The sequence below is a fragment of the Chiloscyllium plagiosum genome, unplaced genomic scaffold (genome assembly GCF_037043375.1).
Source record: "Chiloscyllium plagiosum isolate Xiang-an unplaced genomic scaffold, Cpla_swu_hap1 HiC_scaffold_44, whole genome shotgun sequence".
Lineage (NCBI taxonomy): Eukaryota > Metazoa > Chordata > Chondrichthyes > Orectolobiformes > Hemiscylliidae > Chiloscyllium > Chiloscyllium plagiosum.
In genome coordinates, this window is record NW_028270182.1 from 7668205 (window position 1) to 7740293 (window position 72089).

Consider the following 72089-nt stretch of genomic DNA (forward strand, 5'->3'; position numbering starts at 1 on the left):
AGAGAGAGAGGCAGACAGAGAGAGGGGGGCAGATACAGAGAAACGCACAGAGTCAAAGAGAAAGAGAGGGAGAGAGAGAGACCCTCAGAGTCACTGAGAGACGGGGAGACATAGAGACAGAGACATACAGAGAGTAAAAAGAGAGAGGAATAGAGGCACATAAAGTAACAGAGAGAGACAGGCGGAGAGTAGAGAGGAAAAGTCAGACAGAGATATAACCTGATGGAGAGATGTGCCAACAGACATTAAATCTGCAGAAAAAGAAAGGCAGAGCAACAGACACAAAGTACAGAGAAGTACAGACAAAGGGAGGCAGGGAAAGTAAGGGGCAGAGGAAGAAAGGTAGAGTGTTTGAGAGAAACTCGGTGAGAGAGAGAGATATACAGACAGAAAGAGAGAGAGAGATAGACTGAGAGAATCAAAGACGGGTAAGTGTGCAGAATGTTTCTCTTAGAAAGTTGAACAAGCAAATTACCTGCAGAACACATTTTCCACAAGAAGTGAATGGTAACGATTTGTTACCAGTGACACAGACAGAGCTACACTGACAGGTACCTACACTTGCACATGCAATTACATAGACAGTGTGTACTGGCATACAAGTCCATGCACACAAACATTCTCATTCAGAGGCACAGGGAGGTACCTAAAGAAATACACAGGTGCACACAGGTATGCAGATGTACCCTTGTTCACACTGATATGATCACAAACATAGACACTCACTCACTCATTCTCACTGACAGACACTGACTTATACACATGCATTCACTCATACACAACTCACACATGCTCACACACACACAAATTCACACACTTACATTCATTCACACACACTCACATACACACAACACAGACCATTGACATACACACATGCACACACACAATTCACACTCATGAACACACACAGTCACACACACAGACATACACACAAACATACACTCATTCATTCGCACATACTGACATTCACACACACAGACATACATTCACACACAGTCAAACACACACACTTGCACACACACAGACATATACAGTCATATTCACACACATGGGCATACACATTCACACAGTTACACACACACAGTCACACACACACACACAATTCTCACACACATATTCACAAACACATACAGTCACACATACACAACCACACACAGGCATATAAATACAGACATAGACACACAAACGCAGACATACACACACACACATAGTCTCACACTCACACACACAGGTATACACACACAGTCACACTCACAAATAGACAAACACACACACTCAAGGAACCCATGAACTCAAACACACCGGTGCTCACTTTTCTTCAGCTGTTTTGAGATGGGCCCATTGCTCCCCACACTGCCTTCCAGGTTAGACTACCACCTCCTATGGCCACTACCACATTCCATTGTGACAGCTCCCTGCGTAATCAGAGTGAGTGATCAGAGCAGGAACACAGCAATACTAACAGGACAACCCACATCAATGGGCTGTCTCCCAGGTGACATATCGATTGAGACATAGGAAGTCTTACTGCATTAACCACTCGAGGATACAAAGCCTTTGAATCCTTATACAACAAACACATCACACAGATCATTGTGAATGGCAAAGAAGCTGCAAAATTAGTAAAACCATTGTAATTCACCAGCAACTCAGAAGATGTTAATTCTACTCTTGGTGATGTTTGGCCTCTTCCATTCACTTTCCTCCTGGCTTCCTATCTCTACCTTTGATGGTTGGAACCTTAGCTTCTCTGGTTGTAGTTATGGAAAAGCAGATGTGTAAATACATGGGCATTTATATCTCTGCTGTCATGCACAAATCTGTCACGCACAATTTCAACATTTCAGAAAGAACACAGCCAGAGAAAGACACAGTCACATTCTGTAACAAGCACACGTGCACCCCTCTATCTCTCTGTCATGCGCACACATGCACACACACCTCTTCCAGTAGTGAGACAATGATTGACTGACCCCCCCCCCCCCCACTCCCTCTCACAAGGAGAGATATTTATTACTTATAGAATTCCTACAGTGTGAAAGCAGGCCATTCAGCCAATCGAGTATACACTGGCCCTCTGAAGAGCATTCCACCCAGACCCACCTTTTAATCCTGCATTTCCCGTGGCTAATCCACCTGGCCTATACGTCTCTGGAATGAAAAACAGAAATCGCTGAAAAAGCTCAGCATGTCTGTGGAGATGGAATCAGAGTTAACGTTTCAGATCCAGTGACCCTTCCTCAGGGGGGCATGCTGGCTCTGTTGGAGGATATAGCTCCATTCTGGATGGTGGAGGGATATCATGCCTGTGAGAGCATGCAGACAGGATTCTATATGAGACAGTTCTGGGATGAGGGGCTTGAGTCACGTGGAGAGGGTTGAGAGGAGATTTGATCAAGCCGTTCAGAACCAAGAGGGGTCCGGCCAGTATAATGGGGAGAAACTGTTTCCAATGGATTGAGAATGAGAGGGCACAGATTTAAGGTGATTGGTAGAACAAGCAATGGCAACACAAGAAACTGCCACACAGGGGCAGCAGGGAATCAGGAAGGGTCATGGAACATTGCCCTTATTTCGAGGGGGTTGGAGTATAAGAGTAGGGAAGTTTTACAGGAACTGCACAAGGTGCTGGGGAGACCATATCTAGAGTACTGTGAGGAATTCCTTATTTCAGGAAAGATATCATTTCATTGGAGGCAGTTTAGAGGAAAGGGTCATTCGGATGATCCCTGAAGTGGAGGGATTGTCTTCCGAGCAAAAGTGAAACAGACTGGGACTCTACTCCCTGGAGTTGAGAAGAATGAGTGGGTGGTCTCACTGGGACATATTGAATACTTATCCTTCAGTCCTGAGAGGATGCTCCCCTGCATGGGGGGTTCTAGGACTGAGGGCACCGTCTCAGAATAAAGGGCGGGGGGGGCTGATTTCAGACTGAGTTAAGGAGGAATTTACTCCCTCAGAGGGTTGTGAGTCTTTGGAGCTCCTTGCCACAGAGAGATGTAGGTCGGAGTCCTTGTGGATATTCACCGTTGAGATAGAGAGATCAGTCGGGGAATCAAGGGTTACAGGGAAAGGGCAAGAAAGTGAGGAATTTTGGATCAGCCATGATCCTATTGAATGGCCGGGCAGGCTCGAGGGGCCAAATGGCCTCCTCCTGTTCCTATTTCCTATGGTTGTATGCACATGGGGATAAACCCTTCCCCACAATAAATGGTTATGGTCTGGAATGCATTGTCTGAGAGTGTGGGGGAGGCATGTTCACTCGAGTGTTTCAAGTGGAGCAGAGACTAGGAACAATGGTAGCTTTGACAATAAGAGAAACTGAAGGTAACAGATAGCACACAGAACTTTATGAATTAAAAGTCAGGAAGTTTTTTTTTGTACAAACTCACAGTGGCAGAGATCTGTGAGAGGCAGTTTGATAAGTTTGGGAACAGATAGCCCAAAGTTTGTAGTTTAGCAAGGATCAGAGTTATGAGGCCACAGCAGCGGGGAATCTTTAGGTCATTGAATGTTGAGAAATTAAGAAACGCAATCTATACCTAACAATCAGAGATTTGATTGAATTCCTACAGGTAGTGAACAGGAGACCCGCTCCTGTTGGCAATGGCTGCTGAATGATAAAGGGAAAGGTGATAACCTCTAAGGGGCACCAGCTTGAATCAGGGAAAACAAAACATGGCAGTTTCGCAGACTGAATAAGTGAACTTAGATAATGATGAAGACAACTCAAATGAACCTTATGTCCAAGGATAAAGGGGAGAAGTTCAGAGATATCATGTTAAATCTTAGGAATTCAGCCAAGATTCCTATGCTGGGAAAATGATTTCAGTCTTATTAATGGGATGGCATGGTGGGTCAGTGGTTAGCATTGCTGCCTCACGGTGCCAGGGACTCAGGTTCGATCCCAACCTCGGGCGATTTTCTGTGTGGAGTTTGTGCGTTCTACCCCGTGTCTGTGTGGATTTCCTTTGGGTGCTCCGGTTTCCTCCCACACTCCAGGTTAGGGTGGATTGGCCGTGCTAAATTGCCCCATAGTGCCCAGGGATGTGCAGGTTAGGGTGGATTGGCCGTGCTAAATTGCTCATAGTGCCCAGGGATGTGCAGGTTAGGGGGGATTGGCCGTGCTAAATTGCTCATAGTGCCCAGGGATGTGCAGGTTAGGGGGGATTGGCCGTGCTAAATTGCCCATAGTGCCCAGGGATGTGCAGGTTAGGGTGGATTGGCCATGCTAAATTGTCCCATAGTGCCCAGGGATGTGCAGGTTAGGGTGGATTGGCCGTGCTAAATTGCCCATAGTGCCCAGGGATGTGCAGGTTAGGGTGGATTGGCCGTGCTAAATTGTCCTATAGTACCCAGGGATGTGCAGATTAGGGTGGATTGGCTGTGCTAAATTGCCCATAGTGTCCAGAGATGTGCAGGTTAGGGTGGATTGACTGTGCTAAATTGCCCATAATGTTCAGGGATGTATAGGTTTGGTGCATTAGTCAGGGGTAAAATATAGGGTGATAGGGTAGGGGAGTGGGTCTGGGTGGGTTACTCTTCAGAGGGTCAGTGTGGACTTGTTAGGCTGAAGGGCCTGTTTCCACATTGTAGGGATTCTATGACCCTTTGATCTTATTAATGGAACTTTAACAGATGTCTTTTAAGTAAAATAGTATGAAAATAGTTAGAATAGAGACAGTGAATTTCATCTTAGAAGCAGTCTATGTTCAAATGCGACAAGATCTTGACAATTTCCAGGCTTGGGCTGACAAGAGGCAAGCAAAACTGGTGCCATAGAAATGCCAGACTCTGACCATCACCAATAAGAGACAATCTAACCACTGCCCCTTGACATTCATGGTGTTACCGTCACTGAATCCCAGCCCCCACCCACCTCCAGGATTGTGGTGGAATACTCCCCACTTGTCTGGATGAGTACAGCTCCAATATCATTCAGGAAGCTTGACACCACCCAGGGCTCTGTAGCCACTGCTTGTTTGGCACTAATCCCTCCACCACCAAAGCTTAGCAGTAACAGTATGTACCATCTACAAGATGCACTGCAGAAACTCACCAAAGATCCTCAGGCAGTACCTCACAAAGCCATAACCACTTCCATCTAGACACACAAGGGCAGCAGATACATGGGAACATCACCACCTTCAAGTTTCCCTCCAAGCCACTCACCATCCTTTATACTTAACTTTATATTAGAACTTTATATTAGATAAGTGTGAGGTGTTGTATTCTGGAAAGTCAAATCTAGGTGAATGGTGAACGGTGAATGGTAGGGCCTTAAGGAGTATAGTGGAACAGAGGGACCTTGGAGTTCAGATGCACGGTTCTCTGAAAGTGCAGTCCCAGGTAGACAGGGCAATGAGGAAGGCTTTTGGCACACTGGTCTTCATCAGTCAGGGTATTGAGTGTAGAGGTTAGGAAGTTATGTTGCAGTTGTACAGGACGTTGGTGAGACTTGGAGTGTTGTGTTCAGTTTTGGTCACCTTGCTACAGGAAGGATGTTATTAAACTGGAAAGCGTGCAGAGGAAATGTACAAGGATGTTGCCAGAACTCAAGGGTCTGAGTTATAGGGAGAGGTTGGGCAAGCTCGTACTTATATCATTAAAGCGTAGGAGACTGAGGGGGGGGGGGGGGGGGATCTTACAGAAATGTATAAGATCATGAGAGGCATGGATTGGATGAATGCACTCAGTCGTTTTCCCAGGGTTGGGGAATCGAGGACTAGAGGGCATCAGTTTACGGTTGGAGGGGAAAGAATAATAGGGAACCTATGGGGAAACCTTTCTCCACAGAGGGTGGTAACGCATATGGAATGAGCTGCCAGTGGAAGTGGTTGAGGCGGGTGCATTAACAACATAGAGTCATAGAGTCATAGAGATGTACAGCACAGAAACAAACCCTTCAGTCCAACTCGTCCATGCCGACCAGATATCCTAACCCAATCTAGTCCCACTTGTCAGCACCCAGCCCATATACCTCCAATTCATATTCATATACCTAACCAGGTGCCTTTTAAATGTTGTAATTGTACCAGCATCCACCACTTCCTCTGGCAGCTCATTCCATACCCGTACCACCCTCTGAGTGAAAAAGTTGCGCCTTAGGTCCCTTTTATATCTTTCCCCTCTCACCCTAAACCTATGCCCTCTAGTTCTGGACTCCTCTATCTTGGGAAGTCCTTGTTATTCACCCTATCCACACCTCTCATGATTTTATAAACCATTATAAGGTCACCCCTCAGCCTCCGATGCTCCAGGGAAAACAGCCCCAGCCTATTCACCTCTCCCTGTAGCTCAAACTCTCCAACCCTGGCAACATCCTTGTAAATCTTTTCTGAACCCTTTCAAGTTTCACAACATCTTTCCGATAGGATCATGAGAGGCATGGATTGGATGAATGCCTCTAAGCCGTTTTCCCAGGGTTGGGGAATTGAGAACTAGAGGGCATCAGTTTAAGGTTAGAGGGAAAGAATAAAAGGGAACTTCCGATAGGAAGGAGACCAGAATTGCACACAATATTCCAACAGTGACCTAACCAATGTCCTGTACAGCTGCAACACTACGGGCAATTCAGCATGCCCAATTCACCTAACCTGCACATTTTTGGGATGTGCCATGGGCGGCACGGTGCCACAGTGGTTAGCACTGCTGCCTCACAGCACCAGAGACCCAGGTTCAATTCCCGCCTCAGGCGACTGACTGTGTGGAGTTTGCACGTTCTCCCCGTGTCTGCGTGGGTTTCCTCCGGGTGCTCCGGTTTCCTCCCACAGTCACAAAGATGTGCAGGTCAGGTGAATTGGCCATGCTAAATTGCCCGTAGTGTTAGGTAAGGGGTAAATGTAGGGGTATGGGTGGGTTGCGCTTCGGCGGGGCAGTGTGGACTTGTTGGGCCGAAGGGCCTGTTTCCACACTGTAAGTAATCTAATCTAATACCCACTCAGACACAGGAAGAATGTGCAAACTCAAGGGTGGAATCGAACCTGGGTGTCTGGCACTGTGAGGCTGCAGTGCTAACCACTGAGTCACCATAGGCAAGCACTAACGTCAATGTTACATGTAACCATTGCGTGGAATCCATAAATTTCCTGTACTTTATTGGGATAGTTAGAGTGTCCTGAAGAGCTGCGTCTGATCTGAGCTGTAGTTAAGAAGGCACCTAGGCCCATGTGAAAGCAGGATTCCAGCCTCTCCCATGATTTGTGCTACTAAACACAGAACTCAGACTCCTATTTAAAATCCCTTTCCAACAGCGTCAACTCAAAGGCCCAGGCCAGAGCTTCAGGGACAGGGGTTCAAATCCCACCATGGCTACTTGTTTTTAAAACAATGGTTCAAGAGATTTATCCGTCATGGCATAGATTATAAGACCAGGGAGGCCATGTTGGAATTAGACTGGGCTCTGGTCAGGCCACAGCTAGAAACTGTGTGCGGTTCCTGTAGGAAGGACGGGATTACACAAGAGAGATTCATCAGGATGCTGCCCTGGGATGGAGCAGTTCAGCAATGAACAGCTCAGGTTGTTTTCTTTGGAGTGGAGAAGGTTGAGAGGGGGAACCTGATGGAGATTATGAGGGGCACGGACATGGACGATAATAAAGGGGACATAATTTTAAAATGAAAGGTTTCGAAGGGAATCAAGAAAATTTTTTTCTTCAGGTGGGTTGATGGGGGTCTGGAAAGCACTGTCTGGGAACACGGGAAACCTCGCAACCTTTAAAAAAATACTTGAAAGTGCATTTGACACTCACTCATAACATTCACTCATTTGAAATATTTATGACAATTGGCAGAAGTTCCCTGGTCATCACTGTGCAACGTTTTGTTTCAGGTATTTAATGAATTCAAATTTCACCATTTGCCAATGGCAGGATTCAAACCAATATTCCCAGAGTATTAATCTGGGGTATTTCTTCTGGGAGGGGAAATCTGCTGCCTTTAGACTTGACTCCAGAACCATTGCAATATGGCTGACACATATGGTGGCACGGTTGGTCAGTGGTTAGCACTGCTGCCTCACTACACCAGGCACCCCGGTTCCATCCCACCCTTTGGACTGTCTGTGTGGAGTTTGCACATTCTCTCCGTCTCTGTGGATTTCCTCCGGGTGCTCCCACAGTCCAAAGATGTGCGGGTTAGTGTGAATTGGCCGTGCAAAATTGACCCACAGTGTCCAGTGGATGTGCAGGTTAGGTGGGGTTAGCCCTGGGGAATGCAGGGTTACAGGGATAGAGTAGAAGATGGGTTGCTCTTTGGAGCGTCAGTGTGGACTCAATGGGCCGAATGAAGTGCTCTCACAATGTGGGAATTGTATGATGCTGAACTGCCCTCTGGAATGGCCAAACAGGAGGCTCTAACAACACAGCAAGCTGGGCAGCATCAGGAGGTGGAGAAGACAATGTTTCAGGAATATTGTAGGGGGAGCTACAGATAAAGGGAGAGAAGGAGGGATGGGGGATGGGAGGGGGAGAGTAGCAGAATGATTAAGGTTGTGATAAGTGAACACAGGTACGACTTGATTGGTCAATGGGGGGGATGAATCTGGTTGCTAGCTGGAAGGGAGGGGGTGAGGCTTGAAAGGGAGCTGGGGGATGGGAAGGGAGGGTATTTGAAATTGGAGATCTCAGTGTTGAGTCCTCTGGGCTTTAAGCTGTCCAGGTGGAAGATGAGGTATTGTCCCTTCAATTTGTGTTCTGATTTGCTGTGGCAATGGTGGAGGCCCCCAAGGATGGACATATCGGAAAGGGAGTGGAAAGGGGAGTTGAAAGGGCACTGTGGCTCAGTGGTTTGCACTGCTGTCTCACAGCACCAGGGTCCCAGGTTCGATTCCAGCCTTGGGTGACTGTCTGTGTGGAGTTTGCACATTCTCCTCGTGTCTGCGTGGGTTTCCTCCGGGTGCTCTGGTTCCCTCCCACAGTCCAAAGATGTGCAGGTCAGGTGAATTGGCCACACTAAATTGTCCCATAGTGCTAGTTGCATTAGTCAGAGGGAAATGGGTCTGGGTGGGTTACTCTCCGGCGAGTTGGTTTGGACTTGTTGGGCTGAAGGGCTTGTTTCCACACTGTAGGGAATCTAATCTAAGTGGACGGTGACTGGGAGGTCAATGGGCAATAAATACTGGGCCCAGCCAGTGCCACCCACATCCTTTGACAACAAAGACCATAAAGGGAGGGAGAGTGAGGATGGTGTCGATAGACAAAAATGTGAATTTATTTTATAAAGTGTATTGTGTATACACCTATCCCAAAATATCACCACTTTCACACTCAGCTGAAGGACGATATGAGTTGGAAAGATAAACAACTGAGGGAATGATACAAAGATAAATGGAGGAAACAAGCAGACAGAGATAGGAACGGAGGGAAGGAGTTCAAGATGGTCAGAGGGAGAGAGGAAGTGTGTGTGACTGAGAAATAGGTAGAGTGAAAAGAGATAGAGAGAGAAGGAGAGAGGGAGAAAGGGGTGGGAGAGTCAGAGGGTGAGAGAGATGAGGGAGGGAGAGGGAGAATGAAAACGGGAGAGAGAAAGGACGTGGGAGAGTCAGAGGAGAGAGAAAAGACAGGAGATTTGGCAACAGGAGGAAGTCAGGGTCGGGGGAGAGAAAGAGACAGAAGGAGTCAGTGAAAAAGAGGAGGGAGAAAGAAAAAGGAAAGATAGAGAGTCAGGAGAGGAAGAGAGACAGAGGGAGAGAGTGAGGCAGAGAGATAGAGGGAGAGTCAGAAAGGAGTAGAGAGAGAGGATAGACAAATGAAGTGGGGGGAGTAAGGCAAAGGGGTAAAATGAACAGAGAGACAAAGAGAGCTGAGTTCAGGGAAAAACAGAGGGAGGGTAAACAGGAGGAGAAAGAGAGAGAAGAGAGAGGGTGGGTTTACAAGTCAGGCAGAGACAGAGTGGGAATTCCCAGGGTGCAGTCATCAGTGAAGCTGGAGGGGGGGTGGGGGGAAGGGGGACAGGCTGCAAGAGCAACACAGACATGCCTTTCAGGCTAGGACATTACAGCCCCTCCTCCACCCCCACCTGGACAATCACACCACCCTGTCCCCAATCCCCTTCACTCCCCTCCCGCACCCTCACCTTTCTGTCCCCTCCACTCTCCTCCCCCACTCCCTCCCAGACCCTCACTCCCCCATTCCCTCCACTCACTGCCCCATCCACTCCCAGACCCTAACCCCCACCCCCACCCTACCTCTCCTCCTCTCTCCCTCCAAACCCCTCCTTTCTCCCTCTCCCCTCCTCCAAACCTTCTCCCCGAACCCCACTACACCACTCACCTCTCACTCTTCCTTCCCCATCCCCCTCTCCCCACACCCTCTCTCTCTCTCCCCATCCCTCCTCTGTCTCTCTCCCCACACCCCTTCTCTCTCCCTCTCCCCCCACCCCTCCTCTCTCTCTCTCCCTCTCTCTCTCCCCCACCCCTCCTCTCTCTCTCCCTCTCTCCCCACCCCTCCTCTCTCTCTCTCTCCCTCTCTCCCCCCACCCCTCCACTCTCTCCCTCTCTCCCCTCATCCCTCCTCTTTCTTTCTCTCTCCCCCACCCTTCGTCTCTCTCCCTCCCTCTCCCCCCACCCCTCCTCTCTTTCTCCCTCTCCCCCACCCCTCGTCTCTCTCTCTCCTTCTCTCCCACCCACCCCTCCTCTCTCTCTCCCTCTCTCCCCCACCCCTCCTCTCTCTCTCCCTCTCTCCCCCCACCCCTCCACTCTCTCCCTCTCTCCCCTCATCCCTCCTCTCTCTTTTCCTCCCTCCCCCACCCCTCGTCTCTCTCTCCCCAACACCTCCTCTCTCTCTCTCTCCCCCACCTCTCCTCTCTCTCCCCCCCACTCCTCCACTCTCTCCCTCCCTCCCTTCATCCCTCCTCTCTCTTTTCCTCTCTCCCCCACCCCTCCTCTCCCTCTCCCCAACACCTCCTCTCTCTCTCCCTCTCCCCCACCCCTCGTCTCTCCCTCCCTCTCCCCCCACCCCTCCTCTCTTTCTCCCTCTCCCCCACCCCTTGTCTCTCTCTCTCTCCCTCTCTCCCACCCACCCCTCCTCTCTCTATCCCTCTCTCCCCCCACCCCTCCACTCTCTCCCTCTCCCCCCACCCCTCCTCTCTCTCTCCCTCTCTCCCCCCACCCCTCCACTCTCTCCCTCTCTCCCCTCATCCCTCCACTCTCTTCCTCTCTCCCATCACCCCTCCTCTCTTTCTCCCTCTCCCCCACTCCTCCTCTTTCTCCCTCTTCCCCCACCCCTCGTCTCTCTCTCTCTCCCTCCCTCTCTCTCTCTCTACCCTCACACCCTTCCTTTCTCTCCCCCCTCCCCTCCTCTCGCCCTTCCTCTCTCTCTCTCTCTCTCTCCCTCCCTCTCTCTCTCTCTCTACCCTCACACCCTTCCTTTCTCTCCCCCCTCCCCTCCTCTCGCCCTTCCTCTCTCTCTCTCTCTCTCTCTCCCTCCCTCTATCTCTCCTTCAGCCTTAGTTGCATCCGAGCTGGAGCTGCGAGAGGCGGTGTCCCCAGGATCCCGTCAGAGAGAAAGACAGAGAGAGAGAGAGAAAGAGAAAGAGGAGGCTGGGGTGCGGGAGGAGAGAGAGCGAAAGCGAGAGAGGGAGAAAAAGAGAGAGAGAGAGACAGACAGACAGACTGGGAGAGGGGGGAGCTAGAAAGAGAGCGAAAGAGACAGAGAGAGAAAGTGGGAAAAGAGAGAGAGAAAGGCAAAGAGAGAGAGAACGAGAGAGAGAGAGCGAGACAGGCAGATAAATATCAGACCGGTTGGACCAACGCTGTCTTTAAATCTGAAACTAACCGGACCCTTCAGTTTCACCTCGCGCTGACCGGTCGGTTCTGACCAGTCCGGCCACTCGCCTGTTACTTTCACCCAGAAACTGACCGGACCTTTCCCTTTCATTCCATCTGACCCCGACACCTTGGCAAATCATCCGTGTGACGGACCGGAGACCCGTCCCCAAACCCAGCACTGGAGCAGCTCTTACCCCCAGGGACACGGAGAGGACACAGAGCCACCCCCAGGGACACGGAGAGGTCACACAGCCACCCCCAGGGACACGGAGAGGACACAGAGCCACCCCCAGGGACACAGAGAGGACACAGAGCCACCCCCAGGGACACGGAGAGGACACAGAGCCACCCCCAGGGACACGGAGAGGAGACACAGCCACCCCCAGGGACACGGAGAGGACACAGAGCCACCCCCAGGGACACGGAGAGGAGACAGAGCCACCCCTAGGGACACAAACTCCCATCCCTAGGGACACAGACCCCTACCTCCCAGGGACACAAACCCCCACCCCTAGGGACACAAAGCCCCACCCCTAGGGACACAGACCCCTACCTCCCAGGGACACAAAGCCCCACCCCTAGGGACACAGACCCCTACCTCCCAGGGACACAAACCCCCACCCCTAGGGACACAAAGCCCCACCCCTAGGGACACAGACCCCTACCTCCCAGGGACACAAAGCCCCATCCCTAGGGACACAGACCCCTACCTCCCAGGGACACAGAGAGGAGACAGACCCCCAGGGATGGGGGGAGACTCTGTCTAACCAGGCCGCTGACCCCCCGGTGGGGAGGGACTCAGCCACCACCATGGCTAACGAATCTGCCTTCTCCCGGGACGATCTCCTTCAGCCGGACGGAACCTTCAACGAGTCCACCTTCAGCAACGTCTCCCTGGAGCTGCTGAGGAACCTCATCCACTCGGTCCGGCACAGTACGGGCTCTCAGAGCCTGACGGTCAGGGCATTACTGATCGGCGCTTACACACTCACCATCACCGTCTCCCTATTCGGAAACCTCCTGGTGTGCCAAGTATTGCTGAAGAACAAGAGAGTGAACACAGCAACTGGCCTCTTCATCACCAACCTGGCCATAGCAGACCTGATGATAACCCTGCTCAACACCCCCTTCACTCTGGTAGGTTGGAACTCACCTTCACTCGCTGGATCATGGCTGCCTTGAGGGTGTCCCTACTCCTTACCTCCAACCCTCGCATCCATCCCCTCTACTCCCCAGTCATGGTATCATTGAATTCGTACGACCAGAATTACTCTGTATCTAACTCCGTGCTGTCCCTGCCCTGGGAGTGTTGGTTGGGGGACAGTGTAGAGGAAGCTTTACTCTGTATCTAACCCCGTGCTGTCCCTGTCCTGGGAGTGTTTGATGGGGGACAGTGTAGAGGGAGCCTTACTCTGTATCTAGCCCCATGCTGTCCCTGCCCTGGGAGTGTTTGATGGGGGACAGTGTAGAGGGAATGTTACCCTGTATCTAGCCCCATGCTGTCCCTGCCCTGGGAGTGTTTGATGGGGGACAGTGTAGAGGGAACGTTACCCTGTATCTAGCCCCATGCTGTCCCTGCCCTGGGAGTGTTTGATGGGGGAACAGTGTAGAGGGAGCTTTACTCCGTATCTAGCCCCATGCTGTCCCTGTTCTGGGAGTGTTTGATGGGGGACAGTGTAGAGGGAGCTTTACTCCGTATCTAGCCCCGTGCTGTCCCTGTCCTGGCAGTGTTTGATGGGGTGACAGTGTAGAGGGAGCTTTACTCCGTATCTAGCCCCGTGCTGTCCCTGTCCTGGGAGTGTTTGATGGGGGACAGTGTAGAGGGAGCCTTACTCTGTATCTAGCCCCATGCTGTCCCTGTCCTGGGAGTGTTTGATGGGGGACAGTGTAGAGGGAACGTTACTCTGTATCTAACCCCGTGCTGTCCCTGTTCTGGGAGTGTTTGATGGGGGACAGTGTAGAGGGAGCTTTACTCCGTATCTAACCCCGTGCTGTCCCTGCCCTGGGAGTGTTTGATGGGGGAACAGTGTAGAGGGAACGTTACTCTGTATCTAACCCCGTGCTGTCCCTGTTCTGGGAGTGTTTGATGGGGGACAGTGTAGAGGGAGCTTTACTCCGTATCTAGCCCCGTGCTGTCCCTGTCCTGGCAGTGTTTGATGGGGTGACAGTGTAGAGGGAGCTTTACTCTGTATCTTGCCAATACGGTTCCTCTGACCCTGTTCAAGTGCCACGCTCTGAAGAGGATATTCTTGACCATGTGTTTTGGTCCGTGGCTAGGTTGTGAAGTTTTGCTGTGGTTAACCAGGTGGCACTGCCTCTCTCACCAGCTGGCAAACCCTTTGTATGGCCACTAAGTTGTGGAGCTGCCAGTTTGGAGTCCATCCCCATGCTGTCTCCAAACAGTTTGCTGCAGCCTTTAATTCTTGTCACCAGTCCGGAGAGCATTAGTTCAGAGTTGTCTCAACACCACTCCATGCTCAACCCCACTTATTTTCCAAGTGAGCCCTTCAGCCCCTGCCATCAGTTCAAGGTCCAATCCAGAGCCCTCATAAACCAGGCTGACACTCCCACGGATGACCTGCAGGAGGTGCTGAGCTGTCCTCGAGCCTGGATGTTCAACCCTGCCTTACTCCAAAAGGGAGTATGGATCTCTCCCAGTCACCAAATGGAGGATGGCACCTTCGATACCGCTTGCGGGATCTTGCTGTGTACAGCCTGGCGGCTACAGCCCTCGCATTTGTGCTGGGCTGTGGAGAAGCAATGGGAGGGTCGGAGGTCCTGGAAGGCGCTACCCAACTGCAAAATCTTTCCTATCAATGAATCTCTGCAGTGTGGAAACAGGCCCTTCAGCCCCATAAGTCCACAGCGACCCTCCGAAGAGTAACCCATGCATATCCATTCCCCTGCTACTCTACATTTCCCCTGACTAATGCACCTAACCTGCACATCCCTGAACACCGTGGGCAATTTAGCACGGCCAATCGACCCTAACCTGCACATCCCTGGGCACTATGCGACAATTTAGCATGGTCAATCCACCCTAACCTGCACATCCCTGGGCACTATGGGGCAATTTAGCATGGCCAATCGACCCTAACCTGCACATCCCTGGGCACTATGGGGCAATTTAGCATGGCCAATCCACCCTAACCTGTGCATCTTTGGATTGTGGGAGGAAACCCATGCAGACCAGACAAGGGGAGAATGTACAAACTGCACAAAGGCAGTCACCCGAGGCTGGAATTGAACCCGGGTCCCTGGCGCCGTGAGGCAGCAGCGCTAACCACTGAGCCACCATGCCATCCTATGCACTTCAAGGCAAGCAACGGGTTTACTGGAGACTCCTGCGGTGCTAGTGTCCCAACCTCTGAGCCAGGAGACTCGAGTTCAAGTCTCACCTGCTCCAGAGTATATGCCTTAACATCTCTGAACAGGTTGGTGATAGAAAGTAGATTGACCTCACTTAAAGCAGTTGTTGGCTGGGTATGGGTTGGTGAGGTCTTCTCAAGTCACAAAGGGGACTGTGGCTTGTGGGTGGGTGGGGTGGGTGGAACAGGAAGACAGCATCACCTCCAACGCTGAGCTGTAACGTTCTCCCTTAGGTCCGGTTTGTGAACAGCACCTGGATCTTTGGCAAGACTATGTGCCACGTCAGTCGTTTCGCCCAGTACTGCTCGCTCCACGTCTCCGCACTGACTCTGACCGCCATCGCCCTGGACAGGTACCAGGTAGGTCCACTGCGTGTTCATCCACTGGCTCCCCCGCTCCCCACCACCCCCATCTCCCTTCACCCTTGGAGCCCTTGTATCCAGCCACTCTTTCCCGAACCCAGGCACTGTCCCTGTCCTGCAATCGAGAATTTGAATGGAGGCTCCTCCCCCTCCAGTGATTTCCAACATTCGTCCACGTAACTCCAGCCAAGTTTGGCCTGGGAGCCAGAAACCATAAATGGACGCCACACAGCAGTTATCAAAAAACCAACTATCCTTGACATTCCAGACCCCAACCCACGTCTGAGAGACATGGCTCTCTGATCCCATTCCTACCTCTTCAGTCCAACTGACAAGTAACTCCATTCCCTCCTCACTCTGATCGTTCCCGCGCTTTGTTCACCCAGGGTTATGCAGCACAGAAACAGACACTTCCTCCACTAAATCAATCATCATGTTCCCTACTCCTGCAGCTTCCAGCTTCCACCAGTGGTAATCTATAATGCTCCCCTCAATGTCTCCCCGTGCAAGTGAGATTCACAGTCTCCCCACTGTCCGGGTGAAGACCAATCTCCTCAATACCTGATTGGATTCATTAGTGGTGGTCTCCTAGTTTTCCCCTTCACCACAAGAGGAGACATAGGAACATAGAAAATAGCTGCAGGAGTAGGCCATTCGGCCCTTCAAGCCTGCCCCACCATTCAATATGATCATGGTTGGCTGTGCAATTTCAGAATCCTGCTCTTGCTTTCTCTCCATTACCCTTGATCCCTTTAGCCGCACGTCCAAATCTCTTTTGAATATATCTGCTGAGCTATCCCCAACAGCTTCCTGTGGGAGAGAATTCCACAGGCTCCCTACTCTCTGAGTGAAGAAATTCTTCCTCATCTCCATCCTGAATGGCTTATCCCCTTATTCTTAGACTTTGACCCCTGAGTTCTGGACTTCCCTCAACATCGGGACAATTCATCCAGCATCTAGCCTGTCCAGTCCCATCAGGATTTTATATGTTCCATGAGATTCCTCCTTCTAAATTCCAGCAAGTACAAGCCCAGTCGATCCAGTCTTTCCTCATACATCAGTCCTGCCATCCCGGGAATCAGTCTGGTGTTCCTTCGCTGGAATCGCTCAATAGCAAGAATGTCCTTCCTCTGACTAGGAGACCAAACCTGCACACAATACTCAAGGTGTGGCCTCACCAAAGCCCTGTATAACTGCAGCAAGAGATGTTTCCCCTGTCTCTGATCTCTGAAAAATCTTCCATTGTTTTCCTGACTTTCACTCACCCCTGGGAGAGCCCTTCCTGGTGAAGGGCTTTTGCCCAAAACATCAATTCTCCTGCTCCTTGGATGCTTTTTCAGCCACAATACCTTTGACTCTTAATCACCCCTCAGCCTTCCCTTTTCAAGAGAATAGAGTCCCAGAATGTCTATCTTTTTCTGATATCCTTTCCAGATATATTTCCTGTTATTATAGAGTCATACAGCACAGAAACAGACCCTACAGTCCAACCAGTCCATGCCGACCGTAATCCCAAACTAAACTAGTCCCACCTGCCTGCTCCTGGCCCATCTCCCTCCAAACCTTTCCTATTCATGGACTTATCCAAACGTCTTTTAAACATTGTAACTGTCCCCACATCCACCACTTCCTCAGGACGTTCATTCCACACACAAACCCCTCTCTGTGTAAAATAACTACCCCTCATATCTTTTTAAAATCTTTCTCCTCTCACCTTAAAAATATGCCCTCCCCCCCCTCACTGGGTCTCGAACTCCCCTACCTTAGGAAAAGACACCAGACACCTGTAATTCACCTTATCTATGCCATTCATGATTTTATAAACCTCTATAAGGTCAGCCCTCAACCTCTGACGTGAGTGAAAAATATCCCAGACTATCCAGCGTCTCGTTATAACTCAAACTCTTCTTACCCGGCAACATCCTGGTACATCTCTTCTGGACCCTCTGCAGTTTATATATATATAAATTCTATAACAGGGGCACTAGCACTGGACACGCTATGCCAGGAGAGGCCTTACCAATGTTTTGTACAGCCTCAACATGACGTCCCAACTCCTGTCATCAAAGCAGGAGCAATTTACTGCAGATGCTGGACTCTGTACTGAGAACAAAAAGTGCTGGAGATCAGGCAGCATCCGTGCAGAGAGAGCAAGCTCGTGTTTTGCATCGAGATGATTCATCGTCAGCGCTGACGTGAAGCTCTGAGCGACAGTAATCTAGCCTCGAAACGATAGCTTGCTCTCTCTCCACGGATGCTGCCTGACCCACTGTGATCTGCGGCACTGTTTATTTACAGCCCTGCACTCAAAGGACTGAACAATGAAGGGAGGCAGGCTAAACACTTAACCGGCCTGTGATGCAAACTTCAAATTATCATGTACCTGAACCCCTGTAATACCTCCCATTTATCCAAATTAAACTCTATCTGCCCCTCTTCAGCCCAATGGTCCAATTGATCAAGGTCCCTTTGTAATCTTAGTAACCCTCTTCACTGTCCACAATACTCTGTTGTAAATCTTCTCTGCACTCCTTTCCCTCACCTCTGTATAACCAGCTTTCCATAACAGAATGGTCTGGCAACTCTCTGGCATTTTAACCCCTTTATACCCCCCCCCGTGAGATCACAGTTGCCCCAAGAATGGCAGTGTTTCCAAAGGCGAGAGTGTGGTGCTGGAAAAGCACAGCAGGTCAGGCAGCATCCGAGGAGCAGGAGAATCGACGTTTCGGGCAAAAGCCCTTCATCAGGAATGAGAGGCTCTTGCCTGAAACCCCGATTCTCTGGCTCCTCGGATGCTGCCTGACCTGCTCAGCTTTTCCAGCTCCCCCCCCCCCCCCCCCCCACCCCCCCGACTCTGATCTGCAGTCGTCACTTTCTCCTAGTATTTCAAGGGGATTGAGCCACTTTCTGGGGCCATTGGGAGACCTATGGTGATGTAGTGGTGATGTTGTTCCATTTACTCTCCTGCACACGAAGCAAAGAACTCTTGAAGACTTGAGTACAAATCCCACCCTGAGGCGGTCAGATCTACATTGCATGAAATGTAAAGCCAGTCTCAGTTCACCAAAGAAATCTACGGTCTTTATCTGGTCTGGCCTACATGTGACCCCCAACCCACAGCCAAAGTTTGGGGGGGGTGGGGAGCGGGGGGGGGGTTGTTGTCTGTGAAGTGGCCACCAAGGCAGTTAGAGGTGGACAAATGAATGTTGCCCCATTCCCATTGTATGCCTCAATCCCATTAAAGTAATAAAGTAAATTGGAGCCTAATTTCTACAACAAGACCATAGTCTTTGCAAGGTGAACGTCCTATCCTTATCCTCCATCCTAACCCAGGGTCTTTTGGAGAGTCACGTACAGGAGGCTGTTCAGTCCATCGAATCCATGCCATCTCGCTACGGAATAGCACTCCATGCCCCAGATGGCTCCCTGGGAGTTGATTTCCCTCCAAGTGCCCACCTCTTTCTCTTCTGAAGTCGTTCATTGTCCCATCTTCCATCCCTCACATCGTGGCCAGTGAGGTCTAGGTCATTCCACTCGCAGTGCAACTCCTTCCTCATCACAGCCCTCTCCTGCATCTCAAACCCAAAACCTTACAGCTGTGTCCATGCACCTTTGTAACTGCAAGAGACCCTTCCCGTACACCTATCTAGATGCAACATAATCTTGTATACCACTTCCCCGTCAATCTCTTTTGTTCCAAAGTGGGCCAACTAATCTTGCAACGAGAACCACCTCAAACATCCCACCCCCATGCTCCCCTCTCCAATAATCAGCCCTTTAGACATCCTCTAAACCAGGCCAATTACTGCACTTTAATGATGGTACATGGGGAGGTGATGGCTGTTAATTTATATTTGCCAGGAATTGGTGTTGGAGAGACTGTTAGGTCTGAAGGTTGCTAAGTCCCCGGGGCCTGATGGTCTATATCCCAGGGTACTGAAGGAAGTGGCTCGAGAAATCGTGGATGCGTTGGCGATTATTTTACACAGGATCAGTTCCTGCGGATTGGAGGGTGGCTAATGTTGTACCACTTTTTAAGAAAGGTGGGCGAGTGTAAGCAGGAAATTATAGACCAGTTAGTTTGACTTCAGTGGTGGGAAAGACGCTGGAGTTTATTATAAAGGATGAAATTATGACACATCTGGATAGGTCAGAGTCAGCATGGATTTATGAAGGGGAAATCATACTTGACTAATCTTCTGGAATCTTTTGAGGATGTAACTCTGAAGATGGACGAGGGAGATCCAGTAGATGTAGTGTACCTGGACTTTCAGAAAGCTTTTGATAAAGTCCCACATAGGAGGTTAGTCAGCAAAATTAGGGTGCATGGTATTGGGGGCAAAGTGCTAACTTGGATTGAAAGTTGGTCGGCTGATAGGAAACAAAGAGTAGTGATAAACAGCTCCATTTCGGAATGGCAGGCAGTGACCAGTGGGGTACCACAGGGATCCGTGCTGGGACCGCAGCTTTTTACAATATGTGTTAATGATATAGAAGATGGTATTAGTAATAACATTAGCAAATTTGCTGATAATACTAAGCTGGGTGGCAGGGTGAAATGTGATGAGGATGTTAGGAGATTACAGGGTGACCTGGACAAGTTAGGTGAGTGGTCAGATGCATGGCAGATGCAGTTTAATGTGGATAAATGTATGGTTATCCACTCTGGTGGCAAGAACAGGAAGGCAGATTACTACCTAAATGGAATCAATTTACGTAAAGGGGCAGTACAGAGAGATCTGGGTGTTCTTGTACACCAGTCAATGAAGGTAAGCATGCAGGTACAGCAGGTAGTGAAGAAGGCTAATAGCATGCTGGCCTTCATAACAAGAGGGATTGAGTATAGAAGCAAAGAGGTTCTTCTGCAACTGTACAGGGCCCTGGTGAGACCACACCTGGCGTACTGTGTGCAGTTCTGGTCTCCAAATTTGAGGAAAGACATTCTGGTTATTGAGGGAGTGCCGAAGATTATTAAAGGATTGGACACTCGGGAGGCAGGAAACATGTTTCTGCTGATGGGTGAGTGCCGAACCAGAGGACACAGCTTAAAAATACGGTGTAGGCCACTTAGGACAGAGATGAGGAGAAACTTCTTCACCCAGAGAGTGGTGGCTGTGTGGAATGCTCTGCCCCAGAGGGCAGTGGAGGCCCAGTCTCTGGATTCATTCAAGAAAGAGTTGGATAGAGCTCTCAAGGATTGTGGAATCAAGGATTATGGAGATAAGGCAGGAACAGGATAATGATTAAGGATGATCAGCCATGATCATATTGAATGGTGGTGCAGGCTCGAAGGGCAGAATGGCCCACTCCTGCACCTATTGTCTATTATTATCTATTAAAATCCAGAGATCCTGGTAATGTTCTGGGGACTCAGGTTTGAATCCTGCCACAGCAGATGGTGGAATTTGAATAAAAATCTGGAATTATGTGTTTAAGGACAACCATGAATCCATTGTTGGAAAAACCCATCTGGTTCACTAATGTCCTTTAGGGAAGGACACTGCCATCCTTACCTGGTCTGGCCTACATGTGACTCCAGACCCACAGGAATGTGGTTGACTTTTAATTGCCCTCTGGGCAGTTGGGGATGGGCAATAAATGCTGGGTCTAGCCCTCATCCTGTGAATGAGTAAATGTTTTAAAAATAGCTGATCTGATCCAGGGGAAATGGTGGCAGAGTGGTAATGTTGCCAATTCATTAATGTTCTGGTGGAGCTGGGTTTAAATTTGGTTACTATTCATGGGCTGTGGATGTCACTGGCTGGGCCTACATTTATTTCCCATCCCTAATTGTCCAGAAGACACTTATGTGTCAATCCCATTGCTGTGGGTCTGGAGTCACATGTATCATAGCATTCCTACAGTGTGGAAACAGGCCAATCGGCCCTTTGAGTCCATAATGGCCCTCTGAAGAGAATCCCATCCAATCCCTGTAACCAGACATTTCCCATGGCTAACCCACCCAGTCTGCCCATCCTTAGACCCCATGGTGCAATTCCCCATGACCAATCTACCCTAGCCTGCACATCTTTGGACTGTGGGAGGAAACCGGCGTAAACCCAAGCAGACACAGAAGAATGTGCAAACTCCACACGGCCATATGCCCGAGGGTGGAATTGAACCCGGGTGCTGTGAGGCAGCAGTGCTAACCATTGAGCCACCATGCCACCCAACATGTAGGCCAGACTGGGTAAGGATGGCAGCTCTCTGTCCCTAAAATGAGTCAGAAGGGTTGTTAAGACAATCAATGATGGTCCTTCGTTCCAGATTGTTATCAAATTGCACCATTTGCCAAGATGGGGATTTGAATTTGCATCTCCAAGACCTTAGTGCGGGGCTCTGGTGACATGGCAACGCCTCTCTGCAGCTTAAAATCTTATCTCAAGAAACGCTCTCCCTAATGCCCTTCAGGGAAGGAAATCTGCCGTCCTTACCCAGTCCGGCCTAGACGTGACTCCCCGACCCCTGATGTGGGTGACCCTGAAATGGCTAAATGGGCCACTCAGTTCAAAAGCGCTGAGAGACGGGGCAGTAAACGTTGGCTTCATCTGCATCCCAGACTGACTCAGCCTGGATAACCAGGAAGAACTGAGGAGCCTTTGTCTTTGCTGAGGAAGTTGTTTTGAACATAGGACACGTCAGCAGCTCCACAGACTCATTGAAACACAGAGCGCGGACGGTGTGTCACAGACTGAACTGCGCATGAGTCACTCTGTTCGGTTCAGTGAAAGCTGCAGTGGTAATTACTCGACTGTCGATGCTTGCTTACAGGCGATTGTGCATCCTCTGAAGCCTCGCATGTCGGTTCCCCGGGGTATCATCTGCGTCGCTGGCATCTGGGTCCTGGCCTCCTGCTTCTCGCTGCCTCACGCTATTTACCAGAGGCTCTTCCGCTTTGTGTACAGGTAGGCCAGCCCGCACAGTCCAGGAACGCGGGAGGCGATGGAACACAGAGCCGCGCAGTATACAGCCAGACCCTTTGGCCCTTCTTGGCCGAGCCTAAACCCTCCTCTTTCCAGGCCATGGGCCTTGAGTGTTGGCTGCAAGAAATGATGGGTCCACGGGTCAGGTAGTTGGCTGCCATGGGCGCCTGCTCATTAGGAGCAGGAATAGGCCATTTGGTCAATCTAGCCTGCTCGATGAGAGTGGGGCTGATCTGATCTTAGCCACTGTCCTCACTCCCACCCACCCCTTACAGCCTCTGACACCCAAAAATCTAACTGTCTCCGCCACACCTCTACCCAAACGATTCTCAATAACTCCACATCCACCATTCTCAGGGTGGGTGGAAAGACTCCTGCCCTTCAGAGAGGAAAGAAAATCTGCTCAACTCTACTGTAACACCATATTCTCTTCTATTACCCTGACATAGAATCCCTACAGTGTGGAACCAGGCCATTTGGACCATACCGATCCCCCGAGGAGCAACCCAACCCCAAAACTCTTGCATTTCCCATGGCTAATGCACCTAGCCTGCATTTTATGGGCAATTTAGCATGGCTAATCCACCCTAACCCAATCCTCTTTGGACGGTGGGAGGAAACCCACACAGAGATGGGGGAGAACGTGCAAACTCCAAGGATAGAATCGAACCCAGGTCCCTTCGCTGTAAGGCAGCAGTGCTATCCACTGAGCCACCATTTCTCCCATACCTGAACAGCACGGTGTAAGGTATGATCTGCTTGGACAGCATGCAAAACAATACTGTTCACTGTCTCTCAGTACACGTGAAATAATAAATCAAATCAAATCAAATCAAAAGCTTCAACCTTGAAGTGTAATTACTCAAAAATCATGGCACTCATTTCAAAGTAATGTGTTGGTAGGGGGATAATTACTGACTCAGGGAGAGAAATCTAGGCTGGGACGGTTTTCGCTGGAGTGTCAGAGGCTGAGGCGTGACCTTATAGAGGTTTGTAAAATCATGAGGGGTATGGATAGGATAAATAGACAAGGTCTTTTTTTCCCCAAGGTAGGGGAGTCCAAAATTAGACGGCATAGGTTTAAGGGAGAGGAGAAAGATTTAAAAAGGAACTTTTTCACACAGAAGGTGGTACGCATATGGAATGAGCTGCCTGAGGCAGTGGTGGAGGCTGGTACAATTACAACATTTAAAGGGCATCTGGATGGGTACATGTATCAGAAGGGTTCAGAGAGATATGGGCCAAATGCAGGTAAATGGGACTAGATTAGGTTAGGATATCTGGTCAGCATGGACGAGTTGGACTGAAGGATCTAAATCAAATCAAATGAAATCAAAAGACTAGAGCCATGATCTTTAAGCTACTGACCCCGAGTTTTAGACTCTCTCACAAATGGAAGGAAACTCTTACCTTCAACCCTGAGGACCTCATTAGTCTCAATAAGATCACTGCTCATTCTGGGGGTATCGGCCCAGTCTCTATCCTCTCAGGGTAACTCCTCCTATCCTGGGTGCCAGTCAAACGAAGTTCTCGAAACTGCTTCTAACATCTCCAGGAGCAATCATTGTGATGTCCTTACCTCAATAAAAAAAAACAGGCTTGCATGTAACACTCAGAGATCAATAAAAATGAACTGGGATCTTTCTGTGTAATGTAGTTACAGTGGCCTGTGGGGAAGTGGCTGGAACAGAGGGTAATTAAAAATGGTAGCCCTCAGTTTACAGTTCTCAAGAAGGATCACTGGACCCGAAATGTTGACTTTACTTTCTCTCCATGGACCTGCTGAGTTTGTCCGGCAAGTTCTGGTTTTGTTTGCGATTCCCAGCATCCGCAGTTCTTTGGATTTTTTTGTTAAACTGTCAACCTAGCTCCTCTCCACTCCGATTTCTGAATTTATCTTCTAACTTGCCTCGGGTACTGCAAGCGTTAAGTACACATAGAGGTGAGGCTCCTTGTTCATCTATCCTCCCTCGTTTTCAGCTGAAACCTCAAACCTGAGTTCCTACCACCATCTTGATTCATAGATTTATACAGCACAGAAAAAGCCCTTTGGCCCATCAAGTCTGTACTGACATTACCATTCAAAGTGCGCTAATCCCAATTTCCTGCCTTGTCTCATATCCCTGAATGTTATGATATTTGAAGTACTCATCCAAATAATTTTTAAATGTTGCAAGGTTTCCAGCCTCTACCTGAAGGTTTTACACTTCTTGTGAACCTCCTCTCACCCCAACTCCCCTCCCCTGTCAAGGCCAGTCTATCCATGCTTAGATATGGGGCCCACAACACCTCACAATATTCTGACCAGAACCTCAGCAGTATGTCGCTGCCCTTGCTCTCCAGCCCTCTCGAGATGAATGGCAACATTACATTTGCCTTTGGAACTACCTCCCTCTGCACTGTAACGATGCTGTGGTCCTGATACAGAGGTGGTGGAGTTCAGGGAGGCGGTTCCAGAGCTTGGAAACTAAAAGAACAGCGACCAATGTTGGGAGGATTAGCATTAACGATTCACGTCAGAGGCTGGCATTGGAAGAACATAAAGATCTCTCATTGGTGTTTTGGGCTGGAGGAGATTGCGGAGATAGAGATGACGAGAGCTCGTGGTGACTCGAGTAGGAGGAAAGGTAACGACAAAGACAAGATGGTGCTGGAGGAAGGGTAGGTCATTGGGAGAGGGTTGGTGGTGAGGGGGTGATGGGTGAATGAGATATGCTCCGAGTTGAGATTTTTATGACCTGAAATTCACAGCACGTGGGAAAGAGGGCGTCTATTCAAGATGGCCGTCAACTGAGGTGACACAATATAGGAAATAGGAGCAGGAGGAGGCCAGTCAGCCCTTCCATTCTGACCCACTGTTTGATGAGATCAGATCAGAAAGTGGCTTTAGCCAACTTCCCTCATAGCGTCATAGAATCATACAGAATGGAAACAGACCCTTCTGTCCAACCCAGTTCATGTCGACCGTAATCCCAAACTAAACTAGTTCCACCTGCCTGCTCCTGACCCATATCTCTCCAAACCTTTCCTAGTCATGGACGAATCCAAATGACTTTTAAACATTGTAACTGTATCCCCATCCACCACTTCCTCAAGAAATTCATTCCACACACGAACCACTCTCTCTGTAAAAATGTTGCCCCTCCTGTCATTGTTAAATCTTTCTCCTCTCACCATAAAAATACACCCCCAAGTCTTGATAGCCCCCACTTTAGGGAAAAGACTCTTGCCATTTTCCTTGTCTATGCCCCTCATGGTTTTATAAACCTCAATGTGGTCACCCACCAACCTCCTAGGCTTCAAATAGAAGAAGTCCCAGTCTATCCAGCCTCTCCTTATAACCCCATTCTTGGTAACATCCTCATAAATCGTTTTTGCACCTTTTCCAGTTTAATACCATTCTTCCTACAGCAGGGTGACTAGAATTGTATGCAATGTTCCACATTTAGAATTAGAATTAGAATCCTTACCACGTGGAAACAGGCCATTCGGCCCAACAAGTGCATACCGACCCTCCGAAGAGTAATTCGCCCAGACCCATTCCGCTACATTTACCCCTGAGTCATTCACCTAACCTGCACATCGCTGGGCACTATGGGACAATGTAGCACGGCCAATCCACCCTAACCTGCACATCCCTGGACACTATGGGACAATTTAGCACGGCCAATCCACCCTAACCTGCACATCCCTGGACACTATGGGACAATTTAGCACGGCCAATCCACCCTAACCTGCACATCCCTGGACACTATGGGACAATTTAGCACGGCCAGTCCACCCGAACCTGCACATCCCTGGGCACTATGGGACAATGTAGCACGGCCAATCCACCCTAATCTGCACATCCCTGGACACTATGGGACAATTTAGCACGGCCAGTCCACCCGAACCTGCACATCCCTGGGCACTATGGGACAATGTAGCACGGCCAGTCCACCCTAACCTGCACATCCCTGAGCACTATGGGACAATGTAGCACGGCCAGTCCACCCTAACCTGCACATCCCTGAGCATTATGGGACAATATAGCACGGCCAATCCACCCTAACCTGCACATCCCTGGGCACTATGGGACAATTTAGCACGGCCAATCCACCCCAACCTGCACATCCCTGGGCACTATGGGACAATTTAGCATGGCCAATCCACCCTAACCTGCACATCCCTGGACACTATGGGACAATTTAGCACGGCCAATCCACCCCAACCTGCACATCCCTGGGCACTATGGGACAATTGAGCATGGCCAATCCACCCTAACCTGCACATCCCTGGACACTATGGGACAATTTAGCACAGCCAATCCACTCAAACCTGCACATCCCTGGACACTACGGGACAATTTTGGACAGCCAATCCACCCTAACCTGCACATTCCTGGGCACTATGGGACAATTTAGAACAGCCAATCCACCCTAACCTGCACATCCCTGGGCACTATGGGACAATTTAACACGGCTAATCCACCCTAACCTGCATATCCCTGGACACTATGGGACAATTTAGCACGGCCAATCCACCCTAACCTGCACATCCCTGGACACCATGGGACAATTTAGCACGGCCAATCCACCCGAACCTGCACATCCCTGGGCACTATGGGACAATTTAGCACGGCCAATCCACCCTAACCTGCACATCCCTGGGCACTATGGGACAATTTAGCACGGCCAATCCCCCCTAACCTGCACATCCCTGGGCACTATGGGTCAATTAAGCATTGCCAATCCACCCTAACCTGCACATCCCTGGGCACTATGGGACAATTTAGCACGGCCAATCCACCCTAACCTGCACATCCCTGGACACTATGGGACAATTAAGCATGGCCAACCCACCCTGACCTGCACATCTTTTGGACTGTGGGAGGAAACTGGAGCTCCCTGAGGAAACCAATGCAGTCACGGGGGAGAATGCGCAAACTCCATACAGACAGTCGCCCGAGGCTGGAATTGAACCTGAGTCCCTGGTGCTGGGAGGCAGCTAACCCCATGCCTCCCCCCCAACCCCCTTCACTACTCCCACACATGGTCTTGACTTATATACGCCATCTCTCTTGCAATGGAGGTCAACACTTGCTTTCTTAATTTGTTGCCTGTTAAATGTGATTAATGTACAAAGATGCTCTGCACAGCAGCACTCTCTAAATGTTACATATCAATTGCAACGTGTAAAACCAATATCACCACTGCTGAGAGTGCCTACAGCAACCCTTGCTGACCCATCTCGGTGGACAAATATGCCCACTCCAATTTCGAAATTGCAATGCCCGCAGGCAAATCATTTCCAGTGTAGCCAAAGGAATAACCTCAAAAGCTTTTCTAATTGGTTTCTGAGGTGAAGTCCATACAATCGCTGTGTTACCTATCAGCTGGAGTGTATTGCATATCACTGACTTGAAAATTGTATATTGTAAATAAAGTGCAACTCATGCAGAGGGTGAGTGTTGCATTAGATTGAAGACTGGACTGAAGTGTCTGCTATCCACATTCTGTGCCTGTGACAACAAATACTTTAGTCATGTTTGTGCCTGACCTGGTTTTGATCCTGTTGTAGAGCAGAGAGACCTTGGAGTTCAGGTACATAATTCTTCAAAATTTACATCCCAAAAAGGCAGGGTGGTTAAGAAGGCATTTGGCACACTTACCTTCATTGCCCAGGCCTTTGAGTATAGGAGTTGGGGTGTCATGTTGAGGTTGTACAGGACATTAGTGAGGCCTCCTCTGGAGCACTGTGTCCAGTTCTGGTCACCCTGTTATAGGAAGGATATGATTAAACTGGAGAGGGTTCAGAAGAGATTTACCAGGATGTTGCTGGGTACGGAAGGTTTGAGTTATAAGGAGAGGCTGGGACTGTTTTCCCTGGAGTGTTGGAGGTTGAAAGGTGACCTTATAAAGGTTTTTAAAATCATGAGGGGTATTGAAAAGGGAGCTGTCTTTTCCCTAGGGTGGGGGTACAAGAATAAAGGGCACATTTAAAGGTGAGAGGAGAAAGATTTTAAAAAGACACAAGGTACAACTTTTTTTACACAGAGAGTGGTTCGTGTGTGGAATGAACTTCCTGAGGAAGTGAAGGATGTGGGTACAGTTGCAAAATTTAAAAGACATTTGGGTAAGTCCATAAAGAGGAAAGGTTTGGAGAGATATGGGCCAGGAGCAGGCAGGTGGGGCTAGTTTAGTTTGGGATTACGGTCGGCATGGACTGGTTGGACTGTAGGGTCTGTTTCTGTGCTGTATGACTCTATAATAACAGGAAATATATCTGGAAAGGATATCAGAAAAAGATAGACATTCTGGGACTCTATTCTCTTGAAAAGGGAAGGCTGAGGGGTGATTAAGTGTCAAAGGTATTGTGGCTGAAAAAGCATCCAAGGAGCAGGAGAATTGATGTTTTGGGCAAAAGCCCTTCATCAGGAAGGGCTCTCCCAGGGGTGAGTGAAAGTCAGGAAAACAATGGAAGATTTTTCAGAGATCAGAGACAGGGGGATCATCTCTTGCTGCAGTTATACAGGGCCTTGGTGAGGCCACACCTTGAGTATTGTGTGCAGGTTTGGTCTCCTAGTCAGAGGAAGGACATTCTTGCAATTAAGGGAATTGAGTGAAGGTTCACCGGACTGATTCCCGAGATTTCCCAGGATGTTGCCGGGTATGGAGGGTTTGAGTTATAAGGAGAGGCTGGATAGTGCGGGACATTTTTCACTCGCGTCAGAGGTTGAGGGGTGACCATATAGAGGTTTATAAAATCATGAAAAGCATGAATAAGATGAATGATAGGTGTCTTTTCCTAGGGTGGGGGAGTTCGAGACCGGGGTGGGGGGATGGGGGGGGCTGGCATATTTTTAAGGTGAGAGGAGAAAGATTTTAAAAAGATATGAGGGGTAGTTATTTTACACAGAGAGTGGTTCGTGTGTGGAATGACCTTCCAGAGAGAGTGATGGATGTGGCTACAGTTACAATGTTTAAAAGATATTTGGGTAAGTCCATGAATGGGAAAGGTTCGGAGGGATATGGGATAGGAGCAGGCAGGTGGGACTAGTTTAGTTTGGGATTACGGTCGGCATGGATTGATTGGATTGTACAGTCTGTTTCCGTGCTGTAGGACTGTATAACTGATGAAGGTTTTATGACTGAGCTGTACATTCTGGAGTGTAAGTGTGAACATGCCTGTGATTCTCTGAATGAAGACACTCCCCTTCCTCGCAATCCTTGACTATTGTCCGTTTGGTGATCCTAGGGAGACAACAGTCCGGAGCCTTTGCGTTCCCGCTTTCCCGCAGCCCTCCGACGTGGTCTGGAAGTACTTGGATCTGGCCACCTTCGGCCTGCTGTACGCTCTGCCGCTGTTGGCCATCACCATAGCCTACACCGCGGTGGCCAAGAAACTGTGGCTGAGGAACGCCGTCGGGGACATCACCCTGGAGCAGTATGCTGCCCAGCGCCACAAGAAGAAGAAGACCATTAAGATGATGATGCTGGTGGTGGTGGTCTTTGCCATTTGCTGGTCGCCTCTCAACTGCTACGTGGTACTCATCTCCAGTCAGCTCATCCAGAGCAGCAATGCCCTCTATTTCACCTTCCACTGGCTTGCCACCAGCAGTACCTGCTATAACCCCTTCATCTACTGTTGGCTCAACGACCGCTTTCGCTCCGAGTTGAGGGCGCTGGCCGGCCGGTGCTGCGGGCCGAGGAGCTCGGAAGCCAAGATGGTGGCCCCCATCTCCCACCGGGCAATTCGGAGGGCCTGGCCAGAGGATCAGTGCAGTCCTCCTGACGCACTGATGGGATCCAACCTGCCAGGCCCGTTGGGCAACAGCGGAGGTGTAAGTGTATGTCTTAACCAACGTTCCTCAGTCAATTTGATCCCTTGATGTGCCAAAGAGGCAGGAGAGGGGCTTCAGGAAGTCGCTGCACAGCGCCACCCACTGGCCAGAGCCCGGGACTACACTGTTACTGTTTACATACAAAGGTTCCCATTTTACACAGAGGAGGGTGGGACTTTCCTCTCCTCGGAAGTGGGCAGAGGAGGAAATACTTGGGTGGGTTGCCCCTGGTGAGTTTATTGCCACGAAATTCGAAATGAAAAGCTTCAATTGACCCCCGTGCCCCCCCAACCAATTGTAAGACCCTTAAAAGTGGTCAATCAATGGCCAGTTGAAAGGCCCTATCTCGCCACCTCCTGTACCAATTGCCCCCATTCCTAGTGGGAAAGGAAAACTGGGGAACTATGGTGACCTTCCTGAGTGTTTGGTGAGGCCTCCAAATACCCCATCCCAGGGGGTAATAGCAGGCACAGATGACGGACGAGGCTGTAACCTTGGGAAGTAAACCCCTGCTCTTACCCCCGATGTCCCTGGCCCCGTGTATCTCATCGAGAGAAAAAGAAACATTCCACATCCAGCCATGGGTCCCAACTCAGCAAGGGGTAGGTACCAGGAAGATTCTGTTCAATAGAACAGGGTATCACAACCATTTCCCTACCCAGACCCCTCATCCATCTTAAAAAAAAATCATAGGCTACTGTAATACCATTGAAGTGTGTTCTTTTCTGAAGATGGTTAGTTCATGTGCACAAATGCTCAATCGTTTTACGTTTTAGTTGATGTGAAACTTAGTGCTGTTGAAGAGTGAGTGCCAAAACATTAAGGTAGTCTTGACTAACGTATGCAAAAAAAAAAGTGAAACAGAATAACCAAAAGGTCAACCAATCTAAGAAGAGAGCAAATCTGGGAGGGAAAATCAGCAGCGTGGTTAAGGAGGCATTTGCTGTACTTGCCTTCATCACTCAGCCCTTTGAATATAGGAGTTGGGGTGTCGTGTTGAGCTTGTACAGGAACTTGGTGAGGCCTCTTCTGGAGCACTGTGTCCAGTTCTGGCCGCCCTGTTATAGGAAGGATATTATTAAGCTGCAGAAGGTTCAGAAGGGATTTACCAGGATGTTGCCGGGAATGGAAGGTTTGAGATATAAGGAGAGGCTGGAGCATAGGAGGTTGGAGGGTGACTTTATAGAGATTTATAAAACCATGAGGGGCACAGATAAAGGGAATGGCAGGTGGGGCATTTCAACACTAGGGAGCATATGTTTAGGGTGAGATGCGCTAGATTTAAAAAAAGACATGAGGTGCAACGTTTTTACACAGAGTGTGGTTTGTGGCTGCAATGGACTTCCTGAGGAAGAGGTGGATGCAGGGACAGTTACAACATTTAAAAGACATTTGGATAAGTGCTGAGGGAATGATGCAGCACTGGGAGAGTGATGCAGTGCTGAGGAGTGAGGCAGTGCTGAGGGAGTAGGCAGTGCTGAGGGAGTGAGGCAGTGCTGAGGGAGTGATGCAGTGCTGAGGGAGTGATGCAGTGCTGAGGGAGAGATGCAGTGCTGGGGGAGTGATGCAGTGCTGAGGGGGTGAGGCAGTGCTGAGGGAGTGATGCAGTGCTGAAGGAGAGATGCAGTGCTGAGGGAGTGATGCAGTGTTGAGGGAGTGATGCAGTGCTGAGGGAGTGATGCAGTGTTGAGGGAGAGATGCAGTGCTGAGGAGGTGAGGCAGTGCTGAGGGAGAGATGCAGTGCTGGGAAGTGATGCAGTGCTGGGGGAGTGATGCAGTGCTGAGCCAGTGATGCAGTGTTGAGGGAGAGATGCAGTGCTGAGGAGGTGAGGCAGTGCTGAGGGAGAGATGCAGTGCTGGGAAGTGATGCAGTGCTGGGGGAGTGATGCAGTGCTGAGCCAGTGATGCAGTGCTGGGGGAGTAATGCAGTGTAGAGGGAGTGATGCAGTGCAATGCCTAGTGAGTGCAATGGTTAAACTGATCTGCCCCCACAATGTTTTCTCTCCAGTAGGTATTTGAAGTTGATGAGGCACTACTTATATTAGCTTCTATAACATCAGAAGCAGAGAAGGAGTAACAAAGTATGGAAAGATTTTTCTTCCAGCTCCTGGTATGTTTCCGTAGTACCGTCAGTGGCACTGTCATTCCTGGGCTATCTACCATCTGTTGCAAACAGTAGCACAATCCAACAGCATGCCACGCTTCCAGAGGCCCCAGTTAAGATGGAGTCTGAGATCCTCCTCTCCTCAGGTCACACATTATTGTACAGTGAGGATATCACAATTATCTCAGAGGTGTACCACATACTTGCTTTGAGCCAGTTTGACTTTGGCTGTGCCATCTGTAGGAGGAGCTGTATGTTTGATGTCTTTTAACTACATTGTAAGGAGGAACCACGATGTGCCACCATCAGATGGGCCGAAGGGCTGTCTTTTTTTCTACACTTACCTGATTGTCTTTCTCCTGCAGACCAATCCATCGAGCCCTCGCAATCTGTGACAGCCGTGTGCAAGTGCAATATCGAGGGAACACCTGGAAATAATACCTCCACTCCAGATGGGACAACCTCGATGATTTGCAAACCAAGACCCACTCAAGATTTGAACCTCGTGTTCACCTCTGGGGTTCATTCCAGATATTCAGAGAAGCCTTTTTGTTTCACAATGCTCCACCTTTCACCTCTGGTCGCCAATCTCGGTTCACCACTATCTTTGCTGTTTTTGTTCATACAGCATTTGTCACTGGATATTTCGCCCCTGCCTTCTATCTAATGACCTTGTACAAAATGTTATGGACCAGGCCAGACCCTCTCAAACTATTTAGGTTGCCTGGACCCTAACTTTTTCTTATTTGAAGGAAAATATGAAGTGTCTTTCCCAAATGCAATGGACAAATTCCTTGATGTTAACTAAAGCGCAATTTATTTAAACATTGTGGTTAAAATACAGAAAAAAAGAGAAATTTAGAATAACTTAACTCTATTGGAAAGCTTAACCAAATAGTAGATACAGTGCCCATTATTAATTAACAGTTCCAATACAATAACATCCCATAAGTACACCCCTTGGCAGAAAGGCAAATTCAGACAGAGATTCTCACATGCAGTTCTCCAATCCAGGAGGAAAGAAGATATCAAGAGAAAATTCAGAGAGCAGCTCAGAGACATTCACTGAAGCTTCTAACTGTTTTCAGACCCCAATATTTTCTGATGTGACCCAGAAATCCTGATCTGTCAGAGCTAGCCACATGCATTCAGACTTCATTAAAATGAGCTATTTACCATACCCCAGACAGTTCGGCACCTCTGCCTTTTAAACTCAAAAACACCAGGACATAATAACCTCCCAATGCCACTGCATCATCACAAGAATCTTCTTCTTTACAGCTGTGTTTAAATCGAGATTCTCCTGGATGGTGTCCATATGACGCAGGAACAGAATATGGCCATTTGACCCATCGAATCCGTTCCGTCATTCAATGAGATGATGTGGATTGGAATGGGTTGAGGATAAATTATAACAGAAGGTGACAGATGTGATGCAGGGGTTAGAAGCAGGCTAAAGAGTTGGAATTAGCTTTGTTGTCACAGGTACCCAAATGAGTACAAAGAAACGTACAGTGAAGTGAGGGGAGAGTAATTCTGCAAAGATGAATGACCTATAACGAGGAGAATCCTCCCGAGGCGCGTCATTCTATCCACTTTCCTGAAGGCCTCCCAAGTCTGGATAATAAATAAAGATCTGTGGGAGCAAATAGAGGTCTTTGAATCACAGATGCTAAGTCTTTGCTGCATATTCCTTATGCAGACCATGCAACAATGGAAAAGGTACTTGAAATTGCAAAAGAGGAAAAAAATCTGAAGGAGCAGCATGCAGAGAAGAGAATGCCAGAATTTCAGCGGTTCGATCAGAATCGTAAACCTACAGACCTCCCTCCTGGAGGGAACTTCGGGTGCAGATTCATAGTTCCTTGAGAGTGGAGTTGCAGATAGACAGGATAGTGAAGAAAGCATTTGGTATGCTTGCCTTCATAGGTCAGTGCATTGAGTACAGGAGTTGGGAGGTCATGCTGCGGCTGTACAGGATATTGGTGAGGCCACTTTTGGAGAAATACCTCACACAATTCTGGTCTCCCTGCTGTAGGAAGGATGTTGTGAAACTTGAAAGGGTTCAGAAAAGATTTACAAGGATTTTGCTGGGATTGGAGGATTAGAGGCTTGAATAGGCTGGTGCTGTTTTCCCTGGAGCATCGATGGCTAAGGGGTGACCATACAGAGGTTTATAAAATCATGAGGGGCATGGATAGGGTGAATAGACAAAATCTTCTTCCCCAGGGTTAGGGAAGTCCAGAACTAGAGGGCATAGGGTTAAGATGAGAGGGAAGGATTTAAAAGGGACCTAAGGGACAAACCTTTCAAACAGAGGGTGGTGCATGAATGGAATGAGCTGCCAGAGGAAGTGGTGGAGGCTGGTACAATTGCAACATTTAAAAGGCATCTGGATGGGTATATGAATAGGAAGGGTTTAGAGGGATATGGGTCAAGTGCTGGCAGGTGGGACGAGATTAGTTTAGGATACCTGGTTGGCATGGACAGGTTGGACTGAAGGGCCTGTTTCTGTGCCGTACACCTCTCTGACTCTATGACACGGTCTGCAAATAGTTGGACATCCCTGTGGTACTCCTACAGCCTTCCACTCAAACTAATTATCCTGTCTCTTCTGTTTCCTATCTGCTAAACACAATTTCCCTTTCGTAACTCCAGGCTGGCTTTGTCTAATCCCTATGGTATTTTTCAATGTCCTGTCATCACCTCCTCTATAATACAGTAATTTTCCCTTCAGCTTGTGTTCGGCTAACCAGTCTCTGATTCTGATTTATTCACTGTCTCCTTTTTCAAGCAGTATACAGTAAATTTGTCACCCTCCAGTTTCCCAAGACTGTTTCAGAACATACAGAATTCTGTTGATGACAGCCAATGTATCCAATATTTTCATGGCCACTTTTTCCTTTCGTACCCTAGGATGTAGATTATCAGGCCAGGCAATTGATCAGCTATCAGTCCCCTTAATTTCTCCAGCACCTATCTTGCTTTTAATAGTACTACTTTTCTCCTTTCCTAAAGGTGTGTGCTTCAAGAAATTCCTTTTGTTGGCAGACAGCGAGTCCCTGTGAATGAATGCATGTCGCTTCAAGTTTAGTGTCAACGGATGACATTATGAGCTCAACTCGTTAGCTTAAATCGGTGGTTGGTATAGCTTGGGATTCTTCATCAAGTGTTGCCTTGGGAACCTGTAGTTCCCTGGTTTATTTTCCATGGGAATAACTTGGCCAATCAGGATCAACTTGCCAACCAATCAGCACACCTTTCTCCAGCAATACAATTTGTCTTGCTCATTTGAAATTTGGCATTCTTGAGTTGTGTCCTGACAAGTACCAGGACGAAAAGCATTTGCATAATGCTTCTCTATATAATCGCACAGAAAATTAGATAGCGAGGTGTCAGGACAGATTTTGTCAAGGAGAAATATTTGATCAGCAGGTGAGAAAGGGTTATAGAGAAGGGGTCAGGTGCTAAAGTCCAATTGATCGCTGGCACAGTTGCTGATGGTGTGGAGGAGAAACTGATTCAAACTGGAGGAACACAGAATAATTGGAGAGCTGCAGAAAGTTAAGAAAGGCTGAAGTCATGGAGGGTTTTGAACACAAGAATGTGAATTCTTAAATCTTGGGTGTTTCTAGAGTGGTAACCAATACTTTCTCGTTAATCTTAAATTGAAGACTGAAGTTTGCCAACTTCAAATGTAAATATTAGCTTGTGATGTGATATGTCCCTGTGTCCCTTCCTTTTTTTGTATTCTTGACAGTAATAATTTAAATAAACTTGTGGAAAGTGGTTTATCTTGTCTAAAGTTGTTTTGAAAAATATATTGAAAACTAGTTATGCAGGGGCACATGACGAATCCAAGTTTATTTATCCAGGAGACAGCAACAGAGTGGCAAAATCCTGCAGAAATTAACTACATGATGCCACCTAATGCCTAAAGGCTGTAGTTGCACTGTTACAGTTGACAGGGCAAAATTGGGTGGGAGTCATTGACAGAGGAAGTCACAACAGGAGAAATGCGATCCAGGATCACGGGAGAGCAGAATCGAGCGTAGTTGGAGAGGGAAAGACAGACTGGAGATGGGATTTAATGGGAGTGGTGGCAGTGAGGCTAAACGATGGAACAAGCACAAAAATGTTCCCAGAAATAGAATAAATGCAACAAAATCAAACCGAGACATCACAGGAGAGAGCAGTGATGTAACTGATGGGTATTCTTTGCATCTCCTGACTTAAGCTGCGACTCTGAACAGTGTAAAAAACTTTCCAGAGATAATTAATAGAACTTCAACTCAAGGTTTGCTCATCCTTTCGAGCTAAAGGGTCTGAGTTTGGTCTGATGAGCAAACAGAAGACTTTTCTGACCTATGCTTATGGAGAAATAAGGGTAAAATAAAAGCAAGAGCACATTTTCTGTTTAGTGAAGATAAGATTGAGGAGCCCAGGCCCGGAAATTGCAAGATGTGGGAAATCTGACATTCACCTGGTGGTCTGGATGACCTGGGGCACAGGAGGTATCTCCACGTGGAGAAACTCAAGCTCTGGGGTTTGGAGTTTGAGGGTGCAGCCACACATTCAGAACGCACGTCCAGCTTTCAGGAAGCACAGGAGGAAGAGGGATTAGGTGGCCACCAGAAAGAAGAAAGGGACCAGACAGGCAGTGATGGGAAGGCCAGATCTCACTCACAAATCGTTTCTCAGGCCTTGAAAAATGGTGAAAGTGATGGTTCCTCTGTGGAGGCCAGGCAGAGCTCACTCAAGGAAGGATGTGCAACAGTAATAAAGGTGGGCAATTCATTCGCAAGAGGAGGAGGCAGACTCGTTTGCAACCGTAGATGCGACTGAAGATGGCATGTTGCTTGGCATCATAGAATCCTTATAGTGCAGGTAGAGGCCATTCAGTCCATTGAGCCTGCACCAATCCTCCGAAGATCATCAATCCTGGATTTCCCATGGCTAAACCCCCTAACCTGCACATCCCTGGGCACTATGGGACAATTTAGCACGGCCAATCCACCCTAACCTGCACATCCCTGGGCACTATGGGACAATTTAGCACGGCCAATCCTCCCTAACCTGCACATCCCTGGGCACTATGGGACAATTTAGCACGGCCAAACCACCCTAACCTGCACATCCCTGGGCACTATGGGACAATTTAGCACGGTCAATCCACCCTAACCTGCACATCCCTAGACACTATGGGACAATTTAGCACGGCCAATCCACCCTAACCTGCACATCCCTGGACACTATGGGACAATTTAGCACGGCCAATCCACCCTAACCTGCACATCCCTGGGCACTATGGGACAATTTAGCACGGCCAATCCACTCTAACCTGCACATCCCTGGGCACAATGGGACAATTTAGCACGGCCAATCCACCCTAACCTGCACATCCCTGGGCACTATGGGACAATTTAGCACGGCCAATCCACCCTAACCTGTACATCCGTGGACACAATGGGAAAATTTGGCTTGGCCAATCCATCTGAAAGTGCACATCCCTGGGCACTATGGGACAATTGAGCACTGCCAGCACAACTGACATTGTTTGAATGTGGGAGAAAACCAGAGCACACAGAAAACATGCAAACTCCACACACCCGAGGGGGAAACCAAACTGGGTCCCTGGCACTGTGAGGCAGCAATGCTAACCACTGAGCCACTGTGCTGCCCAAGTGTAGTGTGAGGTGCATTAGGGAGCGCCGACAAGTTCTACTCCCATCATTTAGAAGCACGTCTTCATCCCACATTGGATGCTCGGTTTTGACTTACTCTTATACTGGTGGCTTATGGAGTGGACAGTCCCTGGTCAGTCACTCGCATCAATTACAAAGGCACCCATTTGAATTCCCGATCAGTGAGTCATCTCTCTGGGTGAGCTTCCTAATGCACTCACCTCCTGAGTGACTGGGAAAGGTGAGTGACTGTTTTCTTTTTGAGTGGTCTCAATCAGCTAAGTCGTGATTGCTGATGAGTTGCCAGAGGGATTCACAAAAAGGGCAGTAGTCAAAATGCAGGCTTGTTGCTTTTTGATTGCACCATGTATTGGTGAACATGCAAATTAGGAGCAGGAGTAGGCCATTCGACCCTTCAAGTCTGTTTCTTCGTCAGGGGGCTCTGATGTGATGGTGACCTCAGTTCTGGCCTCCTTCCTGCTATTAGGCAAAAGTAAGGACTGCAGATGCTGGAAACCAGAGTTTAGATCAGAGTGGTGCTGAAAATGCACAGCAGGTCAGGCAGCATCTGAGGAGCAGGAAAATTGACATTTAGGGCAAAAGCCCTCCTTTCTTACTATTGTTTCCTTTGTTAGCCATGAATCTGTCTACTTCAGTCATAAAAATGCCCTTCCCTCCCTTCTGGCATAAATCATTCTAAAGAGTCATGACCCTGTTCGACAAAAACACAGCTCCCCCTCATTCTAGTCTTCTCTTTTGAGAACATCCACCCTGTTCATAATCCTTTAAGATCGCACACATTTCACAAGGCCACTGCTCATTTGTATTGCAACACATAATACCCAGATGGAATATGGAATCATGGTTTCATTTTAATTCCTGGCTATAATCAGTGGCAAATGTGTCTTCAGATATTCCCTAATCAGGGGCACTTTATTGCAAAGAAATATCAAGTATTTGGCTGCATGGGATGACTAGATGATGCTAATATAATCCCGATTCCCCATTTTCCTTATCTCCTGAACTACATCGTTTTCCTTTTAGTTTTTCCCATCTATTGCTCTGCCTTCTTGTCCCATTGGGATGGAACTGCTTGCTGGTGTGCTACTGAGTGTCAATGGAAGAGGGCCTATCCCAGAATGCATTGGGATTATGAAAGGCCTCTATTGAAAAACTGAGGCAGTGAGAAGGGGAGACAGAGGTTTTCAGGGTGAGATCCTCACTCAATTAAGAAGAATTGGTGTCATTGCAGGGGTTTAAAACCCCTCAATCCATACCTTCTCACCCTCTCTCCTCCCCCAAGGCACGGTGACCCTTAGGTTAAACCCATATCTGTCGTCTCTCTCTTAATGACAGTGCAGCCCTATCATTCTCTGAGACTAGGTCTGTACCAATATGACACAAAATACTCCAGCTGTGCCCTAACCAGCATTCTGTACAGTTCCAGCTTAACATATACCATGCCTTAGCTAAAGAGGACAAGCACCTTCTAGGCCTTCCAAAGCCCTTAGCTACCTGCCCTGCTATCTTCAGGATCTATATATATGCACGGCAAGGTCACTCTGATCTCTATACTTTACAAGGTCCTACTATTCAGAGTGTAATACCTTGCCTTGCTAGTCCTCCCTACCTTTCCAAATTGAATTCCATTTACCACTAGTCTGACCTTTTGAGATCCTCCAATTTACAGTGACCATCCTACTTACCACCTTAAAATCCCTACGGTGTGGACACAGGCCATTCAGCCCATTGGTTCACACCAACCCTTCTGAATGGCATCCCATCCAGATTCACCCCCTACCCTATCCCTGTAACCCTGCATTTCCCACGAACAATCCACCCGAACCTGCAGATCTTTGGACTGTGGGAGGAAACCGGAGTTCCTGGAGCAGACCCACGCAGACATGGGGAGAACATGCAAACTCCACACAGACAGTCGCCCAAGGGTGGGATCGAATCTGGGTCCATGGCAGAAGTGAGGCAGAAGTGCTAACCACTGAGCCACCGTGCTGTCCAATTATACGGAAAACAGTCTCAGAGTTGTTCAAGGAGGAGGAATTAGTGAGTTCACACACATACAATAAAAGACTGTGAGCGCTGGAAATTAATGCTGAAACCTAAAATCAGACATTGCTGGGAAAACTCAGTAGGTCTGGCAGCATTTGTGGAGAATAAGCAAAGCTAATGCTTCGGGTCTAGTGAGTTCTGAAGAAGGATGACTGGACCAGGAGCTAAAGCCCTCCTATATCTCTGCAGCCACCTCTTTATCCCCTCCATCCTTCTATTGTTAAACTCACTACTGTGTAGCACTGGGAGCAATCCAGAGATTAAAACCTTTGAAACCCTGCTTTTCAATTCCCTCCCTCACTCCCTAAAGACTGTTTGCATTTCTCTTTCGTGCTACAGCATTGGTCCCAAAAAAGACTGTTCGCCCTCCCCCTTCATTCCAAGACATCTTTGACCATTGGCATTGGCTTAGTGATTAACACTGCTGCCTCACAGTGCCAAGGTCCGATTCCAGCCTTGGTCAACTGTCTATATCGAGGTTGCATGTTCTCCTCGTGTCTGCGTGGGTTTCTTCTGGGTGATCTGGTTTCCTCCCACAGTCTAACGATGTGCAGATTAGGGTGGATTGGCCGTGCTAAATTGCCCCATTGTGCTCAGGGTTGTGCAAGTGAGGGTGGATTGGCCGTGCCAACTTGTACCATAGTGTCCAAGGATGTGCAGTTTAGGGTGGATTGGCCGCGCTAAAATGTCCCATAGTGCCCAGGGATGTGCAAGTTAGCGTGGATTGGCCGTGCTAAATTGTCCCATAGTGTCCAGGGATGTGCAGGTTAGGGTGCATTGGCCGGACTAAATTGTCCCATAGTACCCAGGGATGTGCAAGTGAGGGTGGGTTGGCCGTGCTAAATTGCCCTATAGTGTCCAGGGAAGTGCAGGTTAGAGTGGATTGGCCATGCTTAATTGTCCCATAGTGTCCAGGGATGTGCAGGTTAGTGTGGATTGGCAGTGCTCAATTGTCCCATAGTGCCCAGGGATGTGCAGGTTAGAGTGGATTTGCTGAGCTAAATGGTCCTGTAGTGTCCAGGGATGTGCAGGTTATGGTGGATTGGCCGTGCTAAAATGTCCCATAGTGCCCAGGGATGTGCAAGTTAGCGTGGATTGGCCATGCTAAATTGTCCCATAGTGTCCAGGGATGTGCAGGTTAGTGTGGATTTGCCGTGCTAAATTATCCTGTAGTGTCCAGGAATGTGCAGGTTAGGTTGGATTGGCTGTGCTCAATTGTCCCATAGTGTCCCAGGGATGTGCAGGTTAGGGTGGATTGGCCGTGCTAAATTGTCCCATAGTGCCCAGGGATGTGCAGGTTAGGGTGGATTGGCTGTGCTCAATTGTCCCATAGTGTCCCAGGGATGTGCAGGTTAGGGTGGATTGGCCGTGTTAAATTGTCCCATAGTGCCCAGGGATGTGTAAGTTTGAGTGGATTGGCTGTGCTCAATTGTCCCATAGTGTCCAGGGATGTGCAGGTTAGGGTGGATTGGCTGTGCTAAATTGTCCCATAGTGTCCCAGGGATGTGCAGGTTAGGGTGGATTGGCCATGTTAAATTGTCCCATAGTGCCCAGGGATGTGCAGGTTAGGGTGGACTGGCTGTGCTCAATTGTCCCATAGTGTCCAGGGATGTGCAGGTTAGGGTGGATTGGCCGTGCTAAATTGTCCCATAGTGTCCAGGGATGTGCAGGTTAAGTTGGATTGGCCATGCTTAATTGCCCCACAAATGACTCTTCATATTCTTTTCCCACCTTCCACTTCAACACTGCCCCCCCCAACCCTTTCACATTCTTGCATTTCAAAGGGAGACAGCAACATCATGTGGTAGTCATGGGGTTAAGTAATTCAGCAACTCGAACAAACTAGGAACACAGGTTCAAGAGAGGTAATATAGATAGATAGATAGATAGATAGATAGATAGATATGGAATATAGAGAGGAAATATAGATAGATAGATAGATAGATAGATAGATATGGAATATAGAGAGGAAATATAGATAAATAGAAAGATAGATAGATAGATAGATAGATAGATAGATAGATAGATAGATAGATATGGAATATAGAGAGGAAATATAGATAGATAGATAGATAGATAGATAGATAGATATGGAATATAGAGAGGAAATATAGATAGATAGATAGATAGATAGATAGATAGATAGATAGATATGGAATATAGAGAGGAAATATAGATAGATAGATAGATAGATAGATAGATATGGAATATAGAGAGGAAATATAGATAGATAGATAGACAGACAGATATGGAATATAGAGAGGAAATATAGATAGATAGATAGATAGACAGACAGATAGATAGATAGATATGGAATATAGAGAGGGTAGATAGATAGATAGATATGGAATATAGAGAGGAAATATAGATAGATAGATAGATAGATAGATAGATAGATATGGAATATAGAGAGGAAATATAGATAGATAGATAGATAGATAGATAGATAGATATGGAATATAGAGAGGAAATATAGATAGATAGATAGATAGATAGACAGACAGATATGGAATATAGAGAGGAAATATAGATAGATAGATAGATAGATAGACAGATATGGAATATAGAGAGGAAATATAGATAGATAGATAGATAGATAGATAGACAGATAGATAGATAGATATGGAATATAGAGAGGGTAGATAGATAGATAGATATGGAATATAGAGAGGAAATATAGATAGATAGATAGATAGATAGATAGATAGATAGATAGATAGATAGATAGATAGATAGATAGATAGATAGATAGATAGATAGATATGGAATATAGAGAGGAAATATAGATAGATAGATAGATAGATAGATATGGAATATAGAGAGGAAATATAGATAGATAGATAGATAGATAGACAGACAGATATGGAATATAGAGAGGAAATATAGATAGATAGATAGATAGACAGACAGATAGATAGATAGATATGGAATATAGAGAGGGTAGATAGATAGATAGATATGGAATATAGAGAGGAAATATAGATAGATAGATAGATAGATAGATAGATAGATAGATAGATAGATAGATAGATAGATAGATAGATAGATAGATAGATAGATATGGAATATAGAGAGGAAATATAGATAGATAGATAGATAGATAGACAGATAGATAGATAGATAGATAGATAGATAGATAGATAGATAGATAGATAGATAGATAGATAGATAGATAGATAGATAGATAATATAGAGAAAAAGTAGATAAACTGATAGAGAAGGATAGAAGGCTATACAGAAGAATAAATAGAAAGATAAGGACAAATCAAACTGGATAGATAGGTGCAGAATGGGTTCGTTAAAAATCATGGCAAATCATAGCAGCTTATGATGGGTATAAAACAAAATTAGCTAATAAAATGAGTGATTAAAATTTACAGCGTAGTTCTAGGCAATCATTAACATAAGACCTAATCATAAAATGAGCATTTAAGTACGCTAATAATTACAATCTGTTGCAAAATGCTGATCTGGTTCATTTACAGACTCGAAATGAGACCTTGCCTGCACTCTGCGTTTTGTATTGGAGTGCCAAAGCTACTCTGACACATGTAGAACCAGAATGTGTGTTTCCCTGTGCTGTAAAACAGAGAAAGCTCTGACTGGACTATGTTAGAAAGCCAACAAATCCCACCTCCCATGGCCACTATCTCTTTCCATAACCACATGGAATTAAATGTGCAACGGGGTTAAAGAAACAAAGCATTAATCTCCAGTTGAGATGTAGAATGAATAGAGCACATGATAATCTAATCCCTACTTTATAAAACCTAAAGACATGGTGTCCAAAATTTTAATTTGTCATAACATTGTTTAGGTATATAGTCAGATATCTTGAAATTTTGGAAAGGATGCTTAGCAAAGGAGTTTGACCATGGTAGCAATAATTAAGCTTTTGGAAGGAATAAGCTGCTTTAATGAAGACATTGAGTTTGCAGCATTTTCAGAGTGAGATGACCTGACCCTGGGCGTGAAAAGAAACTGGATTTGAACACAACCAGAGAGATAACTTGCGCACAGCAAAGTTCTAGTGTAATCCCATTAGAAAACCTCATCACCACAGATGGAGGATTCCTGGAAGTGAATTCAGAACCTACACCATTAAAAGTCAATTCAAACAGCCAGAACTGATCTAGGAAGACACTTCAGTACAACCAGCTCATGTGAACATTATCTTTGGTAATGGACTATCATTTGAGACAATCTGTAAATATTTATTTTCCTGCATTGAACAGTTACTTGGTTGAAGAACTCATAAGAGCAGACTTTGTGGTTGATATTTTTTGAAAAGCATAATTGTATATATTTACATCAGTTAAAATGTTGTTGATGATCTTTACATCTTTGCTTCAGTAACACACTGGTATGATATATACAATTAGCAATATCACTGCCCTTTGCAAATTCAAACTTAGTTGTGACAGTGGAAGTGTGGGACTAAGCAAGGAATCTGTTCACCCATCTTAATTTGGCCAGAGTGTCATTAAAATTGTGACAATGCTGTGACTTTAAGAAGTTATTTTGTGCTGGCTTTTTCTTTGAAGAGAGACTGTAAGGCAGAAGTGCTGAGACGTCTCTAAGAAAGTAAGCAATTTGTGAAACGATGATTTTAAATTGAAACAATAGAAGCAGCCTGGCTGGGTGTGGGTTGCTCCCATAGATCAGGCTTTCTAGTTTGTTTTAGTTTTGGGGTTTAGTTTTAAGCAGAAACCTTTGGAATCTCAAAAGATTTAGAAACTTCAGTGAATGTCTCTTAGCTGCCAATTACTCTGAATTTTGTTTTGATGTATTGTTTCCTCCTAGATTAGAGAACTGCAGGGAAGAATCTGTGTCTGGATTTGCCTTTTTGCCAAAGGGGTGTGCTGATGGGACGTTACTGTACCTTAATTAGTATTAGGCACTGCATCTATCATTCGGGTAAGTTTTCCAATAGTTAAGTAATTCTAAATTCCTCTTTCCTTTGTATTTCAACTATAATGTTGAAATGAATTGTGTTTTGCTTAACATCACATCACATTTGGAACAAACACTTTACATCTACCTTTAAAATAATAAAAAACATAAGGGTCTAGGCTACCTTCTTAAAATATTTTGAGGGGTTCTGGCCTGGTCCATATAAAAATGTAGATAATTCTCACAGAAGTTAATGAATTCAACTTGACAGCATATGATCTGTCAGACAACAGAAGGAGATGATGGTGCAAGACTAAAGGAAATGGCAAAAAAGCAAGTGAAAGAAGCAAAAGATGGGTCTCGGGAAGGTGTGAATGGCAACAGCATATCCATGACTGATGGCTGGTGTGTGAGAAACTGGGAGCTGTGGTTACTGTCTGAAATAATGTGGAGTTCAGAACATGTATTCATTTTTAAATTGTCAAACTGCCCACTAGAACCAGTAAATAGTCTGCGAATAAAAGTATTTACCATTTACTGGCCAGCTGTGGAAGAAATAGATAGGTGTTAGCAAGGTTTACAGAGTATCAGGTGAAAACCTACATTTTCAGTACATTTTGGGGGCAGTAACCCATTCCCATTCCCATTGCATGAAACCTCTGTGTGGAGTTTGCACATTCTCCCTGTGTCTGTGTCAGCTTCCTCTGGGTGCTCCGGTTTCCTCCCACAATCCAAAGATGTGCAGGTTAGGTGAATTGTCCATGCTAGATTGCCCATAGTGTTAGGTGCATTAGTCAGGGATAAATATAGGGTAGGGGAATGGGACTGGGTGGGTTACTCTTTGGACGGTCAGTGTGGACTTATTGAGCCAAATGGCCTGTTTCCAAACTTTAGGAATCTAATCTAAAGTGCTCACTTTGGAGTAATGTGCACCGTTCTGGTTGCCCTGCTATGGCAAGGATAGTATTAAATTGGAAAGAGTGCAGATTTACAAGGATGTTACTGGGACTGGAGGGTTTGGGTAGGAGGACAGTCATAGAGTCATAGAGATGTACAGCACGGAAACAGACCCTTCGGTCCAACTCATCCATGCTGATCAGATAACCTAACCTAATCTAGATAAAAACAATGACTACAGATGCTGGAAACCAGATTCTGGATTAGTAGTGCTGGAAGAGCACAGCAGTTCAGGCAGCATCCGAGGAGCAGTAAAATCGATGCTTTGGGCACAAGCCCTTCATCAGGAATCTAACCTAAACTAGTCCCATTGGCCAGCACTTGGCCCATATCCCTCTAAACCCTTCCTATTCATATACCCATTCAGATGTCTTTTAAACGCTGTAACTGTACCAACCTCCACCACTTCCTCTGGCAGCTCATTCCATACACGTACCACCCTCTGCGTGAAAATGTTTGCCCCTTTGGTCCCTTTTAAATTTTTCTCCTCTCAGGCTAAACCTATGCCCTCTAGTCCTGGACTCCCCTACCCTGGGTAAAGACCTTGTCTATTTACTGGATCAGTGGTGCTGGAAGAGCACAGCAATTCAGGCAGCATCCGAGGACAGGCAAAATCGACGTTTCGGGCCAAAGCCCTTCATCAGGAATAAAGGCAGAGAGCCTGAAGCGTGGAGAGATAAGCTAGAGGAGGGTGGGGGTGGGGATAGAGTAGCATAGAGTACAATAGGTCAGTGGGGAAGGAGATGAAGGTGATAGGTCAGGGAGGAGAGGGTGGAGTGGATAGGTGGAAAAGGAGCTGGAGGGGTTGGGTCTGAGGGCGGAGGTGCGGGATGTGGACGAGATGCATTGGAGGGCATCTTTAACCACGTGGGAAGGGAAATTGCGGTCTCTAAAGAAGGAGGCCATCTGGTGTGTTCTATGGTGGAACTGCTCCTCCTGGGAGCAGATACGGTGGAGGCAGAGAAATTGGGACTACGGGATGGCATTTTTGCAAGAGGTAGGGTGGGAAGAGGTGTAATCCAGGTAGCTGTGGGAGTCGTTGGGTTTGTAGAAAATGTCAGTGTCAAGTCGGTCGCCACTGATGGAGATGGAGAGGTCCAGGGAGGGGAGGGAGGTGTCAGAGATGGTCCAGGTAAATTTAAGGTCAGGGTGGAATGTGTTGGTGAAGTTGATGAATTGCTCAATCTCCTCGCGGGAGCATGAGGTGGCACCAATGCAGTCATCAATGTAGCGGATCCAACCGCAACAAGGACAGAACGCCCCTGGTGCTCACCTTCCACCCTACCAACCTTCACATAAACCAAATCATCCGCTGACATTTCCGCCACCTCCAAACAGACCCCACCACCAGGGATATATTTCCCTCCCCACCCCTTTCCGCCTTCCGCAAAGACCGTTCCCTCCGTGACTACCTGGTCAGGTTCACGCCCCCCTACGACCCACCCTCCCATCCTGGCACTTTCCCCTGCCACCGCAGGAACTGTAAAACCTGCGCCCACACCTCCTCCCTCACCTCTATCCAAGGCCCCAAAGGAGCTTTCCACATCCATCAAAGTTTTACCTGCACATCCACCAATGTCATTTATTGTATCTGTTGCTCCCGATGCGGTCTCCTCTACATTGGGGAGACTGGGCGCCTCCTAGCAGAGCGCTTTAGGGAACATCTCCGAGACACCCGCACCAATCAACCAAATCGCCCAGTGGCTCAACATTTCAACTCCCCCTCCCACTCTGCCAAGGATATGGAGGTGCTGGGCCTCCTCCACCGCCGCTCCCTCAACACCAGACGCATGGAAGAAGAACGCCTCATCTTCCGCCTCGGAACACTTCAACCCCAGGGCATCAATGTGGATTTCAACAGCTTCCTCATTTCCCCTTCCCCATCTCATCCTAGTTTCTAACCTCCAGCAACACGATCCCCTGACCTGTCCGGACTTGTCCGACCTGCCCAGCTCCTTTTCCACCTATCCACTCCACCCTCTCCTCCCTGACCTATCACCTTCATCTCCTTCCCCACTGACCTATTGTACTCTATGCTACTCTATCCCCACCCCCACCCTCCTCTAGCTTATCTCTCCACGCTTCAGGCTCTCTGCCTTTATTCCTGATGAAGGGCTTTGGCCCGAAACGTCGATTTTGCCTGTCCTCGGATGCTGCCTGAATTGCTGTGCCCTTCCAGCACCACTGATCCAGAATCTGGTTTCCAGCATCTGCAGTCATTGTTTTTACCTTGTCTATTTACCCTATCCATGCCCCTCAAGATTTTATAAACCTCTATAAGGTCACCCTTCAGCCTCCGACGCTCCAGGGAAAACAGCCCCAGCCTGTTCAGCCTCTCCCTTTAGCTCAAACCCTCCAACCCTGGCAACATCCTTGTAAATCTTTTCTGAACCCTTTCAAGTTTCACAATATCCTTCCGATAGGAAGGAGACCAGAATTGCGCACGATATTCCAAAAGTGGCCTAACCAATATCATGTACAGCCACAACATGACCTCCCAACTTCAATACTCAGTGCTCTGAGGAGAGGCTGGATAGGCTGGGACTTTTTTAATTGGAGTGTAGGAGGCTGAGGGGTGACCTTACAGAGGTTTACAGAATTATGCATAGATAAGGTGAATAGAAAAGGGGTTTTTTTCCCCCCTAGGGTAGGGGAGTTCCAAACTAGAGGGCATAATTTGAAACAAGAACAGAAATTACTGGAAAAGCTCAGCTGATCTGTCAGCATCTGTGGAGAAAAAGCAGAGTTAACATTCTGGGTGAAGTCAAACTTCCTCAGATTGACAGCATCCACAGTTCTTTCGGTTTTTTATTTCGAGCATAATTTCAAGATGAGAGGAGGAAGAATAGATAGGGGCCTGAGGGCTAACGGTTTCACACCGAAGGTGGTTGGTGAATGGAATGAACTGCCAGAGGAAGTGGGAGGTGCAGGTACATTTAAAAAACATTCAGTCAGGTACAAGAATAGGAAAGGTCTACCAGGATACGGGCCAATTGCGGGCAAACGGGACTAGTTTAGTTTAGGACACCTGGTCAGCATGGACGAGTTGGGCCGAAGGGTCTCTTTCCATGTTGTATGACTCGATGACCCCTCTGCCGATGTAGAAGGTGCAGGTCCATAGCTCCTTGAAAGTGGAGTCGCAGGAAGAGAGGATATTGAAGAAGGCGTTTGGTATGCTTTCCTTTATTGGTCAAGAGTATTGAGTACAGGAGTTGGGAGGTCATGTTGTGGCTGTACAGGACATTGGTTCGGCCAATATTGTGAGCAATTCTGGTCTCCCTCCTATCGGAAAGATGTTGTGAAAACTGAAAGGGTTTAGAAAAGATTTACAAGGATGTTGCCAGGGTTGGAGAGTTGAGCTATGGGGAGAGGCTGAATAGGCTGGGGCTGTTTTCCCTGGAGTTTTGGAAGCTGAGGGAACCTTACAGATGTTTATAAAATCATGAAGGGGCATGGATAGGGTAAATAGACAACGTCTTTTCACTGGGGTGGGGGAGTCCAGAACTAGAGGGCATAGGTTTAGGGTGAGAGGGGAAAGATATAAAAGGGACCTAAGGGGCAACATTTTCACACAGAAGGTGGTGCATGTATGGAATGAGCTGCCAGAGGAAGTGGTAGAGACTAGTATAATTGCGACATTTAAAAGGCATTTGGATGGGTATATGAATAGGAAGGGTTTGGAGGGATATGGGCCGGGTGCTGGCAGGTGGGACTAGAATGGGTTGGGATTAGAATGGATTGGGATATCTGGTCAGCATGGACGGGTTGGACCGAAGGGTCTGTTTCCGAGCTGTACATCTCTATGACTCTATGAGTCTATGAGACAGTGAATTTTTTGGGATCAAGCCAAGGGGGTTTGGATGTTACCCAACTTGTACATCTCAATCACCTAACTGATAGGCTTTTTGCTCCCAAAATTGTTCATTATAGAGAGCCAGCAGGCGACGGGAACTAACCAATGTGTTGGAAATCAAACCCCGGCTAAAGTGATTGACTGGTAGTTTCCAAGGTGAGATAAATGCACTTCAGTTGTTACAGACCTGTGTCCACGCTGTGCATGGAATAATGAGTTCCATTAGTAGAAAATAGTAAGACATTTCACTCATCGCGAGCATAATCAAAAAAATAGGGGATTGATTAATGAAGGCTGCATGATGCTGAAATTCAACAGAGATTGGAGCCTAATTTGTTGGGCTGGAGATATTCGTTGCACTAAAGGTTCACTTGTCCTCGGAGAAGTGCTGCTTTGATGTATTCCATTAAGCAACAGTTCAGTTCAGTTCAGAGAAGATTTTCAGAACGGAACGTTTGCAGTAGCAAAGAAATAGCACTATCCATGCTCTGCAGGATATGTTTGAATGCAAGGAGTAGGAACAAGCAGAGGCCATTCAGCCCCACTTTTCCCTCATTAGACAAACCCCTTCAACTGAGAAGGACAGTCAAGGGAACCTTCCGTGAACAGCCGTCAGTACAAGTATACCCATCTTTAAGGAAGGATCCCAAAACAAGGTGCGGTCTCACCCATACAGGTGTAGCAAGACTTGCTCATGATTTCCCTTGGGATAACAAAGTCAGGTATTCCACTTGCCTTTCCAATGGCTTCCTATTCACGTGTGGGGCTGACCTTTTCTGAGTCAAATACAAAGACACTCTGCAGCATTCTGCAGTCATCGAGTCACAGAGATGCACAGCATGGAAACAGACCCTGCAGCTCAACTCATCCATACTGAACAGACATCCTAAATTAATCTAGTCCCGTTTGCCAGCATTTTGCCTTATCCCTCTAAACCCTTTTGATTCATGCACCCTTGAAGATGCCTTTTAAATGCTGTAATTGTACCAGCCTCCCCCACTTCCTCTGGCAGCTCATATCATACACTTACCACCCTCTGTGTGAAAAAGTTGCCCCTTAGGTCCCTTTTAAATCTCTCCCCTCTCACCTTAAACCAATGCACTCTAGCTTTGGACTCCCCTACCCTGGGGAAGAGACCTTGGCTATTCACCTTATCCATGCCCCTCATGATTTTATCAATCTTGAAAATGTTACCCCTCAGCCTCCAATGCTCCAGGGAACACAGCCCCATCCTATTCAACCTCTCCCAAGAGCTCAAATCCTCCAACCCTGGCAACATCCTTGTAAATCTTTTCTGAACCCTTTTAAGTTTCACAACATCCTTCCGATAGGAAGGAGACCAGAACTGCATGTAATATTCCAAAAGTGGCCTCACCAATGTCCTGTACAGCCGCAACAACACCTCCCAACTCCTGTACTCAATACTCTGACCAATAAAGGAAAGCATAGTGGGCGGCACGGTGGCACAGTGGTTAGCACTGCTGCCTGTCAGAGCCAGAGACCCGGGTTCAATTCCTGCCTCAGGTGACTGTCTGTGTGGAGTTTGCCCATTCTCCCCTTGTCTGCGTGGGTTTCCTCCAGGTGCTCTGGTTTCCTCCCACAATCCAAAAATGTGCAGGTTAGGTGAATTGGCCATGCTAAATTGTCCATTGTGTTAGGTGAAGACGGGAATGGGTCTGAGTGGGTTGTGCTTTGGCGGGTCGGTGTGGACTTGTTGGGCCGAAGGGCCTGTTTCCACACTGTAAGTAATCTAATCTAATATACCAAACACATTCTTCACTATCCTATCTACCTATAACTCTACGTTCACAAGGAGCTATGAACCTGCACTGCAAGATCTCTTTGTTCAGCAACACTCCCCAGGACCTTACCATTAAGTGTGTAAGTCCTGCCCTGATTTGCCTTTCCATTTATCTAAATTAAACCCCATCTGCCACTCTCTGATTGGAACCACAGTCTTATTCTTGGCTCCCTGCCCCAACAGTTTTGTCAAGGCATGCCTCAGTCCATGCCGCACAGGAACAGGAGGGGGTCTGGTATGGCTAAGTCAGCAATTCCATCTCTGATCATTGTGAACCCCAACATGAGACTTAAGCGCTGAGTCTAAGCTGACACCCTACAGTGATCTACCTCACTGCCTTTATGCAGAACAATGTCGAACCTCATCCCTTCCAGATCTGCCTGGAACTATTACAAATAAAATCAATAATCTACTTTGTCTACAATATGATTGATAACAATAAGATGAATGAATTGGCACTTCTACTGAGCCAACAGTGGGGAGAGGGATGCAACAAGTTCTAGACAATAACCTGGCTTGGGCCGATAAGTGGCAAAAAACATTCACGCCACACAAATACCAGGCTGTGAACACTCTAACCACTGTCCCTTGACATTCAATGGTGTTACCATCACTGAGTCCCCCATCCTGGGGGTTACCATTGACCAGAAACTCAACTGGACTTTCCACATAAACTCAGTGGCTACAAGAGCAGCTCAGAGACTAGGAATACTGCAGCGAGTAACTCCCCTTCTGGGTCCCCAAAGCTTGTCCACCATCAACAAGGCACAAGTCAGAATTGTGATGGAACATTCCCCACTTGCCCCTAGATAGAGGCAGCCCCAACAACACTCGAGAAGCTCGACACCATCCAGGGACAAAGTAGCCCCCCGCTTGATTGACACCACATCCACAAACATCCCCTCCCTCCACCACCGACGCTCAGTAGCAACAGTGTGTACCAGCTACAAGATGCACTGCAGCAATTTACCAAAGGTCCTCAGGCAGCACCTTCCAAATCCATGGCCACTTCTATCTAGGAGGATGAGGGCAGCAGATATATGGGAATACCACCCTCTGCAAGTTCCCCCAACCAAGCCACTCACCATCCTGTCTGGGAAATACATCGCCGCTCCTTCACTGTTGCTGGATTGGAATCCTGGAACTCCCTCCCTAACAGCATTGTGGGTCAACCCTCAGCAGGTGGTCTGCAGTGGTTCAAGAAGGCAGCTCACCTCCCACATTCTCAAGGGGCAACTAGGGACGAGCAATAAATGCTGGCCTAGCCAGCGGCGCTACTATCCTGTGGGTGGATGAGAAAAAAGAGAGACACATCGATTCAACATTTCAATCTTCTTCGGAACTGAGTAAGTATCATTGTGTCGAACTGTCATCTCCAGACAGAGGCTATCACAGACAGTGATGGGCTGAAAGGGACGCTGTTGGGCCGTGTGTGTGTGTGTGTAGAGAAAGCTTTACTCTGTATCTAACCTTGTGCTGCCTCTGTCCTGGCGTGTTTGATGGGGTCAGTGGAGAGAGAGCTTTAATTTCAGTTTAACAGAGTAGAGAGAGCTTTACTCTGTATCTAATCCCAGCTGTCCTGGGATAGCACTGGGAGTGCCACCTTTGAACAAACATTAAGCTGGAGTCAAAATCACACCAGCTGTTTTCAAAAAGAGATACATCATTCTTACCAGTACCTAATAGTAATAAAAAAATCAATTAACATAATGAGGAGAAAATAGTTTTGCTCTTGGCTAGTACTCTATTCATTAAGAATCCAATTTGTCTCCTCACTGTAGCAATTCAATTAAAGTACTCATCTGAAATAAGTAGCCTGGCAATCCAAAAACACTTAATTCGAGCAGCTGCTCCCACCTCCTTTGGAAGGGAGAACTACAGCAGTTTTGAAATATTAGATACAGAGTGTTTGATGGGGACAGTGTAGAGGGAGCTTTACTCTGTATCTAGCCCCGTGCTGTCCCTGTCCTGGGAGTGTTTGATGGGAGGTAGTGTAGAGAAAGCTTTACTCTGCATCTGGCCCCATGCTGTCCCTGTCCTGGGAGAGTTTGATGGAAGATAGTGTAGAGGAAGCTTTACTCTGCATCTAGCCCCATGCTGTCCCTGTCCTGGGAGTGTTTGATGGGAGATAGTGTAGAGGGTATAACTGTCAGACAGTTCCTGGTAAATATTATTTAGTTTATTTATTCATCTCAGGCCATAGAATTGCCCAGGTCAGTGTAACAGTCGAGCAGAGGATGCTGCAATGGTCAGTTCTGGAGGCCCTGGAAGATTGTGCTGTCAGCTCCCGGTAGGGGAATGAAGCCTGGGACAGGGTGTTCTCATCCACCACTTGTCGCGCAGGTTCAGAGGGAATGTCCCTTCCCGGGATGTAGGGTTTTCCGGCCTCGTCCGCCATCGTCTCCAGCCAGTCCAGGTAATTGGCAAGCAGGGTGTACACGCCTGGACTGCGAGACTGCCCACACCCGCTCCCCCAGCTCACGATGCCAACCTGGATCCAAGACTCGGAGTTCATGCCTTGACACATCAGTGGACCCCCGCTGTCTCCCTACAAAGCAAACACAAACTACTCAGCACCATCGGAAATCTCTCCGGAGTGGAGTGTAAGAACAAAGCCCTTCAGTTAGAGTGTGATACTCATTTCCCCAGAGAACTGTCGAGGTCATGGTCAAGGGGGTGATAGGAGGAGGTGTCTTTGACTTGGCGCCTGGCTCGACCATGACCTCACTCCCCTCCACCCCCCCCATCAGCAAACCATCATCTCCCAGACCATACAGAACCTCATCACCTCAGGAGATCTCCCACCCACAGCTTCCAACCTCATAGTCCGGGAACCCCGCACCACCCGCTTCCACCTCCTTCCCAAGACCCACAAGCCTGACCACCCTGGCCAACCCATTGTCTCAGCATGCTCCTGCCCCACTGAACCCATCTCCACCTACCTCGATATTGTCCTATCCCCCCTAGTCCAGGAACTCCCCACAGATATTCAGGACACCACCCACGCCCAAGACTTCCGTTTCCCCGGCCCCCAACACCTCATCTTCACCATGGATATCCAATCCCTCTACACCTCCATCCGCCATGACCAGGGCCTCCAAGCCCTCCGTTGTTTCCTCTCCAGATGTCCCCAACAGTACCCTTCCACCAACACTCTCGTTCATTTGGCCGAACTGGTCCTCACCCTTAACAATTTCTCCTTCGAATCCTCCCACTTCCTCCAGACCAAAGGGGTAGCCATGGGCACCCGTATGGGCCCTAGCTATGCCTGTCTCTTTGTTGGCTACGTAGAACAGTCCATCTTCCGTAGTTACACCGGCACCACTCCTCACCTCTTCCCCCGCTACATTGATGACTGCATTGGCGCCACCTCGTGCTCCCGCGAGGAGGTTGAGCAATTCATCAACTTCACCAACACATTCCACCCTGACCTTAAATTTCCCTGGACCATCTCTGACACCTCCCTCCCCTTCCTGGACCTCTCCATCTCCATCAATGATGACCGACTCGACACTGACATTTTTTACAAACCCACCGACTCCCACAGCTACCTGGATTACACCTCTTCCCACCCTATCTCCTGCAAAAATACCATCCCGCATTCCCAATTCCTCCGCCTCCGCCGTATCTGCTCCCAGGAGGACCAGTTCCATCACAGAACATACCAGATGGCTCTTTCTTTAGAGACCGCAATTTCCCTTCCCACGTGGTTGAAGATGCCCTCCAACGTGTCTCGTCCACATCTCGTCCCTCCGCCCTCAAACCCCACCCCTCCAACAAGGACAGAACGCTCCTGGTGCTCACCTTACACCCTACCAACCTTTGCATAAACCGCATCATCCGCTGACATTTATCGCCATCTCCAAACAGACCCCACCACCAGGGATATATTTCCCTCCCCACCCCTTTCCACCTTCCGCAAAGACCGTTCCCTCTGTCACAACCTGGCCAGGACCCTCCAACAACCCACCCTCCCATCCTGGCACCTTCCCCTGCCACCGCAGGAATTGTAAAACCTGTGCCCACACCTCCTCCCTCACCTCCATCCAAGGCCCTAAAGGAGCCTTCCACATCCATCAAAGTTTTACCTGCACATCCACCAATATCATTTACTGTATCTGTTGCTCCCGATGCGGTCTCCTCTACTCTGGGGAGACTGGACGCCTCCTAGCAGAGCGCTTTAGGGAACACCTCTGGGACACCCGCACCAATCAACCACACCGCCCTATGGCCCAACATTTCAACTCCCCCTCCCACTCTGCTGAGGACATGCAGGTCCAGGGCCTCCTCCACCGCCGCTCCCTCACCTGACGCCTGGAGGAAGAATGCCTCATCTTCCGCCTCGGAACACTTCAACCCCAGGGCATCAATGTGGACTTCACCAGTTTCCTCATTTCCCCTTCCCCCAGCCTCACCCCAGTTCCAACCTTCCAGCTCAGCACCACCCTCATGACCTGTCCCACCTGCCAATCTTCCTTCCCACCTATCAGCTCCACCCTCCTCTCTGACCAACACAGACAGTCGCCCAAGGCTGGAATTGAACTTAGGACCCTGGCGCTGGGAGGCATCAGTGCCAACAAAATAGTTTCTCTTTATCTACCCTGAAGCTAATGCTTTCTCGGGGGGGAAATCCGCTGTCCTTACCCGGTCCGGGCCTCCCTGTGACTCCAGACCCACAGCCAATGTGCTTGACCCTTAATCGCTCTCTGAGCTGAGTCTGTCAGTGGCAAAGGGCAATTAGAGATGGATATCAAACAACGGCCCTGCACACCAATGCCCACACCCTGGGCAAAGGAAAGAAGGACTGGCCTGTGTCTTATTGAGGGGCCGAATGATCTCTCCTGCTCATTCCATCAGCACCACTGCAACAAATAAGACAGGATTTACCTGACAAGCATCTCGTCCACCTTCCTCGTAGCCAGCGCACAGCATGTTCCGCGTCAGATCTTTCACCCACTTCTGGCAGCTGTGCCAGTCAATGAGCTCCACTTCCACCTCTTGGAGAATCATTGGTCTCTTCTCTAAAGGGAGGTGATAGACACAGGATTCAGCATGGCCTTTCCTACCCACGCTGACCAAACCCGTAGAGTAGGCGTTCCACCGGGACCGGGGAAGGGGGGAGCTGGTGCGCCATGGTGGTGCTAGCCAGCGTCAGGGAGGGGACATAGCCGGGAGAGAACTGAAGAGGGGATGGATGATGTTGGAGCTACGGGAGGGGGAAGTGATAATGAGGAGACAACAGACAGGGACCAAGGAGAAAGGAGAGGGAATACAGTCAGTAAGTACAACAAAGAGAAGGGTGAGGGTTACAGCGACTCTCTTTATAACAGATACCCAGAGGTTCATGGTTACAGACAAGAATCTAATTGAGGAGTTCAGTGTAGTTCATATATAAAATAACAGATTTGTGAGAGTGAGTTACAGTCTGAGATATGTGTGTGTGCGAGTGTGTGTGTGACTGTGTGTGTGTGAGATGAAGGAGTGAAGAGTATTGTAGGGTAAGCTGTAGCACAGGGTGGGGTAGCAGGTTGAGGTGTTCCATGGAGTGGGGTGGACGGCGGGTGTATATGGGTGGGGAAGTGTTTTACAGTGGACCTCCCGTGGGCCCAATCTCTCCACCTGGTACTGAGTGACTGTGTATGAGGGTCCCCCTACTTTTGGAGACCGTCCATTGTGCTAACTCCCCCTGAGCCACCTAGGCTGGCACACAGAAAGCCCTCTGCCCCACCTCTCACTGGGACTTCATACCCGCGGTGATGGGATGAAGTCTTTAAACATTCATCCATCGGTTCCTGGTGGGTGCTGATATATCATGAGGGTGCTGCCCCCTCCTCCCTGGCCAACATCCTGTCCGTTAAAATTCTCGCCCTGTCACCAAAATCTCACGGCGAAGGAAGTGGGGGAGGGGCGGGGCAGAGATCCCACTCCAGTGTAACCTACCCAAGGCCCGTTTATACCTCAGGGTCCCCGCGCCTCACCGTGTTGGGTTATACCCCATCCAATGACAAAACAGGGTTTCCACTCCTCGATGTCGAACTGGTCACTGAGGGGAAGCAGAACAGGCAACTGGTCTTCACTGAAGGCGATGGGGGTCTGCAGCTCCACCATGGCGATGTCATTGTCCAGGCTCGAGTGATCGTAGTCCTGGTGAATGATGACTCCAGCCACCCTGAACGCCTGCGCCTTGTGGTGCCCCAGTTCAATGGAGCCTGTCTCCACCGAGAGCTGCTCTGCCCTGCACAGAAACCGATCTGTCAGTACCAACCCTTTGGTCTTCCCACCACCTCCACTCTTCCACTCTCCCTCCCCTAGGGCTCCGACATCCCTTTCCAATTGCTCAAACTCCATTTGGAAGCCTTGACCTACAGGCCTAAATTTAAACAGGCCCTGGCCTACCAGAGATGGTTGTTTACGATGGCTGCTACGATGGGTGGTGGGAGGAGAGGGCAGCCAGGGGCGAGTTTGCTGTTGCGGGATTGGAAATCCTCTCAGCCCCATCCCAACACCAGCTTCGGAAAGGGCCATGTCAGGATGACCAGCTCCCTCCCAAGAGAGACCTTGAGGAGGTCAGTAGGCCGAGCACAGGTGAGAGGGGGTTACCTCAGAAAGGTGTTTGCCAAAAGCGTGTGGTGTTGAAGGGCTTATGCTTGAAGTGTCGATTCTCCAGCTCCTCAGATGGTGTCTGGCCTGCTGTGCTTTTCCAACACCACACTCTCGACTCTGATCCCCAGCATCTGCAGTCTGCACTTTCTCCTCAGAAAGGCATTTGTCAGACCAAATGGAAAATTGGTTGGGTTAGTGTACAGGGGAGTGAGAGACACCAATCAGTGTACAGATATCTCCCTGAGACAGAGAGAGGGGACTGTGAGACACCAGTCAGTGTACAGATATCTCCCTGAGACAGAGAGAGGGGACTGTGAGACACCAGTCAGTGTACAGATATCTCCCTGAGACAGAGAGAGGGGACTGTGAGACACTAGTCAGTGTACAGATATCTCCCTTAGAGAGAGAGAGAGAGAGAGTGAGATACCAGTCAGTGTACAGATATCTCCCTGAGAGAAAGGGACCTAAGGGACACCAGTCAGTGTACAGATATCTCCCTGAGGGAGAGGGGACTGAGAGACACCAGTCAGTGTACAGATATTTCCCTGAGAGAGAGGAGACTGAGAGACACCAGTCAGTGTACAGATATCTCCCTGAGAGAGAGGGGACTGAGAGACACCAGTCAGTGTAAAGATATCTCCCTGAGAGAGAGGGGACTGAGAGACACCAGTCAGTGTACACATATCACCCTGAGAGAGAGGGGACAAAGAGACACCAGTCAGTGCACAGATATCTCCCTGAGAGAGCGGGGACAGAGAGATACCAGTCAGTGTACAGATATCTCCCTGAGAGAGCGGGGACAGAGAGATACCAGTCAGTATACAGATATCTCCCTGAGGGAGCGGGGACAGAGAGATACCAGTCAGTGTACAGATATCTCCCTGAGAGAGCGGGGACAGAGAGATACCAGTCAGTGTACAGATATCTCCCTGAGAGAGCGGGGACAGAGAGATACCAGTCAGTGTAGAGATATCTCCCTGAGAGAGCGGGGACAGAGAGAGACCAGTCAGTGTACAGATATCTCCCTGAGAGAGCGGGGACAGAGAGATACCAGTCAGTGTACAGATATCTCCCTGAGAGAGCGGGGACAGAGAGATACCAGTCAGTGTACAGATATCTCCCTGAGAGAGCGGGGACAGAGAGATACCAGTCAGTGTACAGATATCTCCCTGAGAGAGCGGGGACAGAGAGATACCAGTCAGTGTACAGATATCTCCCTGAGAGAGCGGGGACAGAGAGATACCAGTCAGTGTACAGATATCTCCATGAGAGAGAGGGACAGAGAGATACCAGTCAGTGTACAGATATCTCCCTGAGAGAGAGGGGACTGAGAGACACCAGTCAGTGTACAGATATCTCCCTGAGAGAGCGGGGACAGAGAGATACCAGTCAGTATACAGATATCTCCCTGAGAGAGCGGGGACAGAGAGATACCAGTCAGTGTACAGATATCTCCCTGAGAGAGCGGGGACAGAGAGATACCAGTCAGTGTACAGATATCTCCATGAGAGAGAGGGGACTGAGAGACACCAGTCAGTGTACAGATATCTCCCTGAGAGAGCGGGGACAGAGAGATACCAGTCAGTATACAGATATCTCTCTGAGAGAGCGGGGACAGAGAGATACCAGTCAGTATACAGATATCTCCCTGAGAGAGCGGGGACAGAGAGATACCAGTCAGTATACAGATATCTCCCTGAGAGAGCGGGGACAGAGAGATACCAGTCAGTATACAGATATCTCCCTGAGAGAGTGGGGACAGAGAGATACCAGTCAGTATACAGATATCTCCCTGAGAGAGCGGGGACAGAGAGATACCAGTCAGTATACAGATATCTCCCTGAGAGAGCGGGGACAGAGAGATACCAGTCAGTGTACAGATATCTCCCTGAGAGAGCGGGGACAGAGAGACACCAGTCAGTGTACAGATATCTCCCAGAGAGAGAGGGGACTGAGAGATACCAGTCAGTGTACAGATATCTCCCTGAGAGAGCGGGGACAGAGAGATACCAGTCAGTGTACAGATATCTCCCTGAGAGAGCGGGGACAGAGAGATACCAGTCAGTGTACAGATATCTCCCTGAGAGAGTGGGGACAGAGAGATACCAGTCAGTGTACAGATATCACCCTGAGAGAGCGGGGACAGAGAGATACCAGTCAGTGTACAGATATCTCCCTGAGAGAGCGGGGACAGAGAGATACCAGTCAGTGTACAGATATCTCCCTGAGAGAGAGGGGACAGAGAGATACCAGTCAGTGTACAGATATCTCCCTGAGAACTGTTTCACTCGTTTTGGACTGCACTCTTGCGCTGCGCCGTATTCACCTGAACTTTTTCAGACAATGAGCTGCTGTCAACACCCACCACATGTTGAGGATGGAGCCTCCGCAGATGTGCATGCTGTATTTCCGAAGGCTGACCTGCCAGGGCCAATCGCCTGGCTTAGTGTCACTCCCTCCAATAATCTGGGAGTCCAGGCGCCTCTGCCTGTGATGGGATCGACCTCTGTAACCTGTAACAACACGAGCCAAGCGAACTCAGCTACAATCCTCTCGCTCAGTACTTTTAACACGTCGCTAATGTGGGCGAGGCGGGTGGAACCTAATACCAGGCCTCAGTGGCTCGTTCCGAAGGGGAGATTTCCGAAGATTGGCTCAAAGAGCGGGAGGGTGGATGGAGGCGAGTTTGAAAGGTGGAGAGGTCCAGGGAGGGAAGTCCAGACCCAATGGAACACAAATGGGAAGCAACTAAAATTGGGAATTGAGTTTTTTCATTTCATGGTCGTGTCCTGGGGAGTTTTGCTGAACAATGAGACCTTGGAGTGCAAGTTCATAGTTCCTGGAAATGGAGTTGCAGGTAGATAGGATAGTAAAGAAGGCATTTGGTATGCTTGCCTTTATTAGTCAGAGCATTGAGTATAGGCGTTGGGAAGTCATGTTGCGACTGTCCAGGACATTGGTTAGGCCAATTTTGGAATACTGTGTTCAATTCTGGCCTCCCTGTAACAGCAAAGATGTTGCTAAACTAGAAAGGATGCTGAAAACATCTTATCAAAACCGGAGGAGATGCAGGGACTTTTTCCTCAGACCGTCGGAGGCTGAGGGGTGGCCTTATACAGGTTTATAACATCACGAGGGGCATGGTAAATAGACAAGGTCTTTTCCCCATGATGCCTGCATCGAATGAATAAAATGTCAGGTAAATTTGGGAACTGTGTTTACTTATTTGGAAATCTTTTGTGAAAGTTCCCTGGAACATCAGGGTAACAAGGACCTCTACGTCAGACTCTGAGTTACTGACTGGAGCTTCAACACCATAGTTCCAACCAAACTCACCTTCAACCTCCGAGACACAGGACTCTGCAGCTGGATCCTCGACTTCCTGACAGGCAAGCTACAATCGGTCAGGGTAGGTGACAACACCTCCTCTACGATAATCCTCAACACAGCAAGGCTGCGTACTCAGGCCCTTACTGTACTCCTTATACCCTCACGACGGTGTGGCCACATTAAGCTCAAACTCCATTTACACATTTGCTGATGACACCGCTGTACTGGGTCATAACTCAAACATCAACGAGACATTGTACAGGAAGGAGACAGAGAGCTTCGCAGCTCAGTGATAAAACAACAACCTCTCCCTCAATGTCAGCAAAATCAAGGAGCTGGGGTATCAACTTCAGGAAGTGGAGTGGAGGACATGCCTGGGATGGAGGCGATCAAGAGCGACAAGTTCCTGGGAGGAGATATCACCAGTAATCCGTCCTGGTGCACCCACATTGACGTTACAGTCAAGAAAGCACACCAACGCCTCTCCTTTCTCAGGAGGCTAAGGAAATTCAGCACGTCCACAATGACACTTCCCAATGTTTATAGGTGCACCATGGAAAGCACTCTATCTGGATGCATCACACTTCAGTACGGCAACTGCTCTGCCCAGGACTGCAAGAAACTACAGAGAGCTGTGAACACAGCCCAGTCCATCACCCAAACCAACCAACATTGATACTGTCTACACTTCCTGTAATCAAAGACCCTTCCCGCCCTGGTTACACTCTCTTCACCCTCTTCCATTGAGCAGATGGTACAAAAGTTTGAAAACATGTACCAACTGATTGAAGAACAGCTTTTTCCCCTCTGTTACCGGACTTCTGAGCAGACCTCTCATATGTTAGAGCTGATTTCTCTCTGCACCTTCTCTGTAGCTGCAACTCTACATTCTGCATTTCTGTTCTGTTACCCTGATGTACTTGCGTAAGGTATGATTTGCCTGTAGAGCACACAAAACAATTCTTTTCACTGTATCTCGGTACATGTGACAATAGTAAATCAAATCAAATCAAAAGATTCTGGAAGTGGTGGGTTTTGATTTCCAGGGTACTACCCCAGTGAGGTATAACAGCATGTAGGGGTAAGGAGCTCACTGGATTTGGTTGGAGCAGCCAATGGGAGTTTTTAAGACCACCTAGACCACCCAGTGCTCCTACTCATAGGTCTGCCTTTCTCATCCCATCCTTTAGTCTCCCCAATGCATTGTGACCTCGACTGACACTCCCAGTGCCAGCACTGAGGTGGTGTTGCAGTATCGGAGGTGCCATATTTTGTGTGTGGCAGAGAACAGAGACTTGATCTAACCCCATAGGTTAAATGTACAAGATTGTCTCAAACTATTTAACGGAATGGCAGGGGAGCTCTCTATCCCACCTCCTGATGGTCCCAGGGCCAACATTTAACCATCACTAAAACAAGAGATCCTGACAGTTGCCATGGTATGCTGCGAAGGGAACATTTTCCAAACTAATGTCAACCAACACTGTCTTAGATATGATGTGCCAGTCCCATGACTTGCAGCTAATCTGCAAATTAGTTGCTGAGGTCCCTGTGCTTCCCAGTCCCCTAGTGAGCATTATTTGGGAGACAGGCAATATAGATCCCATGGTATTCTTTGCTCCTGATCCCTGTGTGTGATTGGTACATGGATGCGAAAAGAAAGGGAGAGTGCGACGTTGTCACATCACTGCTTGTGGGATCCTCCTGTGCACCAACCAATAACGGCATAGCAAAAAAAATACTTGATGGCGTTACCACACCACGGCGAATCCTTCTTTTAATTCAACCAAACAGCCAGAAAGGCTCACCTCGCCTCGTAATCTGTTAAAATATAAGTGACAGAGAACTCCCAAATTCCTCTATTTAAAGAAAATAACATCAATTTATACTTTAACTCTAAAAGTGAACATTAAACAACAACTATTCATAACTCTAAGCCTCCTTTCTCTTAACTGTTTATTATCTGCCTCCAACTCTATAGCAATATGCTGTTCCATTAAGACACTTACTAAAATTACATCAAATTAATTTCAAAACCACACAGCCATTGTAGTCTTCGGTGTCTGTCTTCTTCCAGCTGAAGATCTCCCTGGGTCGTCTTCTTTCTTTTTATTGTCAATATGCTTCATATGAAAAGGTACCTTTGATAGAGAGTGTTTCCTAATTTCTTGGATCTGTGTCGATGGCAGTTGCTCTGCCTCCAATTTTCAAAATGCCTGCCTTTTTTAGAACTCCAATATTGGATTGTCTCATTGGTTAAATGTTGGCAAAACAATCAATTCAAACTCGATTGGGTTTTAGTACCCTGGGGCATAATTTAAACTGATTGGTTAAATTGGAATTGTTGTCAAAACAGCAACCAACTCAGGCATCCACTCCACAGCCAAATGTTATGTATTTTCCATTTTCCAGTACACTCTGGGACTGCCATCGAGTCATATCACACAGCTCTCAGTTCAGAACAGCATTCACTCTCTCTTACAAGCCTTCAACTTCATAACAATTGGCCCTGAAGTGCTTTGGGATGCTCTGAGGTTGTGAGAGGCCGCTACACAAATGCAAAGTTTCTCTTAATATTGTAGAGTTGTTATGGTACTGAAGAAGGCCTTTCAGCCCATTGTGCCTGTCCTGGCTCTGTTACCCAGTGCCCATCTCACCCCATCTCCCTGCAGGCCATTTCTATCCAATTAACCATCTGATGCCCCTCTTGGAAGTCTCAATGGAACCTGCCTCCACCACATTTCCAGGCAGTGCACTCCTGACCCTAAGTAATCACTGGGTGAAACACTGTGTTCCTCACATTGGTTTGCTAAATTCACACATCACTTTAATTCTTAAGTTTTTATTGCAAATTCAGTTATTGGATGTGTGTGTTGCTGGCTGGGCCATCCCTAGTTGCACCTTCAGAAGGTGGGGGTGAGCTATCTTTTTGAACAGCTGCAGTCCCATGCGGTGTAGGGATACCCACACAGCGCCCATTAGGGAGGGAGTTCCAGGATTCTGGATCAGAGTGGTGCTGGAAAAGCACAGCAGGTCAGACAGCATCCGAGGAGTAGGAACATTGATGTTTCGGGCAAACACCCTTCAGGACTGAAGGCAGGGAGCCTCCAGGGTGGAGAGATAAATGGGAGGAGGGGTGGGGCTGGGGAGAAGGTAGCTAAGAGTGCAATAAGTGAATGGGGGTGGGGATGAAGGTGATAGGTCAGAGAGGAGGGTGGAGTGGATAGATGGGAAGGGAGATTGGCAGGTGGGACAGGTCATGAGGACAGTGCTGAGCTGGAAGGTTGGCACTGGGGTGAGGTGGGGCAAAAGGAAATGAGGAAACTGTTGAAATCCACATTGATGCCCTGGGGTTGAAGTGTTCCGAGGCGGAAGATGAGGCGTTCTTCCTCCAGGTGTCGGGTGGTGAGGGACCGGCGGTGGAGGAGGCCCAGGACCAGCATGTCCTCGGCAGAGTGGGAGGGGGAGTTGAAATGTTGGGCCATGGGGTGGTGGGGTTGATGGGTGCGGGTGTCCCGGAGATGTTCCCTAAAGCACTTCTGACCCAGCGACACTGAAGGCACGGCCGATTTATTTCCAAGTCAGGATGATGAGTGGCTGGGAGGGGAACTTACAGGGGGTGGGGTTCCCATGTCTCTGCTGCTCTTGTCCTTCTAGATGGTTGAGGTCGCAAGTTTGGAAGGTGCTGTCTGAGGATCTCTGGTGAGTTTCTGCAGTGCATCTTGTGGATGGTACACACTGCTGCTACTGAGCATGGGTGGTGGAGCGAGTGGACGTTTGTAGATAGGATGCCAATCAAGCAGGGGGTTGCTTTGTCCCTGGATGGTGTCGAGCTTCTCGAGTGTTGTTGGAGCTGCCCCCATCCAGGGGCAACTGGGGAGTATTCACTCGCACTCCTGACTTGTGCCTTGATGATGGAGGACAGGCTTTGGGGAGTCAGGAGGGGAGTTACTCACTCCAGGATTCCCAGCCTCTGACCTGCTCTTGTTGCCACTGTGTTTATGTAGGTGGTCCACTTCAGTTTCCGATCAATGGTAAACCCTAGGGATGTTGCTCGTTGGGGGGACGATCATTCTTAGTTTGATATTTAAATTCAGTACTGGAGGTTGGTGAATAATCCCCACCGTGTGTCCAGGACAAGCGGCTGGAATTTCCGGTGTGACTGTTCATATTTTGGGAAACTGCGGAATATCAGAAATGCATCTGTGCCCATTCAGTGAGTGAGATGTATTCGGTGACAGTCTGCTTCCACCTGCTGGTAAAAACGAGAACTGTGGCTGGATTCCACTGCCTACACTGACATCGCTGCCTCTTCGTAAAACTGACCAAAAATTTCCTTCCCTCCCCTATGCCTTTGTTTTTCACGGGATGTGGGCATCACTGGGCAAGAATGGCACTTCATGCCCAGTCCCTAATGGCTTTAAGCTTAATTGGTCATTTCAGTGGGCGGACAAGAGCCAACCACATTGGCGGTGGGTCTGGAGTCATGTGTAGGTCAGACTGGGTAAGGGAGGGCAGAGTTCCGTCCCTAAAGGACATTTGTGTGTTTTTTTAAAGGAATATTTTCTAACCAACCAGGTCAGAGATGTTATGACTCAGCTCTGGAGCAGGTAGGTTAGATCCTCCTGACTCAGAGATACGGGCACTACCACAGCAGCGCTCCAGGTATGATGCCATTTAATGCCTATCCACAATTAAGATTAATTCCAGGTACTTTCACTGAATGTAAATTGCACCAACTGGGAAGGGGTTGACTGTAAAATCTTAGTCTGCCACTACTTCCCCCAGATGAATTTGTCCCCCTCTTCCTGCTCTTCCCCACAGCCTTGTGGGCTCCCTCCCCTCAGATCATTGACCCAAGTATTTGCCGAAGGCTTGGATTACATCTGCCTCCACCCTACATGTGACTCCTGACCTATTGCAATGTTGCTGGCTCCTAACTACCCCTCTGAAATGGCTACCATGTGTTCAAGGGAGGGGCAGTTAGGGATGGGCAATAAATGTTGGCCTTTCCTGAAATGTCTGAAGTCCCCTATAGGCCAGAGGTCCCTCCCTGAAGGCCATCAGTAAGTCTGATCTACCTTAACGTCTCCTTGGTCACACTGACATCATTTTAAACATCTATCATACAGCACAGAAACAGGCCCTTCAGTCCAACTTAGCCATGCCGACTAGATATCCTAAATTAATCTAGCCCCATTTGCCAGCTTTTGGCCCAATCCCTCTAAACCTTTCCTATTTATATACCCATCCAGATGGCTGTTAAATGCTGTAAATGTACCAGCCTCCATCACATCCTCTGGCAGTTCATTCCATACACACACCACCCTCTCTGTGAAAAGTTGCCCCTCACGTCCCTTTTATATCTTTCCCCCTCACCTTAAACCTATGCCGTCTAGTATTGGACTCCCCTACCTGGGGAAAAGACCTTGACTATTCACTCAGTCCATGCCCCTTATGATTTTATAAACCTCTTTAAGGTCACCCCCTCAGCCTCCTGTTCTCCAGGGAATAAAAGCCCCAGCCTATCTAACCTGTCTTTATAAGTCATAGAGTCATACAGATATACAGCGCAGAAACAGACCGAATTCGTCCATGCTGATCAGATATCTAAACCTAATCTGGTCCCATTTGCCAACACTTGGCCCATATCCCCTAAACCCTTCCTATTCTATACCCAACCAGATGCCTTTTAAATGTTGTCATTGTACCAGCCTCCACCACTTCCTCTGGCAGCTCATTCCGTACACGCACCACCCTCTGCGTGAAAGAGTTGCCCCTTAGGTCCCATTTACACTTTGTCCCTCTCACCCTACACCTATGGCGTGTAGTTTTGGACTCCCCCACCCCAGGGAAAAAACCTTGTCTATTTACCCTATCCATGCCCCTCATGATTCTATAAACCTTTATAGGGTCACCCCTCAACCTCCGACGCTCCAGGGAAAACAACCCCAGCCTGTTCAGCCTCTCTCTTTAGCTCAACCCTGGCAACATCCTTGTAAATCTTTTCTGAACCCTTTCAAGTTTCACAACATTCTTCCAATAGGAAGGAGACCAGAATTGCACACAATATTCCAAAAGTGGCCTAACCAATGTCCTGTATAGCTGCAACATGACCTCCCAACTCCTGTACTCAATGCACTGATCAATAAAGGTCAATCCCTCCATTCCCAGCAATTTCCTGAACCATCTCCAGCTTAATATTATCCTTCTTATAACAGGGTGACCAGAACTGAACACAGTGCTCCAGAACAGGCCTCACTAATGCCTTGTACAACCTCAATGTAACATCCCAACTCCTATGCTCAAGTCTGAGCAATAAAGGCAAGCGTGCTAAAGACCTTCTTAACCACCCTGTTTATATGTGATGCAAACTTCTAAGAATTATGTACCTGAACCCCTAGCTCTCTCTGTTGTACAGCACTATCCAGGGCCCAATGTTTGTGTAAGTTTTGCCCTTGTTTGTTTCAAAAGCAAAATGCGACACCTCGCATTTATGCAAATTAAACTCCATCTGCCCGTTGCCCCAATTGATCAAGATCCCTTTGTAATCTTAGATAACCTTCTATGCTGTCCACAATGCCACCAATCTTGGTGTCATCTGCAAACTTACTAACCATCCTCAACCAAATCATTTCTATAAACGACTCACCAAAGTGGACCCAGCACTGATCCCTGTGGAACACCGCTGGAGCAACCTGTCACCACAGTCTCTGTCTCCTGCTCATTTGAATCCAATTGGCAAGCTCTTTTCTTTTTCGGGTTAGCTCCACCAGGGAAGCGGGGCGGGGGGCTTTGAGGAGGGGGATGTGGGGGAAATTGGTGCTGGGGTTTGAACTCAATTGAACTTTCCGTTTGACAGATGGCACACCAATAGTTTCCTCAGGAACCGCTGATCCCTCTTAATAAGCGAAATAAAAGGCCGAGGGAGCCAAAAGTCAGAGTCATGAATAATAAAGAAAGGGCCTTCTGTTTTCTTTCAAGCTATCTGTAAGTAAAATGTCAATAATTAATGCTTAAATACCATCCAACAGTTTCCAAGCCTGGGCAGCTCTGTTCCCTCAAAGGCAATGTGTCCATAGTTACTGTGCTGACATTAATCATCGGCTTGCTGTAATTAAACCTAACCTCCTCATTAAAGGGCAAGGGGTCCACCAGAGGAATCATTGCCTCTGAATGGGAAGTCTGGGCTCTAAATCATAGAATCCCAGTGTGGAAGCATACCATTCAGCCCATTGAGTCCACAACAACTGTCTGCAGAGCATTCCACCCAGACACCAGCCCCCACCCATCCCATCCTGGTTCTGTAAACTCCCATGGCTAACCCACCCTCACCTGCACATCCCTGGGCACTATGGGACAATTTAACACGCCCAATCCATCCTAACCTGCACATCCCTGGACACTATGGGACAATTCAGCACGGCCAGTCCACCCTAACTTGCACATCCCTGGACAATATGGGACAATTTAGCACAGTCAATCCATCCTAATCTGTAGCACAGTGGTTAGCACTGCTGTCTCACAGCACTAGAGATGCAGGTTCAATTCCCACCTCAGGCAACTGTCTGTGTGGAGTGTGCACGTTCTCCCCATGTCTGCATGGGTTTCCTCCGGGTGCTCCGGTTTCCTCCCACAGACCAAAAATGTGCAGGTTAGGTGAATTGGCCACGCTAAATTGCCCGTAGTGTTAGGTGAAGGGGTACATGTAGGGGAATGGGTCTGGGTGGGTTATTCTTCAGAGGGTCGGTGTGGACTTGTTGGGCCGAAGAGCCTGTTTCCACACTGTAAGTAATCTAATCTAACCTGCACATCCCTGGACACGATGGGACAATTTAGCACGGCCAGTCCACCCTAACCTGCACATCCCTGGGCATTATGGGACAATTTAGCACGGCCAATCCACCCTAACCTGCACATCCCTGGGCACTATGGGACAATTTAGCACGGCCAATCCACCCTAACCTGCACATCCCTGGGCACTATGGGACAATTTAGCACGGCCAATCCACCCTAACCTGCATATCCCTGGGCACTATGGGACAATTTAGCATGGCCAGTCCAACCTAACCTGCACATCTTTGGACAGTGGGAGGATACCGGGGCACCTGAATGAAACGCACGAAGACATGAGGAAGAACTTACAAACTCCATGCAGACAGTCACCCGAGGGTGGGACCAAACGTGGATGCCCTTTGGAGGGGTTGGTGAGGACTCAATGGGTCAAATGGCCTGTTTCCTCATTGTTGGAATTCTATGATTCTATAATTTCCTTGGGGATTTGTCAGTCTTTAATTATAATAATTTTCTTATTAACCTTTCCCTAACAATTGTAACTGTTTAATTTCCTACCTCCCTTTCACCTCTGTGATTATTTCTGAGATAATAATTCTATCCCCTACAGTGAAGGCAGACACAAGATCTCCGGTTAGTTGATCTGACAATTCCTAGTTCTCCATTAATGGTTCCTCAGATTCACTGTCTGGAATAGAGACCACCACTACCTGTGGGTTATTCTCCAAGTTGCTCACCATTCTGACTTGGAAATACAGACTCACTGATGTTGATAGCCCTGAAGTATGCCATTCGGCCCATCGTGCCCACCTTGTCTAATCAGATCTGAACACACACGAATCCAATTTCCCAGCTTTGATCCCACAACTATGGCAGTGCAAGTGACTGGTGAAAGACACGCTGAAATGTTTTGCAAATTACCCACTCAGGCACTGAGATACCCATGACCATGTGAATGGAAAATACTTCTTCTCAACTTTCCTCAGGCTTCTATGTTCTACCTTAAATATACACCCCCTTTGTATTAACCCTTCATGTTAAAAGTGCCTTTCCATCCACCTTGTTGTTATAATATGTATCTTTATAGGTTTCCCCACCCCCTCAATCTTTGCAGTTCGCAGGAAAACAACCCCAGAGTATCCAATCTCTCTTCATAACTAAAACTCTCCAGCCCACGTGGCGTCCTATAAAATCTCCTCTGTACACTCTCAGATGCATTCACACCTTGCCTATAGTGCACGACCAGAACTATAATCAGTATCAAACAGCAGGCCAGTCTCCCTAAAAACATTTTAAGGTAGCCTAGACCCTAACTTTGTCTTATTTTAGAGGCAGATATGAAATGGATATTCCACTCAACTACAACATGGTGGCATGATGGTTCAGTGGTTAGTTCAGCTGCCTCATCAGCGCCAAGGACCCGGGTTCGATTCCAACCTCAGGCAACTATCTGTGAGGAGATTGCACATTCTCCCCATGTCTGCGTGGATTTGCTCTGGTTTCTCTGCCAAAGATGTGCATGCTGAACTGCCCCCATAGTGTTCAGTGATGTGTAGGTTCGGTAAATTAATCAGGGGAAATGTAGAGTAATAGGGGAGGGGAATGGGTCTGGGCGGGTTACTCTTCAGAAGGTCGGGGTAGACTTGTTGGGCCTGTTTCCACACTGTAGGGATTCTATGATGAGAATTTATTAAAACACTACAGTTTAAACATGAACAGAAGAAAACTGAATTTAGAATAACTAGTGGAAAAGGTAACTGATGTGATACAGTAACTATTACTAATTAACTGTTCCAGTTCAGTAGCATCCCACAAACACATCTCTTGTCAAAAAGGTAAATTCAAACACAGATTCCCACAGGCAGGAGGGAAGAACATGCACATGGATAGCATTTAGTTGAGGGGTGCGTAGGTTAAGTTACTATATTTTACATTAGGATTAAATCTCGGCACAACATCGTGGGCCAAAGGGTCTGTTCTGTGCTGTGAATTTCTATAAAAGATTTCAGGAGACAGTCAGAGGAGTTCTTTACTGAAGGTTGCAACTCCCCTGGACTCCCACATCTTGTGACTGCTCCAGCTAAACCAAACTAGAAGAAACCTGAACTGGGAGAACTGGCCACTCCCCTGACATCGTTAAACTCGACACTTTTTTACCTCTGTTGCAAAAAACCAAGGACCAACTAACCTTCTTAAGGTAGCAACATCATTACAAAAGTCCACCAATCATGTCCTAACCAGTGTTTTATACAATTTCAGAATAACTCCCTTTTACTTTTATTTGATGCCTCGGCTAATGGAACAGTGGCTCAGCGGTTTGTGTCACTGTCTCATAGCGCCATGGTTTGGGTTCGATCGCACGTCCGGGTGACTGTGTGGAGTTTGCATGTTCTCCTTGTGTACGCATGGGTTTCCGCCCGAAGTCCAAGGATGTACAGGTTAGGTGCTAAATTGCCCCACGGCATCCAGGGATTTGCAGGCTATGTGGGAAGTACAGAGATCGGGTAGAGAGGTGGGTCTGGGTAGGATGCTCTTCGGAAGCTTGGTTTAGACTTAATGGGCCGAATAGCCTGCTTCTATACTGTAGGGATTCTATGACTCCAATGGAGTCATGTATTCCATATGCCTTCCTACCAACCTGCCCAGGAGTCTTTGGGTGTTCAACCATGGTCCCTCTGCTTCCCATCGTCTGATCATTCTCAATGTCATCTCTTGCCTTTTTGGATTGAATTCCATTTGCCACTGTTCTACTCAGCTGAC

The 72089-nt window shown here is 48.1% G+C and overlaps 2 protein-coding genes across 3 annotated transcripts; one reads left to right on the plus strand and one right to left on the minus strand.

The window, feature by feature from the left end:
* The first annotated feature begins 12216 nt into the window (after positions 1-12216).
* LOC122544424 (G protein-coupled receptor 83-like) lies at positions 12217-36137 on the plus strand. 2 transcript variants are annotated; one of them, XM_043683671.2, is made up of 5 exons: positions 12217-12904; positions 15370-15495; positions 22270-22403; positions 29658-30249; positions 32713-36137. In XM_043683671.2, the coding sequence occupies exons 1-5, from the start codon at positions 12578-12580 to the stop codon at positions 32740-32742; spliced, it is 1209 nt and encodes a 402-aa protein (XP_043539606.2). In that variant the 5' UTR covers positions 12217-12577; the 3' UTR covers positions 32743-36137. The 2 variants fall into 2 exon arrangements, with proteins under 2 accessions (XP_043539606.2, XP_043539608.2); XM_043683673.2 differs by having other exon boundaries at positions 29658-30243.
* Positions 36138-53781: 17644 nt separating this feature from the next.
* LOC122544321 (serine protease 55-like) lies at positions 53782-70130 on the minus strand. The gene is made up of 5 exons (XM_087982842.1): positions 70067-70130; positions 60532-60718; positions 57581-57837; positions 56490-56623; positions 53782-54150 (listed from the first exon to the last, which is right to left on the minus strand). The coding sequence occupies exons 1-5, from the start codon at positions 70128-70130 to the stop codon at positions 53782-53784; spliced, it is 1011 nt and encodes a 336-aa protein (XP_087838968.1).
* Positions 70131-72089: the final 1959 nt, after the last annotated feature.

Bases quoted from the DNA above. Each gene is read 5' to 3' on its own strand.
- LOC122544424 (XM_043683671.2), top strand. From the start codon at position 12,578: ATGGCTAACGAATCTGCCTTCTCCCGGGACGATCTCCTTCAGCCGGAC. The intron at 15,496-22,269 runs GTAGGTCCACTG...GCTTGCTTACAG, and splicing joins TCGCCCTGGACAGGTACCAG to GCGATTGTGCATCCTCTGAA. The intron at 22,404-29,657 runs GTAGGCCAGCCC...TGGTGATCCTAG, and splicing joins CTCTTCCGCTTTGTGTACAG to GGAGACAACAGTCCGGAGCC.
- LOC122544321 (XM_087982842.1), bottom strand. From the start codon at position 70,130: ATGGGCCGAATGGCATACTTCAGGGCTATCAACATCAGTGAGTCTGTA. The intron at 60,719-70,066 runs GTGAGCAACTTG...GTGTTGTTACAG, and splicing joins TGTATTTCCAAGTCAGAATG to GTTACAGAGGTCGATCCCAT. The intron at 57,838-60,531 runs GTGAATACGGCG...GTTTCTGTGCAG, and splicing joins CATTGTCTGAAAAAGTTCAG to GGCAGAGCAGCTCTCGGTGG.